The sequence below is a fragment of the Chelonoidis abingdonii genome, chromosome 5 (genome assembly GCF_003597395.2).
Source record: "Chelonoidis abingdonii isolate Lonesome George chromosome 5, CheloAbing_2.0, whole genome shotgun sequence".
NCBI lineage: Eukaryota > Metazoa > Chordata > Testudines > Testudinidae > Chelonoidis > Chelonoidis abingdonii.
In genome coordinates, this window is record NC_133773.1 from 124,499,934 (window position 1) to 124,572,022 (window position 72,089).

General features: G+C 43.9%; 1 protein-coding gene, 1 non-coding gene and 1 pseudogene across 2 annotated transcripts; all 3 read right to left on the minus strand.

Annotated features, from left to right (window-relative positions):
* Window positions 1–12,706: 12,706 nt before the first annotated feature.
* On the minus strand, window positions 12,707–14,304 carry ADRA2C (adrenoceptor alpha 2C). Its single transcript, XM_032788644.1, has one exon. It carries the CDS (start codon window positions 14,094–14,096, stop codon window positions 12,783–12,785), a length of 1,314 nt encoding a protein of 437 aa, XP_032644535.1. The 5' UTR covers window positions 14,097–14,304; the 3' UTR covers window positions 12,707–12,782.
* Window positions 14,305–38,472: 24,168 nt separating this feature from the next.
* Window positions 38,473–38,548, minus strand: LOC116829695 (U4 spliceosomal RNA; annotated as a pseudogene).
* An 8,454-nt stretch (window positions 38,549–47,002) lies between these two features.
* Window positions 47,003–47,076, minus strand: TRNAF-AAA (transfer RNA phenylalanine (anticodon AAA)). Its single transcript has one exon. It is a non-coding gene; the product is annotated as a tRNA-Phe (tRNA).
* Window positions 47,077–72,089: the final 25,013 nt, after the last annotated feature.

Sequence of the window (72,089 nt, forward strand, 5' to 3'; positions counted from 1 at the left end):
AGGAGCAGATTCAAGAAATGAACCCACATCTCCCGAGTCCCAGTCCAATGCCCTAGCCACAGAATTAAGGCAACTTGAATTAGTGGCTCAAAAGCGAGAGAGAAACTTTATTCCAGCCTTCATACAGCTTCTTAACTGACAAGCAATGGCTGAAGAGTCTGACTAGAGCATTCTGGCTTGCTGGTGTATGTTACAAAGGCTTAAAGACTTTGGGTCCAGTTTCGGTACCCTTACTCGCTCTGAGTATTGCCTGCTCTATCATTAGTACAGTTGGAATAAATAGGACCACTTGTGGTGTGAGGTACTACTTGGTGCTAATAATGGTGGCAGAGTCCAAGATTTTTCTGACGACGGACCCATTTAAGAGGCGGGGAGAAGCCAGGCTGGGCTGTGAATCATTGTAAGCACCACTGCAGGTTATTAAAGGCAAAGGAGGAGTGACTGGTGGTGATGAAAAGGCTAAAGAATATTTGCTAGCAGTTATGGAATTTGGGATAGGTACTGTGCTCATTCCAGGAACAAATCAGGATTTAAAGGGAGGAATCTTGGGGTCAGAGAAAGGGTTAGCCAAAGGAGCCAGCCAAATCCCTCACATAGGCAGAGCTCAATTTCCACAAAAGCTGCTACAGCCCTGAGGCTGCAGTAGCAGCTGCAGAGTGGCTCTTCTCAGACTTCACAGAACCTTTGGCCCTGTAAATCATTGTTTTTCTTGAGTACTAACATATAAGTAATAAAAATACATGTTGGCTCCTGCAAACTAAATGAAAGATTATATCCATTCTTTAGGGTTATTTTACAGTCATCTACTCAACATATTTATTGCTAGCCAGCTCGCCAACCATAGCTCATTAGAAATATACTACCATGATGTCGTGTCCTAGAGCACCACCGATGCTGAAGTTGTAAAAAATGAGTTGATGATTTGATAGGAAAAGGGAATTTGCAATTCCAGATGTGACAACAGGGCCATAATTTCAGGAAGCAAGTAAGCATTCTGAATGTGGGAAGTAAGTACCTGATCCTGCAAAGAGGCTGTCGCTTCCTGAGACAGGAACTCAGCAGTGAAATCTAGGGGTGCTTAGTGCCTTCAGTTCCCATTAGAACTTAGCATGGTTGAGCCTTTAATTAGATGTACGCATGGAAACGTAGTGATTTCCTCTCTACTTTTGAGTTGAGCTGGATGAATAATTAACTTTTCAGTTTGCTGGATGTTCTGAAAAATCAAAATCAAAATTTGGTTTGGGTCGACCAGAACATTTCACTTTTTCTGAAACAAAACATTTCATTTTGATTTGGGGCATTTTTAACTTTTTTTTTTTTTTTAATAGCAGCAAAAGAAATTTGGAAACGAAGGGCTAGATTCACAAGAGGACTTAGGTGCTGTTCACAAAATGGGGGATGAAAAGGTGGTGTCACCCTTATACCCAATAGCTCAGGGAACTCACATGGGATTCACTGGAGCAGGGATAGGTACCCAAGTGTCTCCCCTCCCAGGTGAGTGCCCTCATCACCAGGCTATAGAGTCAGTCTCATGCTGGCTCTCTCTCTTTAACCCAGAGAATATTTAATTTATCTAACAAGTGGAACTGCTTCAGCAGGAGAGGTTGAGAGAAACCCACCCCAGAATACCCAGTAGCCTGGCTGGTAGGGTATTCACCTTGGGAACAGTACAGGACATGGGTTTGAGTCCCTGCTCTAGTGCAAGGATTCAAGCCTGGGTTGCCCACATCCTAGGTAAGTGTCCTGGCTGTTAGGCATAAATGGGGGTGGGGAACACCACTACCTGCTCCTCCTCCTCACTTTTGTGACTGGTCCATGACTGGAGCTCATAGGTGCTATGAGGTGCTATGATAATTACAAATAATAAAAATCTCTGCAGAGAATCAGCCGCAGTCTATAGTTTTGACAGATTTGTTAATACCAGTAGGTGCCTTTGACTGGTTTTGGTTTAATTAATTACTAAGTGCCAACTGTGTGCTTGGTGCATTACAAACAAATAAGAAAAAAGGCTTGGAGCCCAACCCACCACTGGGATTCACAGGCATGCTGACTTCAGTGGTGTTGCACTCCATTAACCAAGTAGTGAATTAATTAGTTGGCATTTAGATTTATTTGTGACCACTCATTTTTGAATGGCTAGATTCCTATCACGTTCACGTCTAATGTTCAGATTCACATAATTCAAAATGGGGGGCAAAATACATGTTTTGTGGTCTTGTAAAATCATTCTTTGAATTTTTTCCTCCTCTGAGGGAAAGGGTACAGAGGCGAACAGGAGAGCAAATAAATGGTAGGGTCTGTCATGAATTAGCAACAACAAAATACAGAACGTAGGACCCTCTTTGCAATTGCCTTGAAGGCAGTTTCAATCTATATGACAAGCAGGCTAAACTGGAGATGGACGCATTACATAAGGATGAACTACTGTTGAGCCTTTCCTCCAGTGAGCTAGTCGCAGACAGATTTCTTCCATTCAACATTTACCATCCATGACTTTTATTTTTACTTGGTGTTTTCCCCTTTAATAACCATATTTAGGGTCAAGCCGTGCTCTCAGTTGCATGCACAGGACTCCCACTGAATCTGATGGAAGTTGACTGTGCATATCTGAGGGCAGTGGGTACTGCTAGGTAATTTCCTCTGTGTAAAATGTTCACTTGACATTCAAGATTTGAAAGTTCCCTTATATGGTCAGAAAGGAGAAATTTCTGTTCTCCTTATCTGAAATCCACACAGAGTTGCACAGTTGGCCAAATGTCAGAGCACAAAGATTCTTTTTGCTGTTTGCTGCCTGTAGGGTGTCCATCCTGACTTCCTGACAAAGCTGCTTGGGCAAAAGACACATTAATCTATGTAAAAATTCAGGACACAGCAGCGGCTTGGGTGCATGGGATACTGAGCACCCTCTTGTTAGCTCACTCAGCTTGCTCTACTGACCATTGCTAAACTAACAACCACTCTCTTGTGCAGTATTGTTTAATTCCACATCACCAGAGAGGCAGTGTTTCTTAGAGGTTAGAGGAAAATCCCAAGCATTAGAAGGCATGGGTTTAGTGGCTTGAGTATAACTAAGGGAACTAGTCCCCTCTCAGCAACTGAGAGGAAAGATGGCCAATTGATTAGGGCACTAACCTAGCATTTGGGAAACCTGGTTCAAGTTCCTGCTCCACTACAGTCTACCTGTATGACTGTGGTTAAGGTACTTAGCCTCCGATCTGTAAAATAAGCATACTACTATTTCTCTACCTCATCGAGGGCATTAAAAGGGTTATAAATCAAAGATTGTGAGGTGCTCAGATACTATGGTAATAGGGGTCTGAGACAAAATCAGACCTGGCAGTTCTGGAAGCATGACTGAAGGCCTGTCCATGGCCCCATGGAGAGAGTGGAGGGGGAGATTAGAACTCAGTGGCTCCCAGCTCATCACTGGGGCTGGCCAGAACCTGGAATTTCTGCTCCGGGGGAAATTCTGAAATGGAACAAAAAACAAAATTTCAGCATTTCCCACAGACCCAGAATGTCAAATGTTCATTTAAAAAAAGTCAAGGTGATATTTGTTTCGACCTTCTCAATGTATGAGGGTCGTTGTAGCCATGTCAGTCCCAGGATGTAGGCAAGACAAGATGAGAAAGGTAATATCTTTTATTGGACCAACTTCTGCTGGTGAGAGAGCCCTGTGTGGCTCGAAAGCTCGTCTCTCTCATTAACAGAAATTGGTCCAGTAAAAGATATTTCCTTATCCACCTTGTCTGTCTAATCAACCTTTTCAAAACATTTCCGAAGCTCCCTAAGCTGCCCAGAGTCCTGGCTGCCCATCAGCTGGGAAGCTCTGGGAGTCCTGACTCCTTGGCAGTCCACCTGGTGAGCTTGGTCCCGGAGCTTGGACCAAGGAAGGCAGGGGAGCTCTGAGAGCCCTGACTGTGGGGCAATTTACTTGCTGGGATGCTCTGGAGCCTGGAGCATGGAAGCCCTGTCAGTCCAGGCTTCTAAAGAGCTGGGAGTCTGCAGGCTGCGGAAGCCTAGGCTGCTAAAGAGCTGCGAGCTTGGGAACTTGGGAGTCCGCTTTCCCAGGGCTGGATGGGCTGCACAGAAGGTGGGCAGGTGAGCAGGCAAGAAATCTGCTTGGTTTCCATCAGAATTTTGGCAAAATGGACACATTCCAGCAGAACATTTCAATTTTGCTGAATCAGCTTTTTGCAGCAGAAAAACGTGCCCTCAGAAAATTCCAACCAGCCGTACACCTAGTTGTGTTGCCACACTAATGCACCATGAATCTGAGATACCAAGTGGTACAATGGAAACTGACTGGTTAACTAAAGGTCTTTTACCTCCCAGAGTTGACCAGGGTATAAACAAACAAGCACCGAGCTCACTGAATCCACACTCACAAACATATTTATAAAACATCTTTAAAACCCTATATAACAAATGTATAATGGTAATAAAACACTCCTTTGTAATCTAATAAGGGCTGGGAGTGAATTAAGGACCCTTAGCATCCTCACAGCCACTCCACTGTCTAGGTACTTGCATAGCTTATCATACTGTCTGAGCATCTTCGAAAAACCAATGAATTTACCCTCATAATTCACCTGGGAGAAAGAGAAGCGATATGTCTATTTTACAAATGAGGCTCCAAGGCACACTAGGTAAAATCACAGCCATTCTGTGCCCAAATAAGACAGAACCTTGGTTATCTGAGTTTCAGTTTGATGTCTTAACCTCGGAACTCCCCATCCCTCTAGTTAGCTTTACTTTTCTTTACTGGACTAATTAATAGAAGATCAGTATGATGGGCCTTATTGCTAAATATTAAAATCACCAGAAAGGCAGCATGATCCAATGGCTAGGTAGGCAGTGAGCAGAGACTACTGCCTAGTGTCCAAAAACATGTTCATTTTATTGGTACTTTGTCCTGTCCTTGTTTGTCCCCTGTTGCATCTTGTAGTAAATCTAGATTCTGAGCTCCTGGGACTCTCTTGTTACTTGGTACAGCACCTATCAAAGCTGGACCCTGATTCTAGATTGGGAACCCTTGAGGCTATTGTAATACAAATAATAATTAAGAATAGTGGCCTGGGAATCAGTGACAAGATTATATTCCCTTCTGCACTACAGGTAGACGACGTACCCCAGCTAGCTTTGATCTAGCTAGTTGGACTAACAGCTAATAGCAGTGAAGCCGCAGGAGCAAGGGCCATACAAGCCAGTCCCGGATCCTGCGTATGTCCTCAAGCAGCTAGCCCTCACTGCCACGGCTTCACAGCTATTGTTGTCAAAGCTCTCTGGAACAAAAAGTACGTCTACATGAGCTGCAGCCACACCTCAGAATGCAGTGTACGCTGGTCTGCAATTAACTGAACCTGTGTGCTGCAGCTTCCCTCTCAGTAGATTTACTACTCTGTTAGATCTATACAAATAAACATACATGACACTGCACTAATCACATTTGCACAAAATCCTAAGGGTGACAGCCTGTTCCCATCAAACTCAATGGGAGTTTTGTTATTGACTTCAGTGGAGCCAGGATTTCACCCTAAATTAACAATTCAGAATAGAAATCTGACCAAGTGTCTGCTCTAAGTAATCTACCTATTTTAAAGAATTAAAATGGAATTTCATAAAAATGTAGGCACCTTTGAAAAGAAGCTCTAGAATTCTCATATGAACAAATCTATATACATGAAAAACACATTTTTATTACTACCACTTCAGCTGTGAATCAGAAATCAGGATTCCCCTGAAGCACTTTTGGTATCCTATCCAATGGGAGTTTTCCCATCGACTTTAATGGGAATTTATGGGGTCTTTAGCATGACAAGCAACATATCTTTTGCCACCCAGAAAAACTTGACTGGCAAGTTGGTCAGTTTGCCTCTTGGTGGATAAACATTCAATGACAATAAGTGTATTCTGAGTCTAAAACCAAACATATCTCAAACACTGAAGAGAATGTGAACAACTCTTACTGTTGTGATATTTAATTTTAAAATACAATCTATAATATTGTGGTACTTCTTATTATATGAAGGTCCCTAAATTCTCAGCAGAACTGCCAGAACCATTCAGATTTTTGTTTCTCTGATCATGTCACTTGCTAGAGCAGGAGTGGGCAAACTTTTTGGTCCGCAGGCCACATCGGGAAATAGAAATTGTGTGGTGGGCCATGAATGCTCACAAAATTGGGGGTGTGAGCTCTGGGGTGGGGCTGGGGATGAAAGGTTTGAGGTACAGGAGGGTGGGGGATCAGGAAGGGGGATCAGGGCTGGGGCAGAGGGTTGGGGCATGGGGAAAGGATCAGGAGTGCAGGCTCTGAACGGCGCTTACCTCAAGCAGCTCCCGGAAGAAGTGGCATGTGCCTTCTCCAGCTCCTACACATGGAGCAGCCCCTGACCCTGCTAGCACGGGAGCGGGGCCATGCGGCTGCTTCAGGAGCTGCATGGTGCATTTCCCCTGCCCCCCCTCCCCCCCGACCTGGCGCCCTGGCTGGAGCACTGGAGCACGGCAAGCCCCAGACCCCATTCCCCAGCGGGAGCTTGTAGGCCATCTTAAAACGGCTCACGGGTCGGATCCGGACCACGGGTCATAGTTTGCCCACCCCTGTTCTAGACAATATTCCACAACAGCTACTCTTATTGGCCTCAGTTTTAATTTATAGAAGGATGATATAATGGAACTAATTCAGAAAAACACATATCCTCATTTTCTGTTCTCATTGTGTTGATGTATATCTTTCTTTGAATCAACAGAGCACTCAGGAGAAAAAATGCTGTTCCCAGAAGTGCTAATAACTCATACAACTAACTGACATTAAGGCAGAAGAAAGGGAAATACCTTTATTGCTATACCTTAAAATCTTTAAAAATGCATTTTTAATTGATACGTTAAGACAAATTGAATAAGCATTTGTGTTACTTTTCATTAAATTTTGCAGAATAGAGAAAATGTGTTAAAGCTGAATTATACTGACAAAAGCCACATTGTTCCTGTGTAAAAAATAGCATAAATGTAATATTTTAGAGATAAAAAATTATGCTATTTTGTGTCAATTTCAGTTTTTTCAAAATACATTAATAAAAGCTGAAAAATGAAGGGATGTCTATTTTATGACAAGGCACTAGCCTAGAATTTGGAAGACCAGTCTTCAATTCCCAGGTCTGCCACTGATCACCTAAGTGACCCTGGACAAGTCATAGTCTTTCTGTGACTCAGATTCCCTTTCAGTAAAATAGGAATAGTCTTTCCCAACTTTGTAGGGCTGTTGCGAGGCTAAACCCATAAACATTTGGTAGGCACTCAGATACTATGGGGATAGGTTTGTATAATTAAATAGAAAAATATACCCTATACGATATTGTAAAGGGCTTAAATGTTCTTTTTGTAATCTAAGGACTTTGGTTTGAAAGGGAGTTAACTGAGTATGTCTCACAGTAAACATATATCCAGACTGTGTCCAAGCATGAAAAACTCACAGAAGGTCCAAGAAACTCCACCCTCTCCTATTAAGAATAGTAGCACAGTTGTCCACTTTTATGGAGTGGGCATGTGTCAGGCATTCACACGAAGGCCCATTGTTTCCTGTTTTTTAGGGATTCGCTATCATCTCTCCCTTCTTATAGCAGCCTGGTTCCTTCAAGAGCCATATATCCATTGGTGCCCTGCCTGTGTATGTCCCCAACACTCCCTTGAGGGTGAAGTGATTCCAAACCATGCCATATCAGACACAGTTAGTGTTGTCTTACACAGGGAAATCTCTACACACTGTGAGCTGCTCTCCCTTGCCCCTTCCTCATCTAGCCATGTTCCCCCCCACTGCAGAGTGACACTTGTATAGGTTCAGTCTTCCTCTCTCTGATAGGATTTGACCTATTTGGGGAAATGTCTTCTATTTTCTGTCTCACAGCAGAGATTTTACAGGCCATCATATGGACCAATGATGATTTGCAAACAGTTCACTCCTGGTGTAACACTGCTGGACTGGTGTGTTGTGAAACTCTAGGCACCACATTTTGGTTTTGTCTTCATTTCAGGTAGATAGAGCAAGTTTGGCCTTCATGCATCTGTGCAGGGGAGTAAAATGGGTGTGAGTCTCCTCCCCAGCTATAGTGTGGCATGGCTGAATCACAAATCTGGGTGTAGGGGAGAGCAGCTTTTGTGAGGATGCTACTTCCCCCCCCAGGAGGCAGAGGAAGTAGCATTCCCCTCAGTCTTCCCCTCAGTGTTGGCCAGCAGAGCTGAACTGGTGCAAGGAGGAGGAAGTAAACTACAATCTATACAGGGCTGCAGTAATTTGCTCCCTGCCATAGGGCTCCTCCTAGGGCAGCTCAGCTACTTACGACCTCATATTTATAGCTGGGTCACAATTTAACTCATGATGCATGTCTGTTGCAAAGGATATTATAAGTATCATACTGCACTTGGTTTGCAAACCCTTTTGTCCTTTTTCACTCTAGCTCCTCGGATCATGTAAATCTTTGCAAGACCTTGTCTACATTATGCGCTAAATGCGAGCTGCTGTGATTGATGCAGCAGCGTCGATTTAGTGGGTCTGGTGAAGACGCAGTAAGTCAGCATGAGAGCGCTCTCCCATTGACATAGCTTCCGCCTCTCATTGAGGTGGATTAATGAAGTCAACAGGAGAACGTCTCCCATTGACATAGTGCAGGGTAGACAATGCTTTAAGTCACTGTAAGTTATATCTACTTAAGTTATTTAACTTGCGTAACTTAATTAGTTTACATAGACTTAGGCATAGTCTACACTAATACTGTAAGTCATGCATCGTCAGAGTTTAGGGTTAGTAAAACCAGAAAGTTGAATGTAAGGCATCCAGTATTAATAACGTGCTTCTGGAACGCATGCCATGACCCTGACTTTACCAACAGTGCCCCACAAACAGAACAAATCCACTCCCCCTATATGATGCTGCTCTAAACAGTTTCGAATGCCAGAAAGTAACCAATAGGCACACATGATCTTAGTTCCCTGAGAAGTAGAGAGGAACAAATAATATTCTTTATATGGCTTATTGAAGAAAGTGTGGTGGAGTCTGTTGCTCAACCAATGAAGTAAATCATTGGTTCATGTTATCTGACTCTCTCTATCCCAGGGTTGAACAGTGATTTATTGGAGGAATTTTTTTGCATCAATAATTAAGTAAATATTCATGCATCATTATTTACACAATTCAACCACATCTACTGAGCAGATGCAACCTATGGAGAGGTTGCTCACACTGAGTAGCTCTTTCATCCACAGGTAGCACCACTGAAGTCAATAAGATTACTAGTCAATGTGAGTAAGGCTATCAGAATCTGACCCTGAGTCTTGATCTTGAACCTTAAAGACTGCATTAGCTTCAGTGGTCTTTGCATCAAATCCTAAATGGAGATCACACAGATGAATTAAGGGCCAGATTCTTATTTTAAATTATGATGTAAGGAACTGATGCTGCTAATCACCTGTGCATAAAGCCCCCATTGTAGCAAATGGAGGTTGATTCTGCAGTTCTCATTCAGCCAAACTCCCTCCAAAGTGAATGGGAGTTTTGCCTGAGTAAGGACTGCAGGATTGGGCTCTCATCCTAACCAGGTCTGTTTGATATTTGTGGTGGTAACTTACCATCCTGCAATAGTTGCACTGGCCAGGAAACAGACTTTTTATAAACATCATATAAACTTCTCACCCTGGATTGGAGGGAGCTTTTCTGCAAAGTGAAAATGAACAAGTATAAGTCCCTGGTCAGGTGCTTGTTGTTAGAATCATTATGGCTTTAGAGGAACATTTAATTCCTATTGAATAACTGAGTGTGAACGTTTTAACTGGCTCAGCAAAGATTCCTCTGAGCCAGGCTAAAGGACACAAATCCTCTTACAGTAGAAGCACAACTACAGGATGAATTGTAAAGCTGTAAACTTTTTATGAAATATTAACACACCATATGTTAACAGGCATATGCTGATCATCATTATAACAAGTGATAACAGAATACTGTACATAAAAAAATAAATTGGTTCCTATTGTAATTATTTGAAACATATTCAACAGTTACATTAAAAATACTTTCATAGAAATCCACTTTATTGACTGATTTGTAGGAAAATATACTTACAAATGGACAGATGCGGTACATCTTTAAGCCAGTCAGGGTGAGTATTAGTCTATGTATCAGTCAAAAGAAAAAAATTCATATTCTTTGGGGGAGTTCAGTCAGATGAGTTATTGTAAATAAAAGTAAAATAAAACCATAGGGAAATGCCCTGTTTTTAAGTGCATTGCTGTACAGATCAGATGGTCAGCATCTGCAGAAATCTTTCCCTATCCAATTATGTAAAAGCAAAAAAAAAACAACAGAAAATAAAGCCACAGTTTGTTATATGTTCCAAGCAATTACAAATGATTTTATGGCAAAGAAATTACTTTTAAGGCATATGTCATCTGTTCCATCCATACTTCACCCCCACTCGAATTTAACTGTCAGTCACCTTTTCTCTTTCACAGACTCCGTCTGTTTTTACAAAGAAAAACACAGGGAAATGACTGTTTACAGCACGCCTATCTGATTTAAAAATGAGGAGCGCAGCAGTGAAATGTGTGTCTGCAGAGTGGGAAGCCACTCCAACCTGAGGACCCAGTGACAAATACAAATCTTTCTGGAGGGGAGAATGGATATTTTAATGAAGCTTTCTAGCATCTCCGAGGTAGCACATTTACCATGTGTTGCTTTGGTTGTTCTGACAATCATACAGTTTATTGACTTATTTAGCCCCACACTGCCATCTCATGCTGCTCTCAGACTACCTGAGTTTGCCTCACTTCCCCTTCATGCCATTTTAAAATGAATTCTCCATTTTATAGAAGGGAAAATGGCTTATATTTTTTCTCATCTCAGCCACTTCCATTATTTTCTAACATTAACAGCCGTGTGCGCACACTGGATCAAGAGGGCTGCTTTCATCTAACCATCAGTAGTTTGCAAAGGTAGGACACACCTTCAAAACAAGTCTTACTGCCTCCTCTTTCAAGAGTGTGAACATTTAAACCAAGTTTGAATCTTTTCATCACTTGAATCCTTATTTCCCCCAAAAGGCTATAGGTTAAAGAGCCTGAATTTGAAAATGTCCCAATTTGGTTTTCAGCTAAACCATTCAAACTCAAAGTGGGCCACATGCTGTAGTCTTTACTTAGGCAAAACTGCCATTTGAGTTAGTCCTGAAGGGAAATGGTCTATTAAATCAACACCTAAGCCTAAACCACTGAAGACCTGCTTGCATCTATGCCCAGGATGAGTCTAAGTGAACTGAGCAGTAATAGTATAAAGCAGCTAAAACAGCCTAAGTTACTGGTTTATCATTTCTACTGCTAACATAGGGATTCCAAGGGAAGGGGGTCTGTTGACACCTTCCTGTAAAACAGCCAAGACAAGGAAGTGGATATCTAGTGAGTCAAAGCTGTAGATTTGATTTGGATGCTTCAAGGTGCCTGCCGTATTAGATTAGATCTCATTCCATTTCAAAGAGTTGTTTGCTATGGAATGGTTTATGTGGCAGATGCCAAATCCTACTGCCTATGGAGGGAATGATATGCATATTAAGACAGAGCAGCATTTCCTCCCTCAGACAGACACACCTTGCAGCAGTGCAGTTGGAGAGGGACTGTTTGATTCTTTAAATGTTAGCTGGGTCTTACAGAAAACTGGAAATGTTTTTTCTGTTGATGAATGCGCAGATGCCACCCTGTTTCTCATCCTACCCCTCAGTGGTTATGGGATTTAATAAATCCCCTAGGGGGGTGTTTATTTTAATCATTGCTCAAAAAACAAATTTGGACTCAAACTATAAGGACAAATAGAAAAATGAGAGAATAATATTAAGGATTGGAACAGCTAGCCATCCATCAGAAATGTGTTCTTATATCTCAGTGATATTCTGCTGCATTTGTTTCTCATTTTAAAAAATAAATCTAATGGGTTTAATTTGCCTTAAGACTGTAAATGCAAAGGATTTAAAGTGTGGTGATTGCTGTTCCTTTGAACAGCTGCACAGCAGGGTGCCGTCAACTCCACACGTGAGAATGAGACCAGAACCCAAACTCAGCCCCTGAGATTAGCCCCTTTGAGGGGTATTGAGGGAGAAAGGAAGAGAAACTCTCAGGGGAATATGCAAGGGCCACTAGAGGACAGAAAGCTCCAAGTACCTATTTTCACTTAAGCCCTATGTAAAACCACAATTCAGAAGGGTTTAGAGTACAAAGGTTTATTTAGAAAAGAGTTTGGATTGTTCTTTAGACTTTTTTTTTTTTTTTTTTTGGCAAACACTTAAACCCTTTCAGAATATCAAAGATTGTCAGTGCCTATTACCTGGCATCCTCATCCTCAGTTGCCCCCACCTCACCAGTAAAACCTGGTGCTGGACTCATCCCAGGAAGAAAAAAGTCCCAGTTTCTCTAACTGCCAATAAACACCCAAATCTCCCAATTCAACACCAGCCCATCCCTCCCTCTCCCCATCTTTTCTTGGCCTCTAGACCTCAGAGACCTTTACAGTCATCATCGTGCCCAAAACATAATGTCCCACCCTCTTCTTTATGTTTCCCCTCCTCCCCTCCAAGGTCAAACTGCAAATTCATCTCCCCTCCCCTCTGTAATTTATCCCTCTTAACTTAAACACTGGTTCCCCCACTCCTACTCCACTCCATGGTCAGTGAACTCACCCCCTTACCCACATCCCCCACTTCTTCACTACTCTACTCCAGCACTTGGGCCCCTCTCCTCTCCACTCCAGCTCAGTGCAGAAATCTTTTCTTCTTCTTCTTGAAGAGGATGTGTTTGAAAGACCTGCGGAAGTCCTGGTTGAAGATTGTGTAGATGACCGGGTTGAGGGAACTATTGCAGTACCCGATCCAGAAGAAGAACTTGAAAAGAGTCTCAGGGACCTCACATGCCTTCCGGCAGATGCCATAGAGGCTATAGCTGAAGAAGAAGGGGAACCAGCACACTACAAAGACTCCCATGACCACAGCCAGCACAAAAGTGAAGCGTTTCTCCCGGGCCTGGGTGACCTTCTTACGGCAGACGCTGCTCTGCTTCCTGCGGCGGTGAGAGGAGAAGAGATCCCTGGAGCGATTGCTGGAACGCTTGGAGGAGGAGTAGGAGTATGAGAAGGACTGGCTCTTACTGCTTTTGCGGGGGTGATCATCCCGGCTCCGCTTCCGCCTGCTCTCTGAGGTGCTGCTCTCCTCCAGCTCAATGTCCTCCAGCTCTGAGGCTTTGCGCCACTGGTGAACCGAGTAATGTCCATTCTCCCCTGGCTGCATCCTCAGTGACGTGCAGCCCCGATGGGCCCGGCTCAGCCCATTCTCAGACAGGGAAGAGCCCTCGGGCACCGTGCGCTTCTCAGAAAGAGTCCTGGTCCTCAGCTTGGCCACTCGGTAGATGCGGACATAGACCAGCACCATGATCAGGCAGGGGGCGAAGAAGGATCCAATGCAGGAAGAGAGGATGTACCAGGTTTCATCATTGAGTTTGCACGGGGGGAAGAGGTCCCCCTCGGAGTCTCGGTACACAGAGATCAAGGGGGGGGAGGAAATAACGGCTGAGATGAGCCAGACAGTGAAGATGATCCCCTTGATCCTCCGTGGAGTCCGTTTGAGGTTGTACTCCACCGCCTGGGTGACAGACCAATACCTGTCCAGACTGATGGCGCACAGGTGCACAATGGAGGAAGTACAGAACAGCACATCCAGCGCCTGGTAAATGTTGCACCATGCTTTGCCGAAGTACCAGTAGTCCATGATCTCATTGGCCAAGGAGAAAGGCATGACCAAGGTGGCCACCAGGATGTCAGCGCTGGCCAGGGACACCAGGAAGAGGTTCTGTGGAGCTCGCAGCGCCTTGCTGGTCAGCACTGCGATCACCACCAGCATGTTGCCCACGATGGTGAAGACGATCAGGAAACTCACCACGGCTGCCAAACTGGCCACAGCCCCAGGGGAATAGTGAGAGGGAGGCTGCTGTAGGGGCAAGGAGGAAGAGGAGGGGAAGGCAAGGGATCCATTGGGGGTGCCAGCACTGATGTTCATCAGCACCAGCAGATCCATAGTGGTAGTGGGAGGATCCTATACAGCCATGGGGGTCAACCTCCCAGCCCCAGAGACCAAGCCACTGGGGCTGCCTCTCCAAGTTGGTGCCTTCATCCCCACCAGTGGAGAGGAGGCTGCTTCCTTCTGTCACACAGCGAGCTGGAGAGTGGGGCTCCCCTCCGTCTCCCTCCCCACCAACAAAATATCCGCCCCCCCCGTTGCAGGCTTTCCTTCTTGCTAAGTACCCAGGCACATGGCTGAGCCCAGGAACTGCCGGCACTGGGCGGACTCTGCCTTCCCCCCGCTCCCGTAATCCTGCCGGGGACAGCGGAGGTCCGGAGGCGCCCGGGGTGCAGGTAACCCCTCTCCGCGCCGCTCTCCCGGGTCAGGAGAGCGCCCCTGGCTCGCTGCCCCTCCGCTGGCCCCTTGCACGGAGAGCTCCCAGGCGGCGGTGTCTGCAATCCCATTAGGCAGCGCCTCCTCCCTTCGCCCCGCGCCGGAGCAAGCTCGACGCGAAGTAGCAGCTACCCGCTCGCTCCGCTGTAATCTCACATGCGGCTCCCCATCAGCTGCCTGCCCAAGCGATCTGAGCATGCTCCGCTCCAGCCCCGCAGCAGCCGCTGTCTGAACCCCGCACCCGCCCCTGCTCGCTGCTGCGGGCTGCAGCCCCCCCAAGCCGGGTGGCACCGCGCCCCCCTCGGCTCCCTTGTCCCGTCTAGGCACCGCAAACCCGCCCCATGCTGCGGGCGGAGGGCGAGACGCGGCTGCGATCCAGAGGCCCCTAGTTACCGCCTTGGGTTGGTTTTTGTTTGGGTCGCCCCCTCCCCATACTTCCGCTTCACTTTGCACCCAGCGTTGGCGCCCCTGTCTGATCGTCAGTCTGTCTGCTCGGCCGGCAGCGGGCTCCTGGCGCCGATTCGAAATCAGCTCTCGCAGCTATTGTCTTCTATTATCACAGCGCTAACTCTGGGCGTCTGATCGCGCCTCACACACCGTCGTGTGAACCGGCAGGTAAATGCTGTGCCCGCTAGAGGTCGCTCTGACCATGCCTATCCCACAGCAGCTAGTGGTAAAAAGCCTAGGGAGATGAAGCGGAACACAGCAGCGTTTTATCTTCCAGCTGTGTGTTATGAGAGTAACATGAAAGGCGCTGGCAGGGGGGGTTGGATTTCTTTATTTTTATTTATCGGGATTTCGTTTTAAGCCTTATACATCTAGCATGCTGCCCCCCCCCCCCCAAAAAAAACAAAGTCTGCCGCTCCCTCTGCACTCTAGCTGGAATTCATTGGAAAGATGGTTTATAATTGATATTTAAAAGTGCACCGTGTTTGCGTTTAGATCTGCAGATCAGCTTGAAATAAATAGATCTGATACTGGGATGCAAGGGAACCTCACTGACATGAGGTTATGGGCAACCAACTCTGGGTTTTTTTGTTTAATTCTGCGTATAAAATATTGATGGCATAGGAAAGAATGCTTCCCTTTGTAGGTGGAATTAAGGGTAATACTCTTCTAGAGCCTGGTCTTCCTATTTAAGGCAAAACTCTATCTGATTTTGATGGTAGCAGGATTGGGCCCTTAATGAGCGGAAAGGGCTTTTTAAATTCAGGAAATAAGTCTTGCTCTCTGGAAGAACTCCGTGGCATAGGAGACTATTATTATTCTCTCGTATTTGAGTACCAGGTTCAGAATGTGGTGTTCCCTTGTATTCATTTCTTGTGGACAAGCTGAAGGCTATAACAGGGAATGTTGAGCTGTTTTTTTCACTCAGAACACAGACCTTTGCACCGATGCACAAGACTTGAGCTAAAAACATAAGCACAACAGCAACAAATATGTTACTTCCTTTTCTGAACATCCTGTCTTCTCTGAGTCTGTCTTTTAGATTACAAGTTCTTAGGGCAGACTGTCTCTCTCAGTGCTGAAAACCAGTACTTTAGTAACTGAAATTGCTGTGTGCTTTAGTGAAGTGGTGAAATTGCCAGTGCTTTAATAATAATAACATAATTTTGCTCACACAGTTAGTCCCATTGCTTTCAGGTAAGCTGGCCTTGGAATTCAGTGTCTAATCCCATTAGTGTTAGTGGGGGCTCTGAATTCAGAGCAATATATGGCCTTTAAGACTAAGCTTGTGTTGACAGAGCTGTATGGAGATGTTTGCATATTACCAGCCAGTACTGTGTTTGCCCCTTGTAGCTTGTTTATTAATCCTGCACGCTTATGAGCACCAAAGGCACATTGGAATATTTAAACAGTAAGGATATGTTTGATGCTAACAAGAGTGGCTTTTATTGAACATAGCTTAGTTATTTTATAAAGGATTGAGTCAACAATGATCAGACAGGCTATTGCTTGATTAAGTGCTAATAACATCTCCATATTACAACATTTCCATATTACAACTTTAAAAAATGCAAAACAAATATATGCTGTATAATAATTTTTGTCTTGTGAAAATTAGGGAAATGCTGAATATCTTTTAAACAAATGTTGTCAGAATGATGGCTTTTTACACATTTAAGGCTCTTAGAGCATAGTAATGGAGGGCTGCCAGGGACCACAAGAGATCATCCAGTCTAACCCCACATGCTGAGGCAGGAAAAAATAAATGTCAATGTCTAGGGAAATTTAAATGCCATGATCAGATTTTTTTGGTCTGACTCAGCTGACTTTGGCACAGAACCAGTGTTGTAAGGGCAAATATGGAGATATACCTGTCTATACCTATCTCACAGAACTGGAAGGGACCCTGAAAGGTCATTGAGTCCAGCCGCCTGCCTTCACTAGCAGGACCAAGTACTGATTTTGCCCCAGATCCCTAGGTGGCCCCCTCAAGGATTGAACACACAACCCTGCATTTAGGCCAGTGCTCAAACCGTTAATGGCCCACACTTTGCATAATTACAATAGGCCCTCAAAGTTATATTTCATATTTCTAGTTTCAGATACAAGAGTGGTACATTTATACAAATAGGATGATTACACTCAGTAGATTCTAAGCTTTGAAATGATACCTTACAAGAGACCTTTTGTATGAAGCATATTCCAGTTACATTAGCATATTTTTATAAAATCATATAGAGTGCAACTAAAGAAATGCAGTATCAAGAGTGCCAGATTCCCCACTGCCAAACCAATGTGCCTCAGTTGTTACCTGCAAGGACACACTCTAGGACTTACCAGGTATTTCAGTAACTCCACAAGTCAGCCCTTAGCAGTGCTCTTCAAAGCCAAATCTCAAAGGTACCAATTAGTGTCAGATCTTCAGAGCCATATTTACCCACCCCAAATCTTCAACTCCTTCTCTATCCCCCTCAGAAAGATAGTCTTGTGGACTTCTGTCATAGTAATATTCCTCGTTTGAAGCTTAGCGTTCAAATATAAGGTACTAGCATGAAGTCCTCTAAGCTTAATCTCCAGCTTAGATCTGATAGGCTGCCACCAGGTCAGGAATTGATAGGGCCTGACCCCCTTTCCTCTCTCTGGTGTCCCAACCCTCTCCTGGGGGACCTCCAGATAACCGGTTTCTTTGCTTCCCAAGAGATAAGCGTTCTTTTCCCTCAGGACAATTGAGATGCAAATACCAACAGCTTGGCTTTGCCTTCCCCGTTCCTGCCTTCGTGAGGGAGACAGATACCTGATACAGAGGTTTCAATTTCTCTGCTTACTAGAAAAGAACTTCCACAAGTTTTGAAAAAGAAAGCTTTATATAGAAAAAGAGAGATACAGAATAATAACTTGCATAAAAATAATACAGGCTCCTACTTAAGAAAATATGAACAACCCAGTCTGATTAAAAAATAGCCAATTAAAATAGACCAGCAATCACACACAGTAAGTACAAGCAAAGCATATCATAGCCGATTTTACTTTGTTTCCGTTTTGTACTCACTGCCTTTAGTAGAATGAGAAGAAGATTGGAATTAGCAAGATAGCTTGTCCTCACAGCCGAGGAAGCAACAAAGACCCAGCAATCCACATCTGTAAATCAACACAAAGCTCTCATAGCCGAATTACTTTGTTTCCCTTTGTACTCACAGACTTTTGGTGAAATATTGAGATAAGATGGAGTTAGAAGAGAACTTGTTTACTCATAGCCGAGGAAAACAACAAAGACCCGAGTATACAAATTCCCCCCCTGACTTTAAACAATCCAGTTCTCTGATTGGTCCTCTGGTCAGGTGTTTGGTTACCCTTCCCAGGTAAAAGAAACTTAACCCTTCCTTACCTATCCAATGTGCCTCAGTTGTTACCTGCAAGGACACACTCTAGGACTTACCAGGTATTTCAGTAACTCCACAAGCAGCCCTTAGCAGTGCTCTTCAAAGCCAAATCTCAAAGGTACCAATTAGTGTCAGATCTTCAGAGCCATATTTACCTACCCCAAATCTTCAACTCCTTCTCATCCCACTCAGAAAGGTAGTCTTGTGGACTTCAGTGGGACTAATTATATAAATAAGGCAAGCAAGCTGGATGAATACATACCTAAGTTCAATAAACAATACAAACCTACTCATGTATGGAGAACTTGCGGACGAGTGGTAAATATACTACCAGGTGCTGTTGACTTTGTTATTTTCCCCCTAATCTGTTTGGGCCTGTTTGAAATCTTGAATAGATTTCAATATATCTCTGTAGCTAAGAAAGGATGGTCTGGTCATTAGGGGACTAGTCTAGCACTCAGGAGAACTGAAAGTTATCAGAAAATGAATGAAAAGTAAAATCATTGATTCATGCTTAAAGTATAACTTTATCATATTTTGGGACCATCAAGCCAAGAAATATTGAGAGGTTTATAAAACAGCTTGAAGCCAATTTGTTTCTTTCAATTCATCTGAAGAGAATGAAAACACATCTAAAAGAACAAAACTAGACAAGAAAACACAACAAATACAACATTATAGAGAACTTAGCCCCTGCTTCATCAAAGTACTTAAGCACAAACCACATTGAGTAGTCGCACTAATTTCAATTGGAACTTTTCATGCTCAATTTTAAGCATGTGCTTAAGCACCTTGCTGAATTAGGGCTATACATATTTATGGTTCAGTCCTGGAAAGTGTGTAATTTACTGTTACCGATATATCGGGTCTGCCTAGCTGAGAGCCAATTAACAGCCTGACAGGGATAAGGAAAAATGCTTTATTCTGCAGAAAAAGGAGAACCTGTACCTTGGTACAAAAGACTCTGTCTTACACAAATTTCACAAACCTTTTATACACATTCAAAGATCCTCGCGTGTTAATACTTGATTGGTAAGTGTAAAATCTCATGCTCCCGTTATCTGGGTAGTACTGACTGGTTTGGAGCAGGATTTTCCTGCTGTGAGGCAGAGGAAAAGAGAGAGTGCAAAAGTTCAGGCTACTGTGTCCATGAGCAGTACTCAACCCCCCCCCCCCCCCACTGGCCGCTTGTAATATATTAAGGGGGGGTCAGCCAGCTTTCACATTACCAACGTGCTTACCACAGTGCAACACTCAGATTTCAGATAGAATGGAAGGTGTTCAGCACTAAAGCTGATTGGGACTTTTCCAGTGAACCGCTTTTTGTCAGAAAATGCTGATTCGTGTAACCAAAATTGTTTGCAGTTATGAGCTGGCTTTGACAATTTTTTGCTTTTTGAAACAAGTTTTGAAATGTCAAATCATTTTGTTTGGGCATTTTAAAAATGGAAAATTCTGTTTTCCTGTTGAAAATGACTTTTTGTTTCCAAATTAAAGCTAATTATAGTAAATCATTTAAATGTTCAACATTGAAATAAAGCACTTTGGAATAATCAAAGTATTTCGACTGACCTGAGCCAATTTTTTTTCCAGATTTTTGGTTCACAAATATTTTCACAATTTTGAGTTTGTCCCATTCGGGATGGGAATTTTTTTTGACATATTGAAAATGTTCACAGGATGGAAAAACAGCTTATCCCTCTGCTCTACCTAGCATCTCACAGGAGCAATCACATCTAGTAGGAAGGAGCCCTTAAGGTCTGATTTTCAAAACAGTCATGCTCCCTAAATAGGAGGTCAGCAAAAGCACTGAGTGCCCAGCACCTCTGAAAAATTCAGACCCTTAGGGATTATATTAAGTGTCCCATTGGCACTGCTGCAAGTAAGTTTCAAGGTTCCCATTTTAATTTCCTGTTCTCATGGATTCAGGTTTTTGATCTAAGGCTATGAATACTCTTGAGAGCTTACAGCGGGGCAGCTGCAAGCTCTCTAGTGTAGCCACACTAAAATAACAGGAAAGAGCTCTCCCATCAGCTTACTTACTCCATCCTCAGTGCGTGGTAGTAGCAACATCAGCGAGAGAAGCTCTCCTTCCAACATAGCACTGTCCACACTGACGCTTAAGCCTACATAAGTTACATTGCTCAGGGGGACATGGCTAATTCACACCCCTGAGAGACATAATTTATGTCGACTTAAGCTATAGTGTAGCCATAGGCTAACCCTGTCTCTGCTTAATCTATAAACTTTCAGACAAGAGGCTTTTTAAAAACAATATGAACCTCACAGTGCTATTCCCAGGAGAACCATTCCCAATGCGAGTTGTCTCTTAGATCATATACAGCAGCAGTATCATGAGAGTAAAGTGTGACTGCAAGTCTTACTCTATAAAATGGGGGCAAAGTATTGTCTCCTTCAATTTCTATACATGGGCCTGTGGGTCCTTACTCATAGGAGGAGTCCTATGGAAATCAACAAGGCTAGTGTGAATAAGGACTGCTCTGATGAGTAAGGATTGAAGAATCAGACCCTATTTTTGCTCTTTGATAAATTGCATGGACTGTCATTCAAACTTCAGCTTGATATTTATATTACAGTAATACCTGAAGGCCCCTTTCAAAGGGGTCAAAGTCCTATTACTCTATGCAATGTATAAATACATAAATCCTGCTCTGAAGTGCCTGCAATTTAACTAGAGTAAACAGACAAAGGATGAAAGAGAGAAATTATTTTCTCCATGTTACAGACATGGAATCGATTAAATGAGTTGCCCAGAGTCAGGACCGGCGCCAGAGTTTCTTGCGCCCTAGGCGCATGGCCATTTCGCTGCCTCCCGCACCAATCCCGTGGCTCTGGTGGAGCTGCCGCAGGCATTCCTGCAGAGGGTCCGTTGGTCCGTGGCTCTGGTGGAGCTGCCGCAGGCATTCCTGCAGAGGGTCCGTTGGTCCGTGGCTCTGGTGGAGCTGCCGCAGGCATTCCTGCAGAGGGTCCGTTGGTCCGTGGCTCTGGTGGAGCTGCCGCAGGCATTCCTGCAGAGGGTCCGTTGGTCCGTGGCTCTGGTGGAGCTGCCGCAGGCATTCCTGCAGAGGGTCCGTTGGTCCGTGGCTCTGGTGGAGCTGGCACAGGTATTCCTGCAGAGGGTCCGTTGGTCCGTGGCTCCAGTGGAGGTCCAGGGGAGCAGCCAACCATCCGCAGGCATGACTGCGGCAGCTCCACCGGAGCCGCGGACCAACGGACCCTCCGCAGGCATGCCTGCGGCAGTTCAACCAGAGCCACCTGCCACCCCCCCCTGGCAAAATGCCACCCCCTCAATAATCCTGGCACCCTAGGCGATTGCCTAGGCTGCCTAAATGGTAGCGCTGGCCCTGCCCAGAGTCACACAAGAAGGCTGTAGCTGAACCAACAAGAGACTCCAAAACTCCTCACTCCCAGTATAATGCCTTAACAACAAGACCATATTACCTCCTGTTGCTATAGGGACACTGTGAGATTAAAAAACATGCACTTTTATATAACAAATTCTCAGCTTAGGTTATAAACAACACCTTCAATTATTAAAACTGAAAGACTTTTAAAACTCCAGTTTACGTTTTGTTATTTATGTTGTACAGATACTTTTTTTTCTCGTGGCTGGGACAACGTACCTCAGATGAAACTATGTCATTTTTATTTATAGTCAGTCTCATAAATTTGACTTTCAGGTCTCCAGGCACTAGCCCAATGGTGTCATATGTGGGTTTTAGAGAGACAGAATTGACTGCAGTAATGCCTCCTTCATATTTATAAATTGGGTAGTAGGTAGTCGAAAGCATGTCATGGGGAACCATACTCACATGCTGGGGGAGTCCTTGATTTTCCATTTGTGCGTTAGATGTCTGCATCTACCATGGTTGATTTGGATTTGGACAGATTGTTGTAATAAGCCATAAATCCAGCGTCTCTATTCAGTCCATGATTTGAAATGTCTAGCAAAGTTATGAATTTAAGCTCCCAGGCTCACCTTTTGAAAGTGTTATGCAGGTTTACTTTGAGGATGAGGACTGAGAGATTAGATATAGAGTGATTGCTTTGTGAAAAGTGTTCACCCACAGGTGATAGAGCGTTCTGGTCTTTTATCATTTTCCTGTGAGTTCATTCACGAGCACAGTGGTTGTCTGCTTTCACCCACATAGTTTCTATCGAGGCATTTAGTATACTGGATGGTGTACACTACTTGTTGTGATAGGCATCTGTAGGACCCATGGGTGGTGGGTGTTGATCATTGTAGCAGTGGCGATATGTCTGCAGGTTTTGCAGGTGTTCTGGCAGTGTCTGGTGCTGCTTTGAGTTGATGTGTCCTGGCATGTGGAGAGCTTGCTTCTGATGATGAGCTTGGTGAGGTGAAGTTGTGGGGGCGGTGTTGTTTGAAAGCCAGAAGAAGGGGTTCAGGAAAGATTTATTTCAGGATGCAGTCCCCATTTAGTATGGGTTGTAATTGTTTAATGATATCCCACATGGGTTCCAGTATGGGGTGGAAGGTGACAACTAGTGATGTGTGATCAGAGCGGGTTTTATTTCTGTATTGAAGCACGTTCTCTCGAGGTATTTGGGTGGCCCATTCTGTGATGTAATCTACTTATCTGGTGGAGTGTCCATGTTTGGTAAAGGCAGCTTTTATAGTACCTGATGCACTTGTCTATCCAACATCCTGGGACCAGCACGGCCACAACACCACAGTATTTGGGTTGTCAGTACTGCGTAGGAATGTTTAATTTGTTTTTTAAATGGTTCAACTGGATATGGGGTTTTTTTAGGTTTTTATTCATCTTAAATTAGGTAAATATATAATTTCACAAAACCTACCTTTGAGTTCACCTTTGCCCTGATAGTGTGTCTTTAAAGTTTTCTTTTTATAGAAGTGGATGTTGATTTTTCATAACTCTTTGTTGGCATAAGTATGTTTAAGTGATTGGATTGCATGTATATGATTGGCAATGGTTGACTGCATATGATAACTTAGAGTTCATCTCTGTCACTGTCAAATGTGGTGACAGTTGGAATCAGTTGAGGTACACAAAGTAATAGCGTCTTGGTTTAAATGGAAGGGGACTGACAATATGGTGCTTTCAGGGAAGGGTCATTGACTCTAGAACTCATTTCCCCCATCCTCCAGAAATTACAGGGCCAAATTCTATGTTGTGTTTATGCAGGAGGCCAGAGTAGATGATCATAATGGTCCCTTCTGGCCTTTAAATCTGTGAAATAAAAATCGCTGAAATCTGTTATCCAACCCTGATATGAATCATATAATGTTATAGTCCTGTACAGCAAATGAGAGTCACCAACAGTAGCGTAGTACAAACACAATAGTCCATGTTCTTATTTTTGTTACGCCAGTCTCATCCCAGTGTAACTTCGTTGAAGCTGGTGGATGACTCTGGATTTTAATTAGTATACATGAGATCCCAATGTGACCCACTATATGTAATTAGCAATATACCCCCAGCTTATGAATGCACAAGTGGGAAAGCTCTCTAGAGTATAGGGGCCAAAAATGATTCAGCTTCAGAGAGCTCTATCAACTTCACTGGGGGGATAATGAGAGCTAATCCTAAACATCTAAGGGAGATTTGGAAAGGCACAAATAGCAGTGAGGCATCCAACTCCAATTAAAAGTTACCTGGAGTTCAGGCCCAGATTCTCAGATGTATTTAGGAGCCTACCTCCCAGATCTGGACTTAGGTGCCTGTTTGAAGAATCTTCCCATAGAACAGTGTTTCTCAAACGTTTGTATTGGTGACCTCTTTCACACAGCAAACCTATGAGTGCAACCCCCCACCCCATAAATTAAAAAAAAAAGTGTTTTTAGTTTAACACTATTATAAATGCTGGAGGCAAAGCAGGGTTTGGGGGTGGAGGCTGACAGCTCACAACCCCCAGTCTGAGAACCCCTTCCATAGAACATAAAGACTCTCCCTGACCTCAGTGGTCTTTGGGTCATGTCCTTAGTCTTCTGTAAGGCTGCATGAAATCTACTGCCACTAGTTGTGCTCTTTGTAGCATTTATAGTTGAACACGCATGCACGCACTCTTGCCATGTTTGTATGAGAGCTAGAAGAACTTGAAGGAGCTCTCTGCTGAGCTAGTTCTTTCTTTCTTTTCATAGGCATCTTCCTAGTAAACCAAATGTTCAACAAAGTTATTTCTATTTAAAAAAATAAGATCCTCCTGCCCCCTTAAACCACAACGTTATTATCGTTGTAGAAAGGGATACGTCTCTTTTCTAATAAATAAGGGGAAGAGTTCAAAGGGCAGATAGGCTTTCAACTCCCATTGACCTGACGGTCCTTTGTGACTGGGAAACACCCCTAGATAAACAAAAAGGATGATAGGATAACCTGATTTACTAAACATCTGGAAATTCTCTTTAATCTTTAAAAGTAGGCTCAACATCAATATTGAAAATGATGCAGACTCGCCAGTTGTACAAGCAGGGTAAGATTCTGTGGCCTGCATTGTGCAGGAGGTCAGACTAGATGATCATAATGGTCCCTTCTGACCTTAAAGTCTTTGTGTTCATCTGCTGACAATGCATTCTGTACTTACGCTTGCAAGAGACATGATTTGTGTTATAAATATTCTACAGAACACCGAGATCCAATTGAATGGATGAGCTGGAAATTCCATAAGTGATTAAGGAGATAAGCTGGGATAACAAAATGGGATAAAAGGCAAAGAATGAGTAGCCTGTCCTGGATTTATGCAGTTACATTGTGAGGGATTCCAGGCATTTTTAAATGTGAACGTAGGTTTCATTGAATGTGTGACTCTGGGGCATGATATAAGCATTAATGGCCAGATTTTCTAAAGACCTCAGGGGCAGACTTTCAGGTGTTCAGCACCTGCATTTGGGGGCAGATTTTCAAAAGTGCTCAGCCCCCTGCTACTCCCATTGTGACAATTATAACTAGATTTGTTGAGCTCTTCTGAAAAATTCACCATTTATTTTGGTGTTTAAATTGGAACTGAGCGCTTTTGTAAAGTCAGCCTCCAGTGAGAGCTGAGCTCTTTTGAAAATATGGCTTATAATCTTTTTATTTTTCTTTCAGCTGGGGTGGATGAGGTGTCCAAAATCAGTGGGCGCACCGCGCCTCCTTCTGCTCGCCCTACCAAGGTTGGCACCAACCACTGGCAGCAGCAGCCTCTGCCACAGCACCTGGAGGAGAGGGGAGAGCCTAGGGCATGCGGCTTGGAGAGTGAGTCCACCCTACAGTCCACCCCACAGCAAAGTGCTGGGCCTGGCTCCCCACTCTGGGCATGGTGACTTGCTGGATGCAATCAGAGTGCCACTCACTCAAATGTGGCCCAGCTGCCTGGCTATCATGACAGAGAGATGGCTGGGCTAAACCTGATATGGTGGCTCTCTGCAATGGGACCCATGGACCCCAGTTAAAGCTGCCACTGCTTTCAATTCATTAGGGCTCTGGTTCAGAAAGCACGTTTAATTTTAAGATTATGCAAAGTCCCACTGGTTTTATCTAAAGTTGGTCAGAAAGAGGTTTCTTCCACAGAAAAATTTGTTTTCGTCAAAAATTGAAATTTTCAGCTGAGAACTACTAAAACCACCAAAATTTCAGGCAACAGCTGCCAAAACCAGAAAACTTTTTGGCCAAAACCCAAAAATTGTACAGTAGGGAGCCAGTCATTTCATCAGCTAAATGTGCTGAAGAGTGTTCTTCTGAAGCAGGACTATTTAGTTCACAGTGAAAGCACAGCAGGAGCTCTAGGAAGCAGTGTGTCATGTGTGTGTCCACTGTTACTCCTAGCCCATGCAGAGGGTCTGAAGAGATGTGGCTACCCTTCCTCTCTCACAATCTCTACCTTTTTTGGAGTGGGCGGCTGGCAGCATTGTTGGCTAAACAGTGTTCCCATGGGAATGCACAACTTGCAGTTATGTCCAGTCCTTGCAGAAGAGACCCCTTGAGACCTTCCTTTCTGTACATCAGTCAATCAGCGTCAGCCAATCTGTTTCAAAGAAAAAAGTAATTTAAAAAGAGAATTAAATTGTGCACGCAATTGAAATCTGAGAGGAAGCTATCATTTTAAAGAAGAGAGTAGGCAAATGTTGCACTTGTGGTGTTTCAGTCAAAATACTGTAATGTAAAGCAATGTCATAACCAGTTTCTTTGACAAACTGCCTGAAACCATTCCCCCTTGTTCAATGACCTTTTCCTGGCTTCCTGGCATTTAAGCCCCTATGGGTTATGTGTCTGGATAATTTTCCAGCTTAATTCTGTTCACACAGATACTCAAGACAAACTCAGTCAGCAACCACCAGAACATTCACTCACAGGCTGCTATTTTAGCTTTCATTTAAGTCAGAGGTTTTTGGACAAAAGCCCTGAGCAGACTGTCATCACTCCTGCAATGCCCACTCTGCTGTTCAGCTTTGCTATAACCTGCCTAACAAGTCCATTTCTCCTCCTTCTGCCACATGGCTTATTCTGTCCCATAAAGAAAACAAATCTACAATCAAATTATTGAAAACTTGAAGATTGGCATCATTTTGCTGTTCATTCCAGGGCATTGAATTAAATGTGGGATTTTATGTGCATTGAATACAATGTGGGATTTAATATTAATTAGGGATGTCGTATATATCGCAGCGTATGAATTACAGGCAATGAAAACAGATTATTCTGCACCATCATAAGACTTGCATAATTTTGAAAACGTAAATGCAATAATATCCAGTACTAGGCATTAATTAAGTTTATACTGCCTTTCTGTATAGATAATAGGCCTGGGTATATATGTAATCACTTACATCAGTTTAATACCAGTCTATATTGTTTGACTTCGGTGGAGTTCCTCCTGATTTACATTTGAGTAAGTGGCAGAAGAATAAATCCCAGTGTGTCCTTCCAAACAGACATAGACTGTTTGCTAAGATAGCACATGATGTACCGTACTTTGAAGAACAAACAACAACAACAAAAATCCTTTTAACTGCAAGGGCCATATTGTGCCTGAATGCTCCAGTAATCTTCTATGCAAGGCGGGGAGGGGATAAAGGGCACAAGAAGTCCCCTGTCATGCTCCTGCACAATAGCTGAGTGCAGCTGCAGCCCTCCCCCCCTCCCCTGGTTTCTCCCTCAAAACCGGCTGTGGGTGCAGGTAGGAGGCAGGACCATGACTCCACCTCTGTAATAAGCTGGCAGGGCACGTATGTGGTAGTGTGCCGCTCACCCTGAAGGGTGCATTCATCCTGCAAGCTGTAGATCTCTGGCAGGAATTCTGACGCCATGAGGATGAATTCTACCTGCAGGTCTCACTAAGGTGGTGGAGTGCCACATTGCCCTGCCATGGGTCATTGCCAAACAGGTGTGACAGAGCCTTATAGCAGCAAACTACATTTGAGGTTTCTTAAATGGCATCACCCCTTAGAATAATATTAGAGTCTAACACAGGGGTCGGCAACCTTTCAGAAGCGGTGTGCCTAGTCTTCATTTATTCACTCTAATTTAAGGTTTCCCGTGCCAGTAATACAATTTAATGTTTTTGGAAGGTCTCTCTCTAGAAGTCTATAAACTATTGTTGTATGTAAAGTAAACAAGTTTTTTAAAATGTTTAAGAAGCTTCATTTAAAATTAAATTAAAATGCAGATCTTATCAGTTTAGTGCAGTGGTTCTTAACCTGGGGTGCACGCACCCCCTAGGGCAGAGCCGGTGCAAGGATATATTGTGCCCTAGGCAAAACTTTCACCCTGTGGCCCCCTCCCCCACACATTGGTTCCTTGAGGAGCAAATCCCAATGAGCCTTTATAGACCTCAGGGGCCAGCCATGCCCGGTGTGTGCTCCCCAGACCAGGTTCCCCCCTCCCAGTCCCTTGAACTCCTCTGGAGGGTGCACAGCCCCTCCGCGAGCCCACTCCACCCCACCCCAGTGGCCCTCACCCCGAGTCCACTCACTGGCTTTGCCAGGCTTGGGCTGCTGCAGCAGCTGGCAGGGAGGAACCACCTTCTGGAGGCACTGGAGAGCCAGAGCATGCCGCTTGTGGCAGCAGCGAGTCCCAGCCATGGAGGAACCGGCGCGGTGCAGGGGGGCAGGAGTGCTGCAAAGGCAGCGGTGCCGCTAGTGAGGAGCAGCTGTGACCCCCCGCCCCTCCTGCTCAGACTGTGGCCTGGCACCCCCCAAGGGGCTCCTGCAAGCTGCAATGGATGTATGCGGGCGCCAACACCCATGCGCCCCCTAGCTCCTCCCTCGCCTAGGGTTACCATATTTCAACAATCAAAAAGAGGGGAGAACCCTGCCCTAGCCCCGCCCTCATCCACTCCCTCCCACATCCCACCCTGACTGCCCCCATCAGAACCCCCAACCCCCACTGTTTCTTGTCCCCTAACTGCCCCCTCCTGGAACTCCTGCCCCTAACTGCCCCCCAGAACCTCACCCCTTACCTAAGCCTCCTTGCAACTTGTCCCCTGACTGCCCCCTCCTGAGACCCCACCACCCTAACTGTCTCCCTAGCATCCTACCCTCTACCTGTCCCCTGACTGCCCCAACCCTTATCCACACACCTGCCCCCAGAGAGACCTCCAGGACTCTCACACCCCATCCAACCACTCCCCAGCCCCTGACAGGACCTTCCAAAACCCTGATCCATCCAATCCTTCCCCTGCTTCCTGACTGCCCCCCGGGACTCCCCTTACCATGCCCATGCCGGTCAGATGCTGGCTCTACATGGAGGCAAAACTCCACGTGGAGTGCTGAGGCAGTCGGAGGGGGGGAGCTGCAGGAGGAGCAGCAGCAGCTCACACTTCCGGGAGCTGCAGAACCTGTGTGCAGTGAGAGGGGAGCCGGGGGGCGTGCCCACCCGGGCTGTGGCCCAGTGTCCTCCCCAGAGGGCTCCTGCAGTGGATGCATGCGGGCGGCTGTCCCCATGTGCCCCCCGGTCCCGCCTTGCCACACTCAGGCTCTACAGCTCCCGGGAGTGTGAGCCACTGCCACGATCCCTCCTGCAGCAGGCTCAGGGCCCCGCGTCCCGGCAGCTCACACTCCCAGGAGCCGCAGAACCTGAGCGCGGTGGGGGGGAGCTGGGGGGGTGCACCTGCCGCTGGTCTGGGGTCCCGGCCGCCACCCCCGCTCAGCCTCCTGTGGGCTGAGTGATTGGAACCCCAGGCCAGCAGGATGCTGAGCGGGGCCAGCGGCCTGGACCCCGGCCAGCAGCCATGTGGCAGGCAAAATCGGCTCGCGTGCCGTAGGTTGCCGGCCCCTGGTCTAACATTTTTTGCCTTATTTTGAAAGATGCATCCAAACACCTATTTTTGCGAACTACTTTGTGCATATTTACAAGTAGAAGGAGGGCAGAAACTGCAGCAGACTGTACTTTAGTTGATAGCCTCAGCTACTGGAAGGCAGTATGGGGATGGGATGGTGATTTAAAGATTACTAGTGATATGGGAAGGAAGAGGCTTTTACTCCAAGCTTTCCAACAGTGTCTATTATTGTTCTTTACAAAGAATTGCTATGAAATGTGGGCTACTTTGTGTAAAACAAACAGCCCATTCCATGAGTTCTTCCTGCAGGCAGCATGATATATAGATGAAAGAGGATATGTAGTTGTTCATGACAAGCATACTGTCAAGCATACGCGTACTGTGTTACCGTCTCTTTTTTCAGATGTGAGAAAAGTTTGGAGAGGATTTCAAAAAAACAAATTTCAGATAGTTTAGCTGGTGGAGTGTCTCATACCAAAAACTTTCTGAAGAATATATATTAGTATCACTGCACTGCTAATTTGTTTTGAAAGAAGAAACTGAACGACTATTGGAAATGTATATTGTAATAAGATGCAGAAATATATTATTTACTATGCTTGAGATTTCCATCTCTTTAAAGAAAATGAAATGTTTGTTTTCAATTGTCAATGATCCATGTTTCTGGTTGCCTTTTATGTGTTTTTTAATTGATTGCTACCGAAATTAATATATTGGCATTCATTGTTAAATATGAGTAAGACTGTCAATTTTGACACTATGTTGCCTTTTAGCTCTTGATTTATCCTTTTTCTTGTTTCCACAAAATGGTTCTTCAGTATCCTTTCAGTGACAACAATGAAACACCTATATACTTGAATTGTGTGGGTGTGTTTTTGATAAACAGAGAAAGAATACTTGACCTTGAAGAGTAAGGGTGTATGGGAACAAGGGAGCAAGATTCCTTTGCTTTCAGTTGAACGTTTCATTATGATACTTTGCAAATATTTCACCCCCTTCAGTTTCCTTGCACAACCACCCCGGGAGTCATAATTCACCACTCGAGAAACACTGACTTAGTGAATCATCACAAATGCAGTTCCAAATTAATGAATATAATACAGACAACTGTAATTCTGGAGTCTTATTAATAGAACCTAGCTGTCCTTAGTCCCAGTCCAGTTCTCTCTCCCCAGGGCAACACTGCCTCCCTTTGGGGGGCAGGGGAAGTAGGTGTATGTTTTAGCGGCGATGGTTAAATAAATAAAATAATTGTGACACTGTATGGAATATGGGGGACGCTTTATGATATTGTTAACAGCAATATTATAAAACTGCAAGAAATCTTTCCAGACATACCATATAATGAAAATGTTATGATTTGCCAAGTATGATGATCTTGTTTGTATCACCTTTGTATTGTAAGTTATAGATATGTATGGTATATCTCTATTTCCAAACTTGTGCTGTGTTTCTGGGTGACACCTCCGGACAGACTGGCATCAGCACTGCCTAGCCTGTTCAATGACCCATCAAGGATCATCAGCAGTACAATGAACCCACTGAAAGGAGCCAGCGGATACACCTTATGAGTCAGCGGGATTGTAGGGGCATGCCTATGGACAGAGAAATCTAAGGTTTTTCCATGCAATGTGCCCTGAAGCTTGTGTTTGGGACACAGGAAAATACAAGCCACATGGTGAAAGGAATATAAAGGGCAGCTGCATCATCTCTATTTTGTCTTCATTCCTGCTTTTTACCTCTGAAGTAACTTTTCTACAAACTGAAGCTCTGAACAAAGGACTGAATGACCCATCCAAGCTTTGGATGTGTTCAAGAGGGACTTTCAAGCCAGCCTACTCACCAATACTGCTAAGAACCTGATATATGGACTTTGAAGTCTCTGTATGTATCTGACTGCTTTACCATTTAACATCTCTCTTCTTGTTCTTTCTTTCTTTTATAATATACCTTTAATTTTAGACACTAAAGGATGGTTGGGCAGTGTAGTATTTTGGGTAACATCAAAACTGATATTGACCTGGTAATGTAGCAGCCTTTGTATAGTGAGCAAAGTTTCAAATAGCTTCTCGCTGAACTGGACCGAGGTGCTCATTGGGAGTCAGAGAACTGGAAGGCAATAAAGGGGGCTGTGTGATTTCTTTTTTAGCTTCTTGATAACCAGTGTGGGGGGATCAGGAGCACAGTTTGTGACTGGTTGGTGAGTCTAACTTCATTATTAACCCCTGAGTAAGGGCTGCTCCAGGCACAGTGGGTCACAGTGATGATCCAGTTGACAGGATTTAAGGGAGGAACCTGTGTGCATGTACCTCTACGAGGTTAATACTATTTAAGGAAACCACATGGGAAAAATCTGATTTCACAATTACAAGGAGGATCCTCTTTACTGGCTGAGCCTGCTCATCTCCAAATAGAGCAGTGAGACACTACTGCAGAAAGGCTATCAAAAAAATTCCAATGGAACAGTTTTCTGTCTGAAAATGCTGATTAGATGGAATCAAAATGTTCTTTGGGTACATATAGATTCCTTCAAAATGGCTCCCACTGAACAGTCTGGCTAGCCAGCCAAACTACCTGCCTGATTTTCTGCCAGCCTGTCAGGTGGGCAGGCTTCCTGGCTCTCTGCCTTCTGGGCCACCTGGTTCCCCGAGCTCCCAGGGTCCCCACTTACCCAGACTCTCCAGATAGTTGGCTGCCTAACTTTTTAGGCTGCCTACCTAGCCAGGTTCTCAGCTTTCTGGCTCCCTGGGTTCACCAGCAAGCTAGCTCTTGGGCCACCCAGCTCCCTGGATGGCCAGCTCCTCAAATGGGAAGCTGGCTTTCTGGCTAGCCAGCTCTCTGCCTGGAATTTTGCAAAAAAATAAATAAAATGCATGTTGGATTCCAATGAAAACAATTTTGGAAAGGCAGAATTTTCTGGGCAAGAGAAATTCCAGTTCTTGCTCCCCAGCTCTGCTGCTGCAACTGAATCCTCCGGGTTTAGAACATCAGAGGAAGCACGGAAGGTGTTTGTTCCCATTTTTCCTAGTGTTCCCTAACCCGCTCTTTATCAATAACTGTTCATACAAAGTTTTCATTGCTTCATCATTGTCTGAGTTTCTTGTCCTTATTTGTTCTTGCTGAAGGCAGATATTTAAAAGGAGTTCAGTATTGAGTTAGCCATTATTGAGTCATTATTATTAATAATTCATCCCATTTAGTGGTGGAGTCTGCTTTCTCCCTAGCATCTCTTTTTCCCTCTTATGAAAAGAGCCTTTTCATTAGCATTTACCCATTCTACTTGGTTTTGGCCCTTATCTTTCCCCTATTTTCTCCACCATCATTTATGTCCTATTTGCGTTTTGATTTCTCTGCTATAATGAAAGTGCATGTTATTGTCTTCAGCAGCTATGCCTGCAATAGGTGTGGGCTATAGACTGTCCATCTGCTTCTTCTACCTCTGTGGTGTTTTAAAAAAGGGAACTTAGCTGAGTATTGATAGTACCTTGATGCTCAAGAAAGCACACTTTTCCAGGAAGACTGGGAATTGAGTGCAGAGTGTACCTAGGCATATTAATGCTTTTATGTGTTGAGTATGGAATGGACTTGCATTCCCGCAAAATGCCCAGTCTCATCCAACACACTGTGTTTCTGCTGGACTAGTTTGCCAGGCTGTGTAGGGGGTCTCCATGACACTGTGAGCACAACAAAAGTTTATCATACTGCAGTGCCATGGTAGCAGGAGGAAGAATAACAGTTATGCGTGACATCCCTGTGACTGGAAAAATGTTAAGTTTTTTTGTCCACTGAAACTGCTGGCTACCAAAAATGTTCACCTTTTCCTGAAACTGGCATCTCTGCCCCGACATAAGCTGAGCATGTTTCCCTTACTGTGTTCAGTATTTCCATGATGATGTGATCTGTCTCTGTAAGAGACTGGCTGAGCCTTTTTTCTCCCCATGATTTTCACTTTTGGGCTTCCCTGATTTGTCTGGTGTGAGCATATGAGTAAATGTGATATGAAAGAACAGTGAAAGCATGTTCTTCTTTTATTTTTTTCCTACTTACTGCAATAGTAGTTCTTTCTTTTTACCCTTCCTAGAAAAAGGACAAATTTGCAAGTACATATACCTGAGTAGAGAACTAAGGGGGATGGTGGCTGGACTATTAATTACAGCAGCCAGATTAGCATAGGTGCAGCTGGATAACAAATGGGAGCCTGAGTCACAGGAGCCAGGATTAGAAAACCCCAGAAATGTGAGTAGCAGGGGGCTTAGTCAAGGAAGCTCTGAGTTAGGGCTTAATATGATTTTTGGCTAAGACCTCTATGCCATTATTTATGACAACTCTTATTGTGTGCTGTTTCTTGTTTTGGAACCTTTTTCCAGAGAGGGAAAGACTAATCAGGTGTGTCTTCTTTTACCTTGACTGTGCTTTTTTTCTCTCTAAACTGACTCGGCTGTTGGGTCTTTATGACCATTTCTCTTTGCTCCTTTTAAGCAGGGTTGCTGAGATGTTGGTGAGTTTGGTGTTCATTCTTGTAGTAGTAGAAAGCTCAGCATCCCAGGTACTAAACTGGCTTCCTTGTTTTGCTCTTGCACCAAAGACATGCTTTTTTAAAAATCATAATGATAATAGTCTGGGAGAGAAAATAAGAGCCAGGATAATTTTGTCAGTAGAAAGATTTCCTCTACCAAAGGGGAAAGAAAAGCCATCTTTAACATTGCTGTCTCTTCTTCTAGCCTTTTAAGATGTAGCTGAAAGAGGCATTAAAAGGTATGCATAATTATCTGAAGCTGTACTAGACTTTTTTTACATACAGCTAGAGGATGCCAGCTGGGGATTAAAAGACAATTGAATGAAGCAAGTGTACTCAGAGAAGGGCAACTTACTGGAGAGAATGCTAGTGAAAGATATACCACTCAGTGCAGTGTACGTCAGGATTTATCTATGTACTGGAATGAGCCCACTAGCATTGGATTACCTTGCAAGCATTAATGAACGTATGTTTATAGTACTCCACTGAGAGTTCTTTGTGGCCTTACTTATAAAATGATTCCCTTCTCCTGTTTTGCAAGTGCCACACAGAGAGGAAGTGACTTGCCCAATTTCATAAGTCATACATGACTCAGTTGGACCTTGAACACCTGTCTCTTGAGGCTTGGGCTAATACCTTAAATATGCTTATGAATATGATGTAACTGGAGTATGCTTTATGCAAAAGGTCTCTTATAATGATACTTTACAAAGCTTATAATCTGAGTGTGTTCGTCCTATTTGTATGAATATATCATTCTTGTATCTGAAGCTAGAAATATGAAGTATAACTCTGAGGTCCTGTTGTAATTATGCAAATTGTGGGCCATTCATGGTGGTTTAGAATCTTGATGGCTACCATTGACTAGGACAATTGGTGGTAAATGGTTTATTTACCTGCAAGCCTTCCTCTATATGTGTGTGCCAGCCCATGAGTAATGAAGAATGAAGTCTTACAGTGACATGTGGCCATGTCACATGATACTGGAATCCATCTTAAACCTGGTGCTTTTCCATTTAGAAGGAGAGGTGGGGATCCAGAGAGAGAAAAGATCCCTGCCTTGTGCCAATGCTATAAAAGGAGGTGGAACAGAACAAAGAGGGTGACAGTCATGAGAAATCCCCTAGCTGCCACCTGAGCTAACAAAAACTGTACCAGGGGAAAGGATTGGGCCCAGACTAGGAGGGAATCTAGTCTGTGAAAGATCCTTATTGGAACATCTCTGAGGGTGAGATTTACCTGCAATCAGTTTCTTAATGTATTAGGCTTAGACTTGCTTGTTTTATTTTGCTTGGTAACTTACTTTGTTCTGTCTGTTATTACTTTGAACCACTTAAATCCTACTTTTTATACTTAATAAAATCACTTTTGTTTATTGATAAACTCAGAGTGATTAATACCTGGGGAGCAAACAGCTGTGCATACCTCTCTAGTAGTATTGTAGAGGGCAGACAATTTATGAATTTATCTTCTATAAGCTTTATAGAGAGTAATCCAGATTTATTTGGGGTTTGGATCCCACTTATGTCTGGGTGCTGGAGATAAGTGCCATGCTCAGCTGTTTTTGGTTAAAGCCTGCAGCTTTGGGGGCATGGTCTAGACTCCGAGGCTGGGCTGCAGCAGGCTAGCATGTCTGGCTCAACAAGGCAGGGTTCTGAAGTCCCACGCTGGTGTGGAAAACAGGCTCAGAGGTAATCCTAGCACATCAAGTGACAGTCCCAAGAGTATGTCTGTGACCGAACCCATCACAACCTTATACACAAGACTATCTTTCTAGCATTTGGTGGGTGTGGAATGAAGAGGCCTATGCTATTCATACTCTCAGTTCAGAGGGCGAAGCTCTGTTATGAGATATACACTGTGTAATCCCAGTGATGTCAAAGTCATGACTAGAGCTGGATAAAAAAATTACAATTCTGATTTTGAACATTTTTTGGGGGGGAGGACCCCTAAATGTCTAGTTTCATTTTTAAACAAAAACAAACCCTGCAAAATAAAAATTTGTGGGGGAGGGGTTCCATTTTTTTCCTATTTACATTTTGTTACTGGAAAAGGAAGACACGGGGCAGGGGAATAATAACCATAAAATGTTTTGTTTCAAAATCTGATACATTTACAGGCTTGCAGGAGTGGGGCATCAAAAAAAATTCAGAAAACATTAAACCAATTTTCTGTAAAAAGTTTCAGTTTTGAGGAAAAAGCTATTTTTCACTGGAAAAAAATGTTGAATGTAAAGTTTGACTAGCTGTGAAGATCTTTCCAGTTGCTGGTTATTATGTACACACTGTGGCTAAGTTTGACTCTGGCTAGCACTCTGTGCAGCACCATGTCGATCTTTGGATCTGATTCTGAACTTGCTAACACTACTGTAAATGTTTGGTTAGAATCCCCCTACGTATACATATTTGCATAGGATCTACTCTAAAGTAAGGTAAGTATACATGATCTCTCATGCCCTGATGGTTACATGAATAATAAGGCACTTGTTTAAATTAAGGTGATAAGAGAAATTTGCTTGAAATATATAGAGCAGGAACTGTTCTTCTTGAGATTAAAGAAGAAAATATGACACACCAAAAGCTGACAAGTGCATCCAAATACATGTATAATATGTTTTCATTAAATGTTTTATAATGCACTCCGAGTGAAAAACGGTCCCTGTATCCACCTTGCTTTGGCCCTGAAGGATCATGATTATTCAAAGAATGTCATTTTGATCAATTTTTAATTTTAAAATATTATGGATTTTATTTGATTCTTAATATGATAAATTTAAGAATGTGTAGCATGTGTCATACTGATCAAAATTTGGAATTTCCATCCTATGGAAGACTGAGATTTGGAAATTTGGTTTTATTCTGAATCACTGTTTCCACCATACCTAGAATAGGAAAAAATGGAATCACCTTATATGTTACTGTCTGTTAATTATCAGTAAATACATTGACGACACACAGTGAATAAAAATGGGGCATTTGACAAAGATACAGTGGGTGTCACTATCCAATGGATTCTTGTCCTCAAATACTTTTTTTCATTAATGTGCTAGGAATTAGGATGAAGATAAATATCAAGGTGATTACATTAAATATTTTAAAAATGCTTTGTCATTTTCTTTCAAATGCCTGCATATCATTCTAATGCAATCTAGGGATAAGCAAGTGTAAACCGGTCGTGCTGGGGCTCGTCCCCCTCAGGTGCAGCGGGGAGCCAGGGCGCCTCCTTACAGGGGCTGAGCAAACCCAGTCTATGAGCCCAAGCCCTTGGTCAGGGCGGGGCAGCAAATAGTTCAGGCTCAGCCATGCACTTCAGGGCTGAGCAAACACAGTCGATAAGCCCAAGCCCTTGGTCGGGGCAGGGCAGTAAATAGTTCAGGCTCAGCTCCTGCACTCACGGGCTGAGCAAACACAGTACAAACAGTGAGTCTACACAGAAGGCCTCCTCAGGCTCAGGAGAGGGGGACTCTGCCACCCTTGGACGGGTGGCAGGGGGGATGCAGGCCCTCCCACTCCACTGCATCCCAGCCCAGGGCCCTAGCAGCGACAGGGGTTCACTGCAGTCAGTGGGGAATCCAGGCCGCAACATACTGACATGGGTTCACAGTCCCCAGGAGCCAGACTGGGGTCAGCTACCCCTGGGCTACTTCCAATTCCCCCCTCTTCCTGTACCTGGCCTCCGCTGGCATCGTTCAGGAGGTCCCAGACCATGGGTTCCTCTGGATACTGGGAGGCAGGACACTCCGACTGCTCCTCCGGATAGCGAGCGCAGGGCAGGTCAGCTTGGGGGTCCTCCAGATACCGGGCACAGGGCAGGTCCGGCCAGCGCTCCTCCAGATAGCGACCGCAGGGCAGGTCAAGTTGGGGGTCCTCCAGATACTGGGCACAAGGCAGGTCCGGCCAGCGCTCCTCCGGATACCAGGCATGGGGCAGGTTGGGCCCAGCAGGAGCTTGGGCCTCAGCATCTGTTCTCTTCAACAGCCAACCCACAACTGAGCTCTGGGCCCGGGCTTTTATACTTCCTGTCCCGCCCCTTGACTTCCTGGGGGGGGCGGGGACAGGTGGCGTTGGCTCCGCCCTCAGAGGTGCCTGCTCTGGCTCATCCCTCTCAGGTGTGGCGGGGAGCCAGGGCGCCTCCTTACAGCAAGAAATATAAAAGTGAATTTATTTATCCTCGTTATCACTTAAATTGTTGTGCCTGCTTAAAACAGACAGAGCTTTGCATTATTCCTCATTCTATAATGACTCTTTTTAAAAAAGCAAAAGATTGCAGAAATCTTCACATTCTCCCCTGAGCTGGAGATTCATTCTTCCCAAATGGCCAGGTATCAGAGTTGTAGATAAAGTGAATGACTCTGGCTCCAACAAACGGTTCCGATAAATGCTAAGGGCTGTAGTCTGTCTGCAGGGAAAAGTTTTCAACTAGCAATAATCACACCTCAGATTAACTTCATTGGTTATGATACTGATAGCTAAGAACAGAGTATAGTGCTTGCAGTATGATTATGAACAGTGTTATTTCCCTGCCCTACCCCACTCCCCAAAAGTGAGCAAATTTTACTTTTTTCTAGAAGCCTTTGTTATACCTTGAAGGAAAGACTTGACACCAAGTTGTAGAAATCCGAGGAGGCAAAAGCTGCTTTTCTGAGTTCACCTGCCTCTTTTATTATCTAAGATTACACATGCGCAAATGCACAGCACAATCAAAATTTCCTACAAAAATCTTCCGATCACGAGCTCATAAAGATAGCAAATCTACAAAACATCCCAGCTGCAAACACGTAGTCAGTGTGGAGAAACTGCGAGAGGGAAGCTACAAAACACTGCCAGGTGCAGGACGAGGCCGCCTGTGTTGAAAGCAAGGGGGAAGGATGGGGGGCCAAATTCCTGCGATAATCAAAGGGGTGTGCCAAGTTGCAAGCAAGAACAAAATGCCCACAATTTAAAGGGGCACCCAGGCCTGTGGGCCCGGGTCATTCCTACATACCGTCTTCATTCTTGGGGCCTGATTTAGTGCTGTTAAAGTCGAGAGGAATTCTTCCCTTTTCAACAGACTTGATCAGACCTTTACATTTCTTCCATTTATGAATAATGAAGAAAATATAAGCCTCAACACACTCTTAAAATTAGTACGGTAAGTGTGGTTTGAAACAGGTGAATAAGGAATGATGAAACTGCTAACATCTCTTATATCTTGTGCGGGGAGGATTGTATGAGAAATATCCTAAATTAAAATGAAAAACCTAAATAATATAGGTTGATCATCATTAAATAAGCACAAAGGTCTGATTCTCCACTGCCTTGCACTATGTATAGTCATTGACACCTATCCCAAAGGAGGGGGCTAGTGGGGGGGGGCATTTTTTTTAAACCCATGGTGTGGAACTGGAATTCAATACTATTTGTGGGGAGGAAGTTTTGTAATATATCTTTGGCTCTTTGTTCTGCTCTGTTTGTTTTTCTCTCGGCTATGAGGAAGAGCTTTTTTTTTTCTATCTCCAAGCTTCTTTCTACCCTTCTGTTCCCAAGTTGTGAGTACAAAAGGAAAAAGCAATAGGTTTATATTGTATTTTGTATTTACATGTGTGGAGTTGCTGGAATGTTTAAATTGGATATCTTTTTGAATCAGACTGTTTATTCATATTTTCTTATAAGCAATAGCCCTGTATTGTCATCTTGATGCAGAGTTTATATTGCTTGGAGGGTCATGCTAAGCACCCAGATTTTGGACGCTAAGGTCCAGATTTGGGACAGGAGGCTTATTACAACCTGAAATCAATATTGCTTCATTTTTTCCAAGCAATGGAACAAAGCTATTATGGGATGTTATTTCAGCCAATGAGAGTCAAGAAAAAAATGAATATGGGATGGATAGTCATGTAGATAAAATGCAATGTGGGGGGAGGGAGGTCCAGAGGTGAGGGTGATTTCTAGCTCCCTTTGCTTGTTTTTTTTAATTTTTTTTAAACTATAACTGATTATGAACTACAGTTTCTGTAAAATATAAATCATCCGACCTTTTATTAGGATGTTTTCATTAGTAATGGATTTGGAAATAGGAATCAAAGCTGCAATGAAATAATTGTGCATAATTGCCCAAAAATGGAGGTTTCTTGCACTGAGACAACAGATTGGGGGGGGCATCAATAATTAATTTGCTGGCATTACAATTCTTCCAACTGACATGAAGAATAGGAGAAACCTACTTATAAATTGTCTCTCTGCACCCCCGGCTGTCCCCTCCCTCCCGGCACTCACAGCCCGCCAGGGGTGCCCCTGGGCCTTCCCGCCGCTTCTCCCTGTAGGCTGCGCAAGGGGCTGGCCGGTTCCGGCTCTGCTCCAGCCACTGCCCCCACGGGGCGGGCAGGTCCTGGGGTCCCTGGGTTTCCCCCCGCCCTGGCTCCACAGCCACTGCCAAGGCAAACCACTTGGAGCCCTCGCCCCGGCTGGACGGTGGACGTCACGCATGGGTGAGGCCCTGCCCTAATAAGGCGTGGCTGGCCGCGCTGTGACGGGTTCTCATTCTCCCGCCTTCCCCTCCAGGCCGCTCCTATTGGTTCAGGGACTGCACATGGGTGGGGAGGCAGGGCTCTCTTAAAGGGAAAGTAACACTCCTTCCAGCCCCCTCCTCCTCAGCTTTGCGTTCTGCGGCACTTTTACTGACTGGGCGGCGCTCCAGGTCTTTGGCAGCAGGCCCTTCACTAGTTCCAGGTGCGAGTGAAGATCCTGCTGCTGAAGACCATGCCACAGCGGGTGGTGCTTTTTTGTGAGTGAGTTAAAAAGGTGCCACATTTGGGAAATGTGCTCAGCTCCCCCTCTAGCTACGCTGCTGAACTGCAGGAGTGTTATCATGCCACTTTACCTTGACTATGTCCCTTACAATATGTGCTAATTACATATGCTAAACAACTGTTCCACCCTGCATTTTGCTGTGACATTGGGAGTACCTTTTCCCAGACCCGAAGAAGAGCACTGTATGGCTCGAAAGCTTGTCTCTCTCACCAATGGAAGTTGGTCCAATAAAAGGTATTACCTCACCACTTTGTGTCTCTAACAAACAGTATTGTCTATCAACTCCCTCATTCCTTTCCCTTCTTTTGATGAAGACAGTTGGATTTTTTGACAGTTGCTATGAACTGAGAATATCGACACCCAAACTGGCGTTAAGGAGGTGGCAAGATACAACAACAAAGATACAACTGTTCCCCAGCAATCTCTGTGTTTGGATGTAGAAATCTGGCTGCATATATCCCCATTTCACAAACACTTATGTGCAGTGATGAGCTGCCAGAATATTAACAACTGGTTCCCTCCTCCTCCCCTCATGAGAGGGTTGTTTCTCTCCCACCCTCCCGGGACTCCTGCCCCTTCCAACCCCCCACGTTCCTTGACAGCCCTCCCGGGACCCCTGCCCCATCCACCCCCCTTCCCTGTCCCCTGACTGCCCCCTGCTGCACCGTCCAACCCCTCCTCTCATTCCTGAAGGCCCTCCGGGACCCCTGCCCCATCCAACCACTCCTCTCATTCCTGATGGGCCCCTGGGACCCTTGCCCTCATCCAACCACCCCTTCCCCCTGTCCCCTGACTGCCCCTGGAATCCCTACCCCTGACTGCCCCCCACCACTCCATCCTGCTCCTTCCTGACTGCCCCCCTGGGACCCTTGCCTCCATTCAATCCCCCTGTTTCCTGCCCTCTGACCACCCCAACACTAATCCACCCCCCCAACTCCCCTGCCCTCTATCCAACACCCCCTCCCTGCTCCTTGCCCCCTTACTGCGCTGCCTGGAGGTGGGTGCTGGGCCAGAGCTGGGGCCGGAGCCAGGGTGCCAGGCCAGAGCCGCGCCACCTGGGACTGGGGCCAGGTCGGAGCCACACTGCTCGGCCGGCCGGAGTCAGGCCAAGGCCAGAGCCGTGCAGGACCTGGAGCCCTCCTTGCACCCCTGCCCCCCTTCCTCAGCTCACCTGCGAGAAGCCGCTGCTTCCTTCTCAGCCCTTCCAGGCTTCCCGCGCAAACAGCTGATTTGCAGGAAGCCGGGGAGAGGGAGGAGAAGCCGGGGGAGCATTCAGAGAGGAGGCAGAAGCGGAATGAGGTGAGCTGGGGCTGGGACAACCAGTTCTAAAAGGGCTTCTAAATTTAACAACCGGTTCCTGCGAACTGGTGGGAACTGGCTCCAGCTCACCTCTGCTTACATATGTGAGCATATTCAACTCAGTGGAACTAGCCAAATGCTGTAAATTCATCTCCTATGTGTTTGCAGGATTAGGACCATGGAGAACAAACTCAGTCAGCACATGATTTATTAATTAAACCCTGCCATGTGAATGGGCCCTCAGCTAGTAATTAATTTAAATATTTAAAGTAAAAATCTCTGGTACTATTGCTGCACTGGAGCTATTTTTCAATTAAAGAAACATTTGAATCATTAAAATGAATGAGAAATGTGATATGAATAGTATAAGTACACAGGGATATATTCTAAAGCACATGCAGAAAATGAAAGCTCACTCTCAGTTTTGACATTTTAGAAAGATTTAATATTAATTTAGCTAAGTGTTCTTATTAAGTACAGAAAAGTTTGTTTCATACTCTCTTCCTTCCATCAAACATTCTGTAGTCTTCCTATGCATCATGTAAAACAAGATTATTATATAATAAAAATTCAAATAAGTGTTTGGATTAACCAGCTGAAGAAGATGAGTGGGCATTTTTATAAAAGTGAGGCATTGTCCCAATCCCTCTGCAAACACGCACACACACACAATACCAATATACAAACCTACCAATCTAAAACATTCTACATGTAACTATCCCTTTGGGGTGAGGATAAGGGATGGGAGAACAAACCACACATGACAGATGTTAATCTCATCTCTTAATGCACTACTAGAAAGTGTTCAGCCATCACAATGATGAGATACAAGAAGCTTTAGAGTACGTTGACACTGCAATAAAACACCCACGGAACACCCTCAAGTGGTGCTGATTGGGCTCACAGGGCTCAATCTGCTTGGGCTGGAGCCCAGGTTTTGAGCCCCTCTCTCATTGCAGGGTCACAGTGCCTGAGCTCCAGCCCAAACATCTACACTGCAATTTTTTAGCTCCATATCCTGAGACCCATGAACCTGATTCAGCTGATCCAAGTCAGCTGTGGGTCTTTTTATTGCAGTGTAAACACCCATAGAGACGTCACTAGACTAAACTAAACTAGAAACCTGCAGTTGGTTCAATCCATAGGGGTGCAGCCCTTCTGAAGCTCATTACAATCTTTCTGATTGACTGTGATGAAAATCCTAAATTGTTATAAATACCTCTACAGTGCTGTTATTTCTAAATTGGGTGTTTGACTTCATGGAAAATGAAGTCGCTGGTTTACAGAAAAGGATCTGACATAAAAATACTCAAAATTGAATCTATTTTACATGAAATATTAATGTGGTCCAGGCTGTTCAATCAAGGATGAAAAATTAAGAAGAAATTCCAGAATGAAATACTGACTGAGTATGTCTGTACTGGAGCTGAGGCGTAATTTCCACTGCAAGAGGCAGGGTCGTTTTGCTGTAAGCTGTGCCAGGGAGAGTGAGTGAGCCTTGTACCATGTCTTTTGACAGTAGCCGATGCCAGGTACTTGAGAGGCAATGGCCGGAGCAAGCAATCACCAAGGGATCTATCCCTGCATTGTCCTCTTAAGTATGATGCTCGTTCTAGGGGCTAACTCTCACCCCCCGAGGCGCGTGGCAGGGACTCGGGCCCCTTCCCCAACTCTGGGTCACCCTCGTGTGCCCCCTGCCTCCCTCCCCCATCTTGGGCTGTGTTTTGCTTAGAGCCACAGAGCCCTTGCCCTTTTTGCCTGGTGCCTGGCAATCAAGCCTCCTGTGGGGAATTAACTCAAGCAGTAGCATGCTTGCTTTGTATGCAAGAGGTCATGAGATCAATGCCCATGTTCTCCAAACAGTTGACTTTGGGTGAGTGGGCTGGCCAGAGTGCTGACTTCTGACTTTGCTGTCCGTAGCAGTCAGGCCAAAAATCAAAAGCCATGCTCCCCATGGCCTCCTTTGCACCATCTTGGCTTCATTAGTGCCACATTCTGACCAGCTGAACTAGGCAACTCACAGGAAGCATCTCAAGGTGTTCCCCTGCTGTGGGCTGCGATGCAAATAGCAGCTGGAAGTGCATCAGCTGTTGCAAGAATGGTAGGAGTAGTGACAGGGCTGTAGCTTTCCACATCACCTCAACATGGGCATCTTCCCATTCCCCCTTTCGGTGTAATGTCCCTCCCACTGGTTTCATTTGCGGAGCTGGGCAATTCTGGCAGGGTGGCCATTTAGAAATCTTTTCCTTTCTTTTCTTGTTACATTGGGAGCATTAGAACTGTTTGAGTGTTTCAGTATGTGTGTTTTCCCATTTGGAACCATTTGAAATTGTGGAAGGTTAGCCAAAAGAGGAGTATTTTTCACAAGAAAGTTGGCTTTCTGCATGTTTAGGGCCCTTGGAAGTAAAGTTTAGCTATGTCAATGCATGTGAATGGGGCTTCTGCAGTGCTTCAATAGCCTGTGATACATTCTCGTTAGGCTCGTTTGGCTTCCTCTAGGTAGAGTCCCGTGCCTGCATCTTCCCTGTGCCTCAGGGACAGCTACTGTGAGGTATCATAAGCCTTTCTCCCAAATCTGGACCTTAGCGTCCAAAAATCTGGGTGCCTAGCATGAACCCCTCTAAGCTCAATTTACCAGCTTAGATCTGATTTTGCTGCCACCATCCAAAATTTCCAGGCTTTTGGCCCCCTCTGGTCTCCCCAAAACCTTCCCTGGAAGGACCCCAAGACTCAGAAACCCTGAGCCTACAACAAAGGGAAATGAACTCCACTCCCTTCCCTCTTCTCCCCACCCAGCTTTCCTCCTTAGGAACCTGGGGAGTTATGTCCAATTCTTTACATCAACAATATCCAAGAAGCATATCTCCCTATCCAAAGAGACAAACCCAAATACAAGAAAAAGAGATTCTCTCTCTCTCCCCCTTAGCTTCTTCCGCCCTGGGACACTAGAGAGTTAAACACAAGAGCATATGTTTCCCTCCCCCCTGTTTTCCTTCTCCTTAACCAGAGAAAAACCAAAACAGGTTTTAAAAAGAAGCTTTAATATACAAATAGAAAGAAAAAAGACATAACATATTCTCTGTAACCAGATGACAAATACGGCTTATTGCTTATAAGAAAAATATGTAATAAATATGAATAAAATAAATATGGATCAAAAAGTATCATTTGAACCATTCCAACAAGTTACACACATGTAATATACCCAAAACAACATAAAGCCTATATTGTTTTTCTAATATCGTACAAGTTGGACACAGAAGATTAGAAAAGAAGAAGCTTCTCATAGCTGAGAGACAACAAAGAGACAGAGTCCAAAAATCTCCTGACTTTGAAAAATCCAGTTTCCTGGATTGGTCCTCTGTCAGGTGTTTGGTTCCTTTTGTTAACCCTTACAGGTAAAGAAAATTATCCTTAGCTATTTATTTATGACATGAGGCCAGCAGAATTTGCGGGAAAAGGGGTAGAAGAGAATAAAGTCAAGCTGAGTTAGCGCGGGTGCCGCCTGGGCAGAGCGCTCTCTCCTCCTTTCGGCTGGGCTCCAGTGGGGGGGGGCTGCCTGTGGGCAGTGGAGATGGGGCCAGGGAACTCCAGCTCACTCTGCTCAGTGTCGATAACAGATAGCTAAGGTTAATGTCCATTGTTCACCTACAAAGGAGAACCAACACATGACCAGAGGACCAACAGGAACCGGATTTTTCAAAGTCCAGGGAGGGAACTTCTGGGTGTGGTGTTTTTGTCTTCTCTGTTGCTCTTGGTTCTGAGAGTGAACTGTCTCTCTCAAGCTTTCTAATCTTTTGTTTCAAGTGTAAACAAGGTAAGAAGATAGGTTTATATGTCTTGTAATTATCCAAGTGTGTAGTTTGCTGGAATTTTAAATTGTATTTCTTATTTGGATAGGCGTTTATTCATTTTTCTTCAAGCCAAATACCTGTAATTGTCAACTTGAGACAGACGAAAATTTTTATGTCGTTTTCTTCTTTTTATGTAAAGCTTTTCTTTTTAAGACGTTGGATTTACCTAGTTAAACTCGCCAGGAATTGATGGGCGAGGAAGGCAAACAGGGGGAAGGGAAAATCTCTTGTGTCAGAGTTGCAAAGCTATCTTTGCAGGGACTCTGCTGAGGGTGAAAGAACTTGATCTCTCTGTTTGGCAATTCAAGAAATTGAAACCTAGAGTGATCGTCCAGGGCCATCCAGGGAGGGGAAGCCTGGGAAAATAAAAGGAGACAAGGGGAGGAAATCTGGGTGGGAGAGAGAGGTGGGGGAATAGTTTATTTCCCTTTGTTGGTAGACTAAGGGCATCTGAGTGGGGTCCCCAGGGAAGGTTTTGGGGAGACCAGAGTGCGGCAGACACTGGAATCTGGCTGGTGGCAGCACTATCAGATCTAAGCTGGTAATTAAGCTTGGAGGTTTCAGGCTAGCATCTTATTTTCTGAACTCTAAGGCTCAGATATGAGTAGGAAAGCTATGATAGCAGGCCAACTCTGAAGCCTCTCCCCTAGCTTGTGGTGCCAAGTGTTAAGGCTTCCTCTGTGGTTTGGGCTGGTGAGCATGATCCACTCTTGGGTACATTTGGGTGGAGATGGCAGCCGGCAAGAATTTGGGCCATCAGGTCAACCCTTTGGGGACAACAGGGATGAGCCAGCAGCCCTGCAATTTTGCTTCCTGGGCCGTGTCGTCTCCTACGAGCTGGGAAGGCAGCTGTCCAGGCCCATCTCTTTCAGTCAGCAGGTCAAGCCAGGAGCCCAGAGAGGGGAGCAAAGGAAAGGGGGGGAGGCTCTCTGACTACTAACAGTCAGCCAAAAGAGCAGCTGACACCTATTCTCTTTAGGGCACAGAGTGGCTAGCATAGGGCTCAAACCCATGACCTTGGAGTCTTTAGCCCCATGCTCTAACCAGCTGAGCTAGTCAGCCTACAGAGAATAGCTACTTTCATGACCCTTTTGGAAGGAGCCACAGAGATGGTGTGGACTCCAGTATGACATGAGTGGATCATGAGGCTTGCTGTTAAGAGAAGGGAATTAGCTCAAGTGGTAGAGTACTTGCTTTGTATGTGAGAGGTTGACTCTGGGCTCCTCATGAGCTTTCTGCTTCCACCAGCTGACTTTTGGCCTTACTGTCCATAGCCACGCAGGTGCTCCTTTTCACTTTGGGAGCATTAGGACTCCTTGGGTGTTTCAGTGTGTGTGTTCATGCTGAGGTATGTGGCTTGGACCCAGGACACCTTCCCCAACTGTGGAATGCCCCTCAATTTGAGACTCTGCTCTGCTTAAGGCCCTTTCTTTCCTTTGCTGGTGCTTGGGCAATGGGCCAGTGGTGGGGAATTAGCTCAAGCAGTATAGTACTTCCTTTGCATATGAGATGTAGTGGGGTCAACACCCACATTCTCCAACCATATGCTTCAGGTTTCCTGGTGAGTATGGTTGATCGGCCTATCATAACTTCTTACTCAGATTTGAACCTTAGCGTTCATAAACTGAGAAGCTAGCATGAACCCTTCTAAGCTTAATTACCAGCTTAGATCTGATCTCGCTGCCACCAGCCAAGTGATTTCCAGGACTTGGCTCCCTCTCTGGTCTCCCAAAATCTTCTCTGGGAGACTTGGGTCCCCCAAACTTCCCTGTGGGACCCCAAGACTTCAACGCGAGGAGCTTGGGTCCCCCAAACTTCCCTGTGGGACCCCAAGACTTCAACGCGAGGAGTGGGGTTATCCTGGCGATACTGTATCTTACTCCGTTGAATGCAAAACAGAGACGGGCAATTTACCTTCCCCCCTGAGCTATGCAGATTCAAACCTAGTACAAGCTAACACAAATGATATTTCCCCCTCCTTCTTCCTTAGCCTTAACCAGAGAAAAACTCAACAGGTTTTAAAAAAAAAGAAAAAAGACATCAAAATATTCTCTGTATCAAGATACAATAATACAGGATCAATTGCTAAAAGAAAAATGAATGAACAGCTTATTCAAAAAGAGATACAATTTAACATTCCAGGCAAACTACACACATGTAAATACAAACAAAACATATAAAAGCCTATTGTTTGCCTATCTTTGTACTCACTTGAAATGAGATTAGACTTTGAAACTGAATTTTGATTAGTTAGTGTTTTTTTGTTGAAGATTAGAAGAAGCCTCTCATAGCGAGAGACAGACAAAAGACAACTGACCAAAAATTCCCTCCCCTGATGCTTTGAAAAAAATCCTAGTTTCCTGATTGGTCCTCTGGTCAGGTGTTTGGTTCTGTTTTGTTAACCTTTACAGGTGAAAAGAAACATTAACCCTTAGCATCTATTTATGACACGGCCCCACCTCCTCTTGACCTTGCTCTCACCAGGGGAGACTGTTGGCCCGGCTCGCTCTGCTCCACCCTTGGACTATGTCAAGGAAAAGCTCAAGAAGGGAGGGAAGAGTTAACTGGAATCTCCTCCCACCAGGCAAAGAGCTCAAGAGAGGGGAGGGAAGGATTACTGCTGGATCTCCTCCCATCAGGCATGCCTATGCAGTATTTGTGCTGGCTCGAGTCACAAGGGCTTGCCTTAGGGGTCCCCCGGTGTTTGAACTGCCTCCCAGGGCACCTTGTTCAGGTGATGTTATGCTGATACTTCCCACCACATTTAGCCTGCTGACCACTGGTGTAGGGCTTAAAAGCAAGAGTCAGGTATTTGCAGCCTCTGAGACAATGGAAGGACGAGACTTGCAGGGTCAGCTGGATCAGCCAGATAACTCTTCCACAGCAGGGGTGTCCTCCTCCACCCCCTGCCAGTCTACTGCTGTTCCGCCCCCGCCCCTGGGATCTGGAGTCTGTCTGCTGTGGCAGAGCAGGGGCTATGTTGAGTGGGATGCTGATGCTGTGGTATCCCCTCCCCTGCCCTGTGTTGTTTCAGTTTGTGCTGAGCTGGGGTGAGGGATCAGGGAGCTTGTTTTGCTGATGCCTCTCGGTCCAGAGATGAGTGCTGCCAGCACTGCGGTTCAGGGTCCTAATGCTCCTCTTAAAGAGACAGCAGTTCTGACACATCTTATCAGGCACCCACACACGTCCTCCAACACACACACACACACATTCTCTCTCTCTCTCTCTCTCTAACACACAGTCCCCCCTCTCATCTCACACACATGCAAACACATTCCTCCAACACACTTCTGTCTCATACATGCACACACACACACACACACACTCCCCCAACCTTCTACTCTCTCTCAGCCACACATACACGCTTGTTATTGTTGTCACTTCTGGTCTTTCCTGTAGTAATGTCCAAGGCACACATTGTCTCTATAATTTATTCTTTCAATGTTTGTTAAGGATTACAGTCCTCTTTGTTTTTTTTGACTAGTCTGTGCCTTTCATAATTTTTTTCTCTCTGATGTTTAAAATTTAATTCTTTGTGTAGTGATGTTTTAGGTGGGCTTATTCCTTCACCGCTCACTTCCCTGGTCTTTCTTGCATGAACAGAGAGCAACAGTACCAAAGTCCAAAGGTGGCAAACAATTCAAATGTTTATATGGGGTGAACTTCCGAGCAAGCATGATTCCAGTTCCTTCTTTAGTGTCCCCCTTCCCAGCTCTGAACACCACAGAGCCTTGCCCATGTCCTGTTCATTCCCCCTTTGAAAAACAGAATTTCAATTCCCCCACAACTCCATTGCCTGTTCCATTCCCACCTTACTTCCTGATTGCAGACTGTCATAAAATAGAGAGCTAAGGGTTAATGTTTCTTTCACCTGTAAAGGGTTAACAAAGAGAACCAAACACCTGACCAGAGGACCAATCAAGGAAACGGATTTTTCAAAGCTCAGGGAGGGAATGTTGGGTCTGTGTCTTTGTCTGGCTCTCAGCTATGAGAGGGGATCTTTTTCTATCTTCAAGCTTCTAATCTTCAGTTTCAAGTTGTAAGTACAAAGGTAGAAAAAATAATAGGCTGTTATTGTTTTTTTTGTATTTACATGTGTGTAGTTTGCTGAATGTTTTAAATTGGATATTCTTTTTGAATAAGACTGTTTATTCATATTTTTCTTTAAGCAATAGCCCTGTGTATTGTCACTTGATACAGAGAATTTTATGTCTTCTTCTTTTCTTTTTTTATAAAGCTTTTCTTTTTAAGACTTGTTTGAGCCTTTTTCTCTCTGGGTAGGCTAAGGAATGCAAAGGGAGGGAAAATCTCTTTTGTGTTAGATCTACGGAGGGTGAATCTCTCTGCAGCACCAGGGAATTGGTGGGAGGGGGAAGAGAGAGAGAATCTTTCTGTTTCCTTGTATTTGGTTGTCTCTTTGTGGAAGAGAAGAGACATGCTTCTTGGTATTGTGATGTAAAGAGGTTGCATCAGTAACTCTCAGGTTAGCCCAGATAGGAAATTCTGGTGGGAGAGAGGTGGGGGAAATATTTTGTTTATTTCCCTTTGGTAGGAGACTCAGGGCGTCTGAGTCTTGGGGTCCCACAGGGAAGTTTGGGGGACCCAAGGTACCAGGCACTGGAATTCCTGGTTGGTGGCAGGCTATCAGATCTAAGCTGGTAATTAAGCTTAGAGGGGTTCATGCTAGCTTCTCAGTTTATGAACGCTAAGGTTCAAATCTGAGTAGGAAGCTATGATACAGACTATATAGTAAAACTTGAGTTCTGCTTAGCTATACCTTAATCAAACATTTTATTGAAATTTAACTAACCAATCCTAACATATTGTAACATGATTATCTAACCAATTATATCCACCACCTTAATTGGTTTACACCCATCAAAATTAATTATACAGCAGACAGAAACAATCACAGAACCAGACAAACAATAGGGAAGTGGAGACTACAGTGATAGAACAATACAGAGATGAGGGTTTCATATCCCAGCTATTGATAAGTGAGTTCTTGCCAGACAGGATGCTTTCATACTAAGTTTCCTTTTACATCTTCTAGGCTCTTCCCTTTATCTAGAGGTGATAGACATTTATTAGCATAGGATTGTATTCCCAATAGCACCCCCATTATTTCAGTGTAACTAGTTTGAAATGTAAGAATGTGACCATATACTTTCCAGCTTATAGCTGCCTCTGCTGTTTAGCCAAAGATCTTAGGTCTGGTCTACACTAGGGAGTAGGGGATCGATCTAAGTTATACAACTTCAGCTACGTGAATAAAGTAGCTGAAGTCGACGTACTTAGGCTTACTCATGCAGTGTCTTCACTGTGGTAAGTCGACTGCTGCCACTCCCCCGTCGTCTCCTCCTGTGCCTCTCGCAGCAGTGGAGTACAGGAGTTGATGGGAGAGCGCTTAGGGTTTGATTTATCACATCTAGACTAGATGTGATAAATCGACCCCTGCTGGTTCAATCACTGCCCGCTGATCTGGCGGTAGTGTAGACACACCCTCAACCTGAGAACACAGCCTTAGATTATCATAGTGAGAGAAGGCCTATAAACAGGCAGACTGTGGTTCTGATTCTTGTTTTGTACCTCTGTAACTAGCTAAGTGATAAACATATACCTAACTTCTTAAAGTATAGGCCTTTACAGACAGGCCTAAATATCTGTATCCTAACAAAGAGTCCTGTGGCACCTTATAAACTAACAGACGTATTGGAACATGAGCATTTGTGGATGAATACCCACTTCGTCGGATGCATGTAGTGGAAATTTCCGGGAGCAGGTATATATATGCAAGCAAGAAGCAGGCTAGAGATAACGAGGTTAGTTCAGTCAAAGAGGATGAGGCCTTCTTCTAGCAGTTGAGGTGTGAAAACCAAGGGAGGAGAAACTGCTTTTGTAGTTGGCTAGCAGATCCAGACTAACACAGCTACCCCTCTGATACTTGTATTCTAACAAGTGAGTTCTATAATGCCTAACCTATCCTGGCTGGGTAATTATCATTATTACTTTTTATTACATAATTGTTCTTTGTCCACCCCACCATCAACCTCAGCCTGGACCAATCTACGGGGAGGTCCACTTTCTAGACACCACGGTGGAAAATAAGTGATGGTCACATTAACACCACCTAATCGAAAACCTATCGACCGCTATGCCTACTTCATGCCTCCAGCTTCCATCCCAGGCACATCACACGATTCATTGTCTACAGCCAAGCACTGAGGTACAATCGCACTGCTCTAACCCCCTCAAACAGAGATCAACACCTACAAAATCTCCACCAAGCATTCTCAGAACTACAATACTCCGACGAGGAAATAAGGAAACAGATCAGCAGAGCCAGACGTGTACCAGAAGCCTCCCTACTGCAAGACAAACCAAGAAAGAAACCAACAGGACTCCACTGGCCATCACATACAGCCCCAGCTAAAACCCCTCCAACGCATCATCAGGGATCTACAGCCCATCCGGACAATGATCCCACACTTTCACAGGCCTTGAGTGGCAGGCCAATCCTTGCCCACAGACAACCTGCAACCTGAAACGTATTCTCACCGCAGAACTGCACACTGCACCATAGTAACTCTACCTCAGGAACCAATCCATGCAACAAACCTCGATGCCAACTCTGCCATGTATCTACACGGCAACACCATCACAGGACCTAACCAGATCAGCCACACCATCACCGGTTCATTCACCTGCACGTCCACCAATGTAATATACGCCATCAATGCTAGCAATGCCCCTCTGCTATGTACACGGCCAAACTGGACACGTCTCTACGGAAAAGGATAAATGGACACAAATCAGATATTGGAATGGCAATATACAAAAACCTGTAGGAGAGCACTTCACACCTCCCTGCCACACTATAGCAGATCTTAAGTGGCCATCCTGCAGCAAAAAACTTCAGGACCAGACTTCAAAGAGAAACTGCTGAGCTTCAATTCATCTGCAATTTGACACCATCAGCTCAGGGTTGAAACAAAGACTGTGAATGGCTTGCCAACTACAGAACCAGTTTCTCCTCCTTGGATTTCACACCTCAACTGCTAGAAAAGGGGCCTCATCCTCCCTGATTGAACTAACCTCGTTATCTCTAGCTTGCTTGCTAGCATATATATACCTGCCCCTGGAAATTTCCACTACATTCATCTGACGAAGTGGGTATTCACCCACGAAAGCTCATGCTCCAAAACGTCTGTTAGTCTATAAGGTGCCACAGGATTCTCTGCTGCTTTTAATCAAATAATAGTATCCTTCTAGAATGTAAATTTAGCTTGTGCCAGTTTCAAAAAATTGACTAAACACATAATGTTAGACACTGTGCAGATGAAGGTCAATTATTTTCAAATGGTATTTTTAGTTATACCTGTAAAATAACTTAAAATTTGTACAAAAATAAATGCGGTTCAAAGTCTGATACGGATAGTAACGATAGAGTCAAACATTAGTGAGTTACATGCATTATTGTGATCATAAACATAACATAAATGCCAAAATAAATAGAAAAATAAATTCTTGTTCTTAATAAAAGAGAAAAGAACTCTAATTGCATACGTTAAAATCAAGTAAGTATGTTTTAGTGAGGTGAAAAACAACTGACTAAAATAAAGTTAGATAATGGCAGTAACAATGAGTGTGTCTGTTAGAGAAAGTAAGCAGATTTAAGCAGATTTTATTTATTTTTATTTATCTCTACTAAATATAGTGTAGACACCAAAATACAAGTTTTCTCAGAGCACCATTTTGCCTAAGGCCGGCCCTGATTATAAATACTTAGTATTCTCATATATTTATGATCTCAGTCAAAATTTAGAATGATCTAATTGGGTAATAATGTTTTACTTTTCTCTCACCCTTTGTTTCATCCCTTTAGGCCCCAGTCCTGCATGTGATTCTGTGCAAGATGTTGACTTCAATGGGATTCTGCAAGGAAACAGGGTTGCAAGCACATATAGTTCATTGCGGGATCGGGATTTTAGGTTGGATGTTGTAACTTGTATGTTTCTGCAGGGCCTGGTACAATGGGCCCTGATCTCATTTATGGTCTCTACATGCTATTGTTATACAAATATTAATAGAACTAATAATGAGGCTAGAGTTACTGGGATTGAGTCTGATCTCAGTTAAAATGGTGTAAATCACGAGTAACTTTATTGAAATTGATGGTCATTCCAATCTAAAACATATATAAGTGAGATCAGATTCAAGTCAGTTTCTAATCTGAGATAAAATGACTAGGGATGGAGAAAAAGAGGAATAATCTGGCCTCTATTAAAATCCTGATGATCTGTTTAAAGCTGCTATCAGCAAACGAAAAATGAGAAACAGTTTATTCCTTTCCCAAGGGAATGTATCATTGTCCTCTTTTTTTCATGTAAAGAAATTAAGTTAATTTGACTGGTGCACTGTGCATAGCAAGACAGATTTACAATAAAAAGTGTACAGAATAGCTCTCCTGTTTCAATGATTGATTTCTATTTTAAACTAGAATAGGTCACAAAAATTGATGCAATTTTATGCCATCAAAAATATTGTTTCATTGAAACAAAAATGTTTTGCAGAAATGGGGAGCAAGAGTCTAGCCTTGCCAATAGCCTGGTCATTTGGGCACTTGCCTGGGATGTAAGAATCCTAAATTCAGCCCCCTTCCCTTAATCAGGCAGAGCAGGGACTAGAACCTGCATCTCCCAGGTGAGTGCCTTAACAACCAGGTGAGTGTCTATCCTAGAATGGGTTGTGTTCTCTACTTTTTTTTTTTTTTTTTTTTTAAATTCCCTGTGAAAAAATTCAGAAGGTCTCATTTTTATTCTGTGTTGGAACAAACCAGATTTCAATACGCTGACTTTTTTCATTAAATGGAATTGTTGTTTTCCAGCCAGCCCTAATTTACACTTCCATGTATCTATTGTGAAACTGTTTCCTATGACTAAATAAGAGCAAAGTAACTGCAAGAGATTGCATTCAATTTTACATCCATGTAAGAAATATGAAAGTGGGAGGAAGTTGTAATGAAGCTGCGTCTTCTAGACAATGTATGTTTCGACATAGAAAACACAAATTGCCAAACCATGGTTGCCTTACGTATACAAGTAACTCTCTGAAGTCATCAGAACAACTCTCCTGAGCAAGGGTGGCAGGATTTGTCCAGAAAATTAAGTCTATAAAAAACAAGGATCAATATGTATAGTGCAAGTGACTATTAATCTAGGGCCATATTTTAAACCCTTTAGTCCCATTGATGAGAAATTCCTTACCTGATAAATTCCCAGTTAAGTCAATGGAATTATACGGGTAGACTTTGGCAAACCAGTAAAGTGCTTGAAACCACTATGGCTTATTATTAAAGGTAGCCTAGTCAGCAAGCTGTAAATTGGCCATTCAGCAGTCTCAGCCTGACCAAGGCGGGATAGGGGGAGTTTTGGGGTGTCACAGCAAGGTCAGCTTGACCCCATATCCTTCCTGATATGAATTGTGTTGCAGTTGCTGATACATGCATTTTAAAAGAGCAGGATGTGCCCCAGGAATGTCTGTTGGGGTCTCAAAGCTGCAAACTCTGGAAAAACCCACACCTGCTTAATCAATAATCGGAAGGAACCTCTTGCTTGATCATTGAAACTGCTTACTTAACAAGGTTTCTTTAAGGGACATGTCATTCTATTACTAATGTATAAAAAAGGGGAAAGAGCTTGAGATAATTGGACGTGTTTGAGGACTCTTCTTGGACTTCCCCTTTGCATATATCTTGCGGTCCCCACCGGCAGACAGAAGATTTGGCCACTGGAAGCCTGCCGCTGTGTCACTCGAAAGCCATGCTCAGCTTTGGTAATTATCAAAGGTTGGGGATGTTTTACTAATCTTGTTGTGGACATGTGTAAGTGCTTGAGACTAAGTAAAGTTTAGCATTAAGCGAAAACACTCTTGTGTTGTCCTGTTTCTGCCGGCCATCTATCGGTTGGACGGCCGTGTCTCCCCTGATTTATTTCCTGAGACCTCCTCACACCGAGTAAAAGTTACCAAGAGCTTTGGGTTGAAAGAACCCCAGGCAACAGAATAACCTGTGTGGGTATTCTGATCACCCACAGGAGTAAAGAATTGACAATGTGGGCCTCATATAGGAAATAATTACAATGTCTTAGTGTAATTGTCACATATATTGAACATTACATTGGAATAGATAAAGTATTAACTATTTGTGTACAGCAGATATCATGCTTTACATCTACAAGTATTAAAGCCATACTGAAAGAGAATAAAATAAAAGTACTTTTAAAATTGAGCTAAATACATACAAAATTGTGATTGTGCCCAGCAAATAAATGATAGCTCTGTTTAAAAAGTCAGCTACATTTACATGACAATGGCAGACAATCAACATTTATTGGAAGTACATTTAAAACAGGTTGTATGTGCAATAAGTAGGAGCTGCATGTTAATTGACTAAATATCTTGATGAGGTAAAAATTATCATCTACATTATTTTTCCATCTTTTGTTCCATACAAATGTATCAAAAAGATGTCCTCTGCAGAATGACCATAATTCAATAGGGAAAGATTTCTGGACACAGAACACAAGGCTTGAGTTCAGGATGCATTGGGAAATGGACTAGTTTGTAAATAAGAACATTTTAAGGTTTTGGTTTTCCTAAACTATAAAATTGTTGCGCTAGATATTTGATCAATTGTATTGTAGTAGTCTTAGGAGTGACATTTCCTATCTTGTTTTTGAAAAGGCTTCCACTATGTTCTAATAAAAAACAACACTGGAAGACTTTGAACCATCTTGCTCTTTGGTATTGCCTTCTTCTGTACCATATATGTTGCTGAAAAGGTGTCCCGCTGTGTGGTCTAATTGCCCTTTATTCTTTATCCTCAGCCTCCATATGCTAGAAAACTGTCCGTTTACTTCAGTAGACTTTGGATCAGGCGCCTGTCCTTTAAAGAAAGGTGAATATTGCTTTATCCTCTAGCATACAGAAGATAAATACCTGTATATAAGAAAGAACATTGAGATCTTTCCTCCTAGGTAAGCTATCAGCTACTAGAGGTCATAGTGAAAATAAATAAAGAAGACTGAGATTAGTTCACATCATGAGTTCCTGGGCAACTCTCTTTATACTTAGCATCTGCCATAAAGTTAATTTAAATATTAAGTGTATTCTCTCTGCAAGACATGGGTAATTTCCATTAAAGTTAATGTGAGTTCTTCATGCATCAAGGAAACAACATGCCTTAATGTTTCTAGGTTTCCATTCTCTTCTCTATTTACAGAGTGGCTGCTAACGGATCATTTCTAGAGGGACAGTTTAAAATGAAATTGGCAAGTTTGGTACTTTTGCTATTTTTTCCCTTAAATAAATCTGTTTTATGGTACAGTTTCCTCTCCCACCATCCCCTTTTATTCTAAAGCCTAGTTTAAGCTTAAAAATTTGCTGGCATAACTACCCTGCCAAGACCTTTAGGGTAGACACAGCTTATACCTGCATATGCAAAAGGGTAGGGGGGAATTAAAGTAGTACAGGCAGCCTTAATTTTCGCATTTCCTTATTTTTGAGTGACTGACTTTGCAACCTTAAATATGTTCTTTTAACAGAGCTTTTGTGTGTGCTATTTCCTAGGTTTATTTTTTTTTAAAAGAAAACTGAAAACATTAATTCTATCATGTAGTTTCACATTGGCATACACAGGGCTCATGAGCGCACAGACCTCTGCTGCTTGAGATAACAGAAACTGATAGAGGATGATAACTTACCATTGCTAAATCGACCAGAAGCAGACACTTCAGCAGTGGGTTCCATTCCAGGCTGTGGAGGGGAATGTGTTCTAATGGGCTCAGATTCTTCTTGCCATTGCCCTCAAGTCTGAAGTGTCTGCTTCTGTACTCTCCAACCTGTTCCTGACCAGCATTGGTTACCTGCTCCTTGTCCCTGTCCCATTCCCCTTGACTACTCAGTCCTAGTCTCTACTCCTCAGGCTCCTCATCCACATCATAATTTCTTTTCCAGCCAGTCCTAATCTAAACTTCTGGGGTCATTGTCAGAGTCTCAATCTTTCTTCATTCTCCCAATTTCACTCCCTCCCCACATCCAGTCCCAGTTTCCTTACCTTGCATGTTCCAGTTCCCCCGCTTTCTCCCCAGTTTACTGACCCAACCAGTTCCATTCATTGCCCAACTCCCAATCCCAGTCTCACTAGACAACTGTTCCCAATTTACTCCTTTCCCTTTAGTCTGGCTGTTGACCCCTCTGCTGTCAACTCAGGTATCTTCCTGCTCCACACTGCCCGTGCATCAGCAGGGGTGTCATAGATAGCAGAGGAGAGAGAGGTGCTCAGTTCCACTACCCAGCCCCACTCCTCTTTTGAGCATCTGGGAGAAGCCATTACATGGAAAGTCCTTCTAAGACCCAGAGCCTTGCACTAGAGCATGCTCAGTCACTCCGTGGGGATGGTGCACGTGCAGAGGGAATTGGGAAAAGGAAATGGGGGACCATCTACACTCAAGTGATTTAGTTTACATCCACATTGCAAAGTGGGCTGGTTACCAGCCCCAGTGTTAGCAGCCTGACTGACCCAGCAAGCCCAGGGATAAAGCGCTACCCACTCAGAGGTTTTTGTGTGTGAATGGGAGCTGTGTTAGGGACATCACACAAGTAAGAGGACAAGTTAACTCTGCTGTGAAGAGAAGCCCTGTCTGACTGCTTGCATGAAAAGTGTTTACATTATCAGGGCTATTGTCTTCTGCCTTTGTTCTTGGTGAATCTTTTTACAACTCTTCTTCAGGGGCCATGTTTTCCCTCATATTTATTTTTTCTCTTTCCCATTTTAAAAAATATTGATTGTTTGTCTCTAAATCTTTCTAGTCCTCTCCCTTCTTTACTTTCTGATGTCATTCTTCCTTCCATCTCTATTATTTTTCACATATTTTAAATGGCTGGATTTTCTTCTCTGTTCTTTGTTAAACCTCTTTGCACTCATTCTTTTATCTCCACATCTTCTCTCTCCTCCATTGTTCCATCATTCTTTCTCCCCCTTCACCATTTTCTCTCTTTCCCCTTCATTTCCCTCTCCATTTTTTGTATCTGGGGCACCCCTTGCTGTAGTAGCTGAACACCAAATACAATAATTATGATACTCATAGAGTTATCCACAGCAGATTCTGCTCTCTTTTATTCCAGATTTGGAGAAAGGGTTGTTTTGTTTTTCTCTGCTTCTTTTCCTTTTATAGCTGTTATAATTCCTTCTATTTGGTAATGTGGGGAGACATTTGCCAAAAGTGAATTTTGCAATGGTCATAGGAAATAGCCAGGTGTGGGTTCAGTCTTCTCTCTTCTTGTGGGTTATTCCATAATGAGGGGCCTTCAGCTGATGACACCTTATCCCTGACTTTCATGAATTTCATTCTAAGCTCTCTGTGCTGCATTGTCTATGACAAACACAGCTGTGAAGGTGTGTTGTGAATGGTACAGGGTTCTGCAATGTAGTCAGGTGCAAACATCAGATCTGGCCATAAAGATTGAGGGTCTAATCTGGGAAGGCACCTAAACACGTACCAGTGCATCCCTAACATCCTTAGATGACTTTTACAATTCCAGTCTGTTCAATTGGCAATGAACTGGGAGTTAATGGAGAGCACAAAGCTCCAGAATGATGGGGTCTGTTCAATTTTTCCTGTAGCGAAGAAGGGTTGCAGTATTCTGCAGAAGTCAGACTTTATAAGAATCTGCAGGGCTCAAACCTGGGACCACAGAGATTCTGAACTACTAATGCTGCTGCCTCACCATCAGGGAAGACACTGTGAGGTGTGACTTGACAGGCACTACCGCTCCTCAGGGCCTGGGTGGCCAATAGTGGTATATAAACGATGCTGGGGAAACTGTCTGAGAAACAACACAGACTTCCTGCTTGCTGCTGCTGCAGATCCTGCTTGTGATAGAGCCTGGACTTTGATCCTCATTTCTCCTTGACTTTGCTTTTCGATTGCTGTCTGTAACCTGGTGCCCGACCCTGACTTCCTGGTACCCTGACCCAGCTTGACTCCGACCCTGCTGTCTGCCTACAACTTCATTCCTGACTCAGACTTCCTGGCATTCTGATACAGCCGCCTCCTAACTCTGTACTTGTCTCTGGATTGCAACTTAGCAGCTCACCAGGGCATGCTAGCCTCCCATGTCTTGACCCTGACAGAATTTCTTTGTTACTCCATCTTCAGCCCCAGCTGCAGTGAGTTCTAATAGTCCATTTGGAAGCTGATGAACACATGGATAATTGTGGCCAGATCCACCTATAACAGGAGTAGACACGGTTTCCTGGCAAGTGGGAGCAGAAAGAATGCATTTCATGCCACTTGTCTGTTACAGCTATCCTCCTATTCCATTTTGTTTCTTACAGCTGTCCCCATACTCCATTTTGTTCTTGTTCTCCTCCTGTGGCCACCCCTCCCTGGCTGTTAGGTTGTTTACCAGGGCCACTGCCCTTCTCAAAGGGAGGGCCCCTTAAGTTGTTTACCAAGAGCCATTGCCCTTCTCAAAAGGATGGCCACTTGTGGTAAGTGGGACCACTGCCCTGTTCAGAGGGTTAGTTCTGTTATCACCTTGTTAAACCTGGGCTCGGTTGAGTAGGACATGTCCGAGCTTGCAAGGACCTATGGTTTTTAAGATCCTGGCATCGAAGTCATAGCCTGCATGTTCTTTTTCGCAAAAAGCCAGCAGAGAATCCTGTGGCACCTTATAAGACGAACAGACATTGTTGGGAGCGTGAGCTTTTGTGGTGAATACCCACTTTGTCATGTGCTTTTTGACGTCACGCTATTGCACAGGACTCTGCCCCAGAACATGTCTCTGTGCCACGCTACAGTTTTCCCTGCCTCCCTCCTCCGATCAAAGGAAGCCAATTCAAAAGTACTGGTGTGGAAACTTGCTTGAGTTTGCCTTTAAAAACAGTTTTTGAAACGAACAGCAGAAAGGTTCCTGCATTACGCCTGGTCTGATCAGCCAGGGGTTCGGGGGTGTCTTTCTCCACCTCGTTTATTATTTCGAGGCAATACCCCCATTTTGTGAACCCCCCCACCCACGAAGATGAATTGCATGCCTGGAGATCTCCTGATTACTGAACCGTAACTGCCTTCTGAGTTTTCGCTGCTTTTGCCTCTGCTGCTTTCCTTGGTGGCTGGAGAATCCTCTGGTGAAGACTCCTATACTTTATATTTGTTAGCTGCTGGCTCTTCTCCCAGCACACAGACTCAAGCTAACCTTGGTCGTTCTAAAAACCTCTCCTAAACGGCGGCACTCTTGCTCGCTTAGAATTGTGCCTGCTAAGCTCTGGCTCCTGTGGGCCTTTGCCGTTCGGGGCTTCCTGCTTTCCAGCTGTACCACTGCTGCAGCCACACCCTTGGCTTCCTTGGGAGCTGGATCCTGGGCGCACACCACTCCCTCTGTTTTAACTTCCCCATAGCATAAGGTGCACATAGTGTTTTTTTATTTATAATAAGTTATAGTTTGTTAAAGATTATAGGCTTGTAAGCGTTCACCTGCTCTTGTATATTTTGCTGTTTTGTGCTCCGTATGTCTGCTTGTTATAGTTTTGCTGCGTGAGAATGGGTGATTTGTTGTGTTGCCTAGTTCCGGTTAATAGGATAGTAAGGTTTTTGCTGCTTCTCCCTGTAATAACCTTGTCTTGTTTTTTCCCCGCCCAATCTCCCCTCTGGTTGTTCTTCTCATGTCTCCCTGTTACACACTCCTTGCTGTTCCCCCCCCCCACGTTCTGCATGCACCCTCCGAACTTCCCAACCCTTTGCACTTTTTTCCTTTGTTTTGGTGGTCGCTTTGTTGCTTAAAACCTTCTCTAGTCCTTGTCTTTACCCCGCACGGCTCAGTCTCTCGCTGCTTGCGCCACACTCTCCTCTCCATCAGTTGCCACTAACTTCACTTCTAATCATTCACTCCCCTCCCTCCTCCTGTTCCTTTGACCCACATTTAGGTATACTCTTGCTATCACGCCTCACAAATTAAGTCAGTAATTTTCTACATTGCATATTTCACTTATCCCATTATTGCTGATATACTTTGTATTTGCACTTAGTACCATTGTGTTACATTGTATATAAAGGCCACTAACCACTTTCTTCTAATCTAAGCTGTTAACCCTTTTATATAGAAACTAGATTTTATTTTGCATTCTTTTTGGTACGTTTTTGCATTCCACACTGTATTCTAGGGTTGTTCCTATTATAAAGTTGAGTTTGCTATTGACTTACGATCCATTGTGCTGAACCCCACTTACTGTACCCCACTGTTAGAACTCCCTACACTGTTCAATAAGAAACCCCCCCATCATTGTCTATCGTAAACACCCTATACACACCATCCCTTCGTATTTTATTGTTAAATTCCCACCACTTCCTTTTTCCTTTAATAAAGAAATCAACTGGTACCCCACCTGTGTGGTAATTGCTCCCCAAGATCCCATATACCTGCTGGCAAGGACACCACTGTCTACCTTTGTATGCCAGATTACTAATAACTCCAGGAAGATCCATTGAATGAGTACTACTTTTGTCATATTCTCATTGACTTCCACAGGCCCTGTCTTCTGGTCAGTGCTTACCCTAGGCAAGTTCCCTCAATACATTAGTCGGGGACCTCAAATATATGTCCCAGTGCAGCACACACTCTGCACATGGCCAGGACCAGCCCTGGCCATATTTGTGTTGATGGACTTCATGTTTCAAAGTGTAAAATTGTTCCTTAAACCTCAGGATACGTTTGTGTTTGCAGAAAGGCATGTTAAGTTTCCTTGGAAACCACTACTACTCTTCTTCACTCGACTCTTGATTGATTACCTCTCTCTTGGGGGCAGAGAGGGAGGGAGAAAACTGTCTTTATTAACATTGGATTGTATTTTTCTTCAGTTATTTGCCCCCATGTCCCTATTCTTAGCATTCGATTGGGGTAAAAATGCATGAGAATTCTCAAGAAGCTACTTATCCATCAGTGTGTTCTTGTAACATTTATGTAGTGAGTTCAGGGAAGCTGATATTTATAGTTCAAACTGTAAAAGCTCAGTGGCGAGGCCTATACTTTGTGTTCTAAAATTCATAAGAACATAAGAATGACCATACTGGATCAGACCAAAGGTCCATCTAGCCCAGTATCCTGTCTTCTGACAGTGGCCAATGCCAGGTGTCCCAAAGGGAATGAACAGAACAGGCAATCATCCAGTGATCCATTCCCTGTTGCCCATTCCCAGCTTCTGGCAAACAGAGGCTAGGGACACCATACCTGCCCATCCTGGCTAATAGTCATTGAATAACATTCAATGTTATCTTATGAACCTGTTGGACTTTTATCTTGCTCATCAAGTTTCCAATGAACCCCCCAGAGATGCTGGATGCTCCTCTGTAGAATTACTGTTGAGTTATTTTGCCAGGTCAAACACAAAGGAGAGGAATTCATCATACACTTGTATTCTATAAACTCACTAGGGTAGTTGGGATGTAGCCACTTATGCTCCTTCCCCACTGAAAATGCCATTGTTCAGCAGCCATTTGCTAGGAAGTAGAAAATAGAATGGAGAAGTAGCAGTTACAAACTGGGAAAAGGTTGCAGCTTCCATGAGACACAAAATCAAGCTACTTATTTAGATTGAAATTCTCCCCCTGTATGTGAGTAGAAAGAAACAGAGTTCATAGAAAATGTTACTGCTTGAGCAGTGGCATATTACCGTTTCTAGCTGTGCTATACATCCCACAAAGAGCTGTGGGTAGGTGTGATGGAGGCCTGACTTTGGCACTGGTTCGCCTACATGTTGGCTAGAGATTATAAACGTGGTCCAAAAAAGAGGTTAAGCAGCTGTTCCTTATAACACTTTTCTCAGTATTTCTGCAAAAAACAAAAACAAAAAACCACCTTTAACCACTGCTGTTCACAAATGCACACAATAACTACGACAGCCACAAAATTACCCAAGTTCTAATTATTGTTTGTTTGGGGGTGGGCTGAGTAACAGCTCTGTGAATCATTGTGAAAAGAAATTTCTCACTAATTTTCTTCCTTCTTTCTTCATTGTTTTCATAGTGTATTTTATTTGATATTATTTTGTCAGCTGCAGTAAGTATGCATGTAAAGCACATTGGCTGTAGGTAGTAGGCAGCAGTGGTAGCACAGGCTGTATGTTTTGATGTCACAACTCCTATGTAGTACTCAATATTACAAATTCAGTAAAAATTCTTGCCATGGCCACTGCTCCTCAAGGCATTTGCTCAGAAGGTAACTCCTTTCATGTGGAATATCGAGAGAGAGAGAGTGCCTGCACCATCTATCATTCCTTTTCAAGGGCCTGATTCTGCAGTCCGTACTCAGCCAAAACTGCCATGGGTTTCTGTGGGAGCACAAAACCCTGGCCTGCCGCACAGTATGGTGCACTGGTAATTAGGATTTTAATTAGAGCTCACAATCATTATTTGGCTTATGATTACACATATTAGAAGGGTTATTTATTGGGTTTTTCTATCCGATATTGGCTGGAATCATTTGTCAAATATAAATCCTAGTGCTTCTAAAAAGGAGCATCTAAGACACCACTCTGGATTTCTTTCATGCTGAAAAACACATGAGCCAGCTCCGCAGCTAACGTAAGTTGGAATACCTTTATTAAAGCCCCTGTAACCATATGTCTGCTCCATTCCCACGGAAATCAAAGAAGTGACTCCAATTTATATTAGCTGAGGATCTGGCTCACCCATTCCATTGCTGCATAAATTGACAGCATTATTGACTTAAACATATAAGCCAATTGTTGACATATGTACCCTTCTTCTGGGAAGCAAATTCTCATAGCATGTTGTTGTTACTCAGCAGGTGTGCATCAAAGATAAACATTGCAGCTAGCAGTATTTATAGGATGATTTTACAAATTATAAAACTCTCTGTAGATCACTAACGTTCAACCCAGCAGTTTGCCACAGCTCCCTAACTTCTTATTCTGTACCTTCTTTATCATTTTTTTTATATACTAGCATTGTAGGTACTGGTTTACAAAGGTACCTGGTTATAATTTCATATATCTCCTTTGAATATTATATTCCAAGCACTGAAGAGCCATGAAAGTACTCCCTAGCTGTAGTGGATACAGAATATTCATGCATCTTTGCTTTGACAAGTTTTCTAATGTCAAATCTGACTTTAGCTTTGCAAAGTGCTGTGGTATGCTTGACATGGGTGAACAGAATTGTGGGAAGAGGATAAATCGTTCAGTTAACATAACTTCTCAACACTTTATTATTTTAATACCGAGCACATGATACTTATTAATGTGGTGTGTATTGTGTCTAAATGTTTTGGCTAACAGCATTTTATTAATGGAAAGCATGCATTACTAAAGAAATTTTAGAAAATAATACAGTGCATTCATAGTCTCAAGATAAATCGTCAGCTTGGCTGATGTCCTATTCAAGCCCTGATTTAACATTGAAGTCTTTGAACAGTGTTCCTGCAGGTTTTGTGAATAGCTTTCTCTTCATTCATTCTTGTGGGTATCCTTTTAGTATCTCACATGGTGCTTATATTTATCCAATAAAATCCATTTATTTCACCTCCTTTCTCCAGCTTATCTTCTGAATTCAAGCTTCAGTATCCTGTAACAGCAGTGACTGGAATCAATGGGTACTAACCCCTATCATGTGATAAGTGCTAATATCATTGTGCCCTTGATGCAAGTCAGGTGACTGGGTCTAGGCAATATAGTGCAGTCTCTTATTAACATATATGTTTTCACTTTGCAAGATTATGAAGTTTTTCACAAAGTCAAACCACTTTATGTTCAGGATTTGACACGGATAGTTTTTTTGGAGATGGATCTGCCCAAATCTTTGAACTCTCCCAGTCCTGAACAACAAACAGTGTGTGGGGAGAAGGGGAAGATGGAAGTGACTAATGCATTGCCTGCTTAGCAACTCACAGTTGTGAGAGGAGGACTTACCAAGACACCTTCATGGGTGGAAGTTCACTTAATAGATATTGTTGAGCTTTTAATTACTTGCCTGCCCAAATTTATATTTTCTTCCCCTTCTTTCCCCCCTTCCCATTTTCTTCACCTCCCAAAAAAAGTTATCTTTGTTTTAAATCCCTGGACTCAGGGCCAGATCCTCTGAAGGTAAATCAGTGGGAATTAGAAGCCTAAATACCTTTGAGCATCTGGCCCTCAGGGCTTGCATATGGGAAAACATTGCCTACCAAGGGTATCCTGGGAAGGTAATTAAGTTTTCAGAGTGGTAGCCGTGTTAGTCTGTATCAGCAAAAACAACGAGGAGTCCTTGTGGCACCTTAGAGACTAACAAATTTATTTGGGCATAAGTTTTTGTGGGCTAAAACCTGCTCAAGCTAGTGTTTAAGTTGTCAGAAGAAATATCCAGATAATTGAACCCAGCCCTTTCTGTTACTAACAATACCAGGCAGAAGGGTTATATGTATATCATAAATGTTAAATATATCCTACTACCCTGTTTCAACATTATCAAAACAAAACAGTGTGGTGTTCCTGAATTGAAATATTTTGGACTTCCATTCTGCACTAAATTTTGTTCCAATTTGTAATGAAAAACAGATTTTGAAATGTTAGAATTTCCAACTGAACAGGAATTCCCGTTTCTGACCATCTCTACTTAGAATCCATCTAGAGTGCTCAGTGCTTTGCCAAATTCAGCTGTATATTTTTGGGAATAAAATAGAAGCTAATTAAGACATGATTCTTATGACGGCATTCTTACAGCTGCATTCTTTTCTAAAGGATAAAAGAAAATGTAAAATGGCATTTGATTTTATTGGAAACTTTTGATTTGCATTTATCAGGAACTTTGTTTGCTTACCAAATTGTACATCATCATTATTATGAATGGTTTAAAATATAAGCATAGTGACAATTATATGGACAAATGATATATAATTGTGGGTTTTCAAATCTTTCCAGATCACTGACAGAAAATCTCCTCAGTCTTCAAGAAGTACTGTTTTTAAAAAGAGAGAGACTGAAGAAAATTGTTGTTATATATTAGAAATGGGCCAGAGCTGTGGTATTTAAATCAGAATCCAGTATTCCACAAATCAAAATCAGTGATCTGATTTAGCCTTTTATATTGATGGGCCAAAGTTGTGAAAGTAATGGACTGATTTTATGATGCGTCTGAACATATTTGCATCTAGTGACTAGCCCCAGTGATGCTAACAGCCTGCTATTTAGTCACGCTTGAAGTTCTACTCTTTTGGGTCAGCTGGAAGAAGCATGTTTTCAGTGCTCAAGATTCTCAAGTTCACGCCTCACTCACAGCTGTAACTGTATTACATGAAGTTTAGATGTCAATTCCATCTTCCACAGTTTGTGAAGGGGGTGGTTGGGATCTGATGTTCCAGTGTGTATGTAGTATATTATTCCATACAAAAATACATCCCTGGAAAGAACATTATTAAGGTTACAAAGTCAAACACCCTAAAATGATGAAATGCCAAAAATAAGATTGCCCCTGCAACTTTAATTCTGCCCCCGGCTGCATATGCATTTTGTTACAGAAATAAGGAATTGTTGCCAATTCTTGCAATTTTATCGTGAGTAAGGCAATTGGTGACCCATGTTGCGGGTGGTCTCTTGATAATACACACAGCTCCAGCTTTCATATAATTTTCAGATTTGCCAAGGAGTAATGCCCAGCCTTTTCCATTTCTCCACTTCCTGGGCAAGAGCAAGCAATCACAGCTGTTGCAGGAGGCATGCAGAGCTCTCCCCCACCCCATAGGCACGGGCAGAAGTTTGAAGTGCTGGGTGTTGGAATAGGGAGAATAGAGCATTTTTGCAGGAGGGAGCAGAAAGAACCCAACAGCTGAAGGTGGCTCTACTTCTTCCTTCCCCCTCTTGTGAAAAATGGACCTACTCCTCCCTCTGCCCAACTCTCCTTGCAACACCAGGTCTGGGAAGGGTGAGAAGATCATGTTGGAACTGCCCCTCCTCCAGGCCTGAGAGGGGGTGAAGAACCTCTACAGCTGTACAAGGAGCTAGGTGAGCAGAGTTCATTTGGCTCTGAAGCAGATATAGAGGCTGGGAGAGGCAAAAAATGAATTGGTGTTGGGCTGGGAGTCGTGCATTATCAAGTGATGAGAGCTGGGGAAAAATTAATTGATAGGGGACTGGGGGGCATAGAATTAATTAATTTGCAGAGTTAGGCTTCTAGCTTCTTCTGAACCCTCCTCACTGTTAGGCAACATCATAAGCAAAATTTGTAAATTTTAGATAAATGAAAGATTTGCTTGTCTGTGGGTGGCAGTTTTTTAGATGGGTGGCTTGTTCGTTTCATTTTTGTGTTGTCATGAGATGTTGGCAAGTATGGATTTTGGAGGAGTAAAATGAATTAACGTGTGTTGCAACGTGCTAGCTCAAAGCTGCGTATTGTTACACACACATTGGAGGTGTGCAGCAGGAGTTAAACATATGCTTTAATTCTTTTTCAGGCAAATGATTTGGAGGGAGAGGCTTGCCCCATGATGGCTGAATTTTTGTGGTGGGCATTTCTGATGAGGCAGAGCCCAACTGGTGTAAATCAGTTTGCAACTCTGCTGAAGCTCCCTATTGTTATGACTAGATGCATGGAAACTTAAATGACCCATGCTAGCAGGAGTTTCATTTTACACCTCATCTGAAGGAGACCCTCTTCAGCAGCATAGTGTCCCTCCTGCCATGCTGGGTCATAGACTTAGCACTGACTCAGAGTGACAAATGCCACATCACACACAATCAGCACTTCCTTTAGCTCCATGAATTCATTTTATAGGAAACAAGGCATCTCCGTCTACAGATTCCAGTTTCTCTCCTGTCCAACTTTCAGCCCCCAGCTAGAAGGGGGAGAGAGGGGTGTGCAGCACAGAGTCGTCAGAGGCTGATGGTGAGCACAACACTGGCTTTCTCTCCCTTCCTCGATGGCTGCCTAGGGCTGGACAGGGAGGAGAAACTGGAAGTTGCAGCCTCCTGTGCTGAGGACAGCTCTGTCCCTTTGCAGGGTAGGCAGGAGTTGGCACACTAGACCCAACTCAGCTCCTTCCTTGCCTTGCTCCACCAGCAGGGGGAGCATTGTCAGGCAGACAGAGAGCTGAGACAGGTGCTGAGAAGATGCTGAGCTGGTGGCTTCCAGCCCAGCTGAAGCACCATCTCCTTCTCTTCCACCATGAAGGATATGAAGAATGGATCTTGGAAGGGAAGGGAGAGCAGCATATGAAGGAAAGGTAGGAGAGAATGTGGGATGGGGAGGGAGACAGGAGTGTGGGAAGCCACAGTAAGGAGTTTGCAGAGAGAGGAGGATAATTGGGAGCAGGGGAGAAATGACTATGGGATATGAGGAAGGAGAGAGGAGACATTTGGCCCTTTGAAAGGAGGAGAGAAGGGGAGAAAGGGAAAGGAAGGGGAAACTTAGGAAATGTGGAGGAAGGTGAGAGGAAGAGAGACGAGAGGAGGAGAGTGGGATGGGTTTAGGATGGCTTTTGGTGACAGGAAGGTGGGGCTGGGTTATGTCGGGGTAGAGAATATAGTGAGGAAGTTTTGCATGGAAGTATTGGATGGGGAGTGAGGAGTGGGAAACTGGGGGAGCACATGGGATTTGTTGGGAAGGAAGGGCAGAGAAGAGGATTTTGGTGATGCAGGAGAATGCCAAGGGGAGAGAAGATTGTGACGGGGTCTGGATGACAAGCAGGAGAGACAAGGAGAAGGAGAACAGGGATGTTTAAGGACAACAGATACAATGAATTTTGGAGAGAAGGGAGGACAGAGTGAGAGCATCATGTGGCAAAGGTAGAGGTAAGACCAATGGGGTGTGGTGAGGAGGTGGGAGTGAGTGAGTGATGAGGAAGGATGAAGGGATTGATGAGGAGGCCTTTGGAGACAGGGTAATTCATGGGGGCTCTGCAGCTACTTTCTGCTGCACAGCAGCTATAAGGTGCCCTCCCCACACCCTTACAATACATATGGCAAATTGGGCATCCCCAGCAGGTGCAGATGTGTCTCTATCCTTCCCTTCCAATGGCTTTCCCAATGCAAGGGGTATTCTGCGGTGTCTCTTGGGCAGGCAGGGTGTGTTCGAAGAGAGAGGGGGCAGCTTAGGCTTCTCTGTTCCTTGGCTGTTGCCTGCCACAAGTCCCATGGGAGCCTTGGGTAGCCCTGATGGCCTCACCAACCAGTGACAGTGGCTGAACCAGTGACCAGCAGCCAAGAATCATTGATAGGAGACGATCTAGCCATCCACCCCATCCCAGTGCTGGTCTCTGCACTACTGTGGGGATTCATGTGGGCCTCAAACACCAAGCAAAGACTGCTGCTGGGACACCTGAGGGAGTCCTGAAAGGGATCTGTTGAACACAAGGCAGTCAGCACCAAAGCAGGCACTGGGAGGATCAAGAGGATGGGATCTTGTGGCTCAGTCAGAGAGGGTCTTTGTACTACCCAACTTTGTGGCCCCAATTACTGCACCATGCGGCACCCTGGTATTACTTAAGCAGCCCTCTCTAAGAACTAACTCAGCTTGACCTTGCATAGCTCCTGAGAGCTGACACGATCACAGCATGAATTTACAAGCAGAGGAGTTGGTCTCCAGCCTGTTGTTTTTGTATCAGTGTCAAGAACGACTTGCTAATAATTCTGATTTATTTCTTCAATCTGTAGTAAAGACTGAGGTTTTCCAATTTTCTTAGGAGAAATGTTATTAGATTAGCTTTTCTTCTCTGTGGGGTACAGGCAAATTAGCCTCATCACCACATGCCCCCTACATTGGCAAGATCCCACTGCCAGCTGCTCCAAAACTTCAGTAGAAATAAGCAAATTCTTCTGGTTAAATAATCGCAATTTATGTATGAGTCCTGCAGTATCAGAAGTTTTGTTTTCATGCTTTCTCTTTGTGTCCTTAAATTCAGATTTATTCTTCTAGTAAGTAGTCATGCTTTTCAGCTCTTGAAATTCTTGGAAATCTAATTAATTCTCAAAGCAGAGAATCAAGCTAAGGAGAAATAGCTCCTAAGTTTCGAGTATCCAGAGCATTAGAAAATAACAGAGTAAAACCAACCTCTTGCAAAGAAATTGATTTTTTGAGGTGGGAGAATTAGTTTGAGAGGATTGGAGCAGCTAAATGTACAGCTGGATTGTTTTTCCACTTATTTTTTCTTTTTATAAAGATTATTTTTTAAAGTGAATATAGGGCTTATGACAGGGGAGGGAATGGCAACGCTGGAGACCTGAGTCCTGTGTTTAGCCCTATAATGAGCACAGCATGTAATGGCAGCAGTGCACATTTCTTCACACCTAGTGTGTCTCAGCCCTGAATGGATGGACCACCCTCAGGAATTCTAGCATAGGTACGGTATATAGAGGCAATTCCAATGCAATATAGTGTAGTATTATGGAAATGGAAATGCAGGGCAAAACTGCAATGATCCTTAGCCTAAACCAGCATGACTATGTGGGGATACTGCTCTACTGGTGATTCTAATAGTGCTATCCCACTGGTTCAATTAGCAACTATTCAACTGGTATAATTTGTATGTCTATTGCATTAGCACATAGGCAAGGCCTCATTGTACTAACTGTTCGATGTAAAATACAGAGACGGGCTGTGCCCTAGAGAGCTCACAATGTAAGAATTAGGGAGGACAAAGTACCAATAGAAACAGATATTCTGCATAGGTAAGTAGATGCACTGATTCTAGTAGTCACAAGTAGCCACTAGCCCATTCAGTGTCAAATGATAGGCATCGCCACAAAGGCAATTCTCTAGTGTATACTGGGCCCGTGGGTCAGAGTGTAGTTCAGCTCCATGTTCGTTCAGCCCTTCTCCTCTCAGCTCAGTCTGCCAAAGAATATCAACTATGATTGTGTTTTTTGGGAGCATGACAATAATACTTCTTTGCTGAGGTCCGGTGTGCAACTCATTTCAATAGTCCTCAAGCAGGTATCGAATGAGACTGATCACAGTCGACCTCAGCTTATGGAAACTAATGATTTAGAACTGAAAGACTGCAAAAGCAGCAAAGAATCCTGTGGCACCTTG

Excerpts from the sequence above, each read along its gene's own strand:
- ADRA2C (XM_032788644.1), bottom strand. The coding sequence starts at position 14,096 with ATGGATCTGCTGGTGCTGATGAACATCAGTGCTGGCACCCCCAATGGA.